Genomic DNA, 72,089 nt, shown 5'->3' with positions numbered 1-72,089 from the left:
CATATGAGAATGATGCTGCTAAAATCATACACATGAGGATGCTGCTGCTGAAACATCTTATTCAGCTACATGCTCGCACTCAATGAAAGAAATAGTGAGCTATGAGCAGAAGCTTGCTCATCTACTTACTGGAGCAGAGAGACTCAAACATATGAGACTCATTATTCCAATGAAAGCCTTCATCATGGTGCTGTTGAGAAAACATCATCATTATCATCATACTCAGAATTAGCCTCATCATCTCATGACTGCTGAATGAAAACATATATGAAGTACAGTATATAGTGCTTAAAGACAAAAAATGTGTAATTATAGATAGAATATATTATTAATATAGGCTAATATAATACAATTTATATTATATAGTTTATATATTAATATAATACAATATAGTATATAATATTAATTATGTAACAAAGAAACTTACAGCAAAAGTATATTCCGAGCCGAACAAAAACGTGTCAGTGACAGGACTGTGGATTATGTATATAAAGGATCAGTCTGTCTCTAGTCAACCAATCAAAAAAGGTCTTTCTCATTTCTCTTGAAACCTATTTGGTAGGCCACAGATGAAAGAATGAGTGTGCTGTTGTGCCACACTGAAACAATTTAAGGATTAATGATTCATTATTGTTAATAAATATACACTATCTAATGGTAAGAGTAAATGCTTTGTGGTGAGAGGATTTAAAAAGTATGCAGAATAGGATGTTGTAGAGCATAAATAACATTGATTTAAAATGGTTTTCATTGAGGTTCCAAACTTTGTGGCGAGCATAATGAAAATCGCTCGCAATCACCCACAATATTTCCCACTCCAGAATATGCACTTTAGTGCATAAATATCCAAATAAAACAAGCAGAGAACAAGTCCTTAACCAACAGAAATGTTTTCTTCTGCGTTAATTCCCTGAGTTAATTGTGAAGCCTCATCATGCCTGTGGTTGGGATATGGAAGGCAACCCGGAGCAGGTGAAAACACACACACACACACACACACACACAGGTGAGGTTCTCTCCAGGCCACTGTCTAGACCTGATATGACAAAATGCTGATCCAGTCTTTGTGGGCAATCAAAATGAACCTTTTCAAAACCCCCAAAGACATGGCAACAAATATCACTGGCTATAATGTTATTTCAGTTAAGAAGTTAGGAGTTAAGAGATGGGACAAAACACGTCCAACAATTGTACATGTAAACACCTGTTGTATATCAATCATATCTCTGTAGATACGAACATCTTAAATATACATGCATTTTAATGTATCATTACATTTTGGCAAAATTTTCTTTTTCCAGTGTTGCATCATGTTTTGTCTTATGTCTCAAGAAGAAATGTATGTTATGTAAACTATTTCAAGATTTCAGATTTCAAAACCACATACAAAAATAAAAATGCCTTAGTTGACACTTCAGCAGGTGGTAATGAAGGTTAACAAGGCTTTGCTTCTTTATATCATAGCCTTTAATTTTAATCCTAGAGATTTATAATTCAACATGTGTGTGTGTGTGTGTGTGGGGGGGCTTCGATTCCTCTATTGATTTAGCAGGGATCAGAAGAGGCACCTACAGTACCTACAGTACAACAACCCCATTTCCATTGACTTCCGTCAACATACCGGTGTGACTACTAGCTGGCTAATTTTTCTACAGTAGGCCTAGGCATAGTGAATGACGATGAACATAACGGATTTTGTAAGAGACGAAGAGGATGACTTCTCAGACAATCAGGGAGCAGTGCTTTGCCTGAATGAAAACATAGTTCCAAATATGCTAACAAAATGACATTTGACATTGTTGTGTGTACAAATTGTAACTATATATTACTTTAATGCCATCTGAGGCCCCGGAGATCATGCCCATCACATAATGTTTTTCAGCCCTGTTTTTTACAAAGATTATGGTGGATCTTCTGAATAATTGAATGATATATGTACTGTAGATGATTAAATCCCCAAATTCTTTCCAGATTCACAATAAGGAGGAGTATTCTTATATTATTGCATTATTTGCCCACACAGAGCTTTCACAGAGTAATGAATACCGGTACTTTTTCTTTATTACTTTCATGAAATACTGAAATTTGTCAGTTTCAATATTTGACATGTTATCTATGTCATTTCTGCAACTAAATATGGGTTTATGAAATGCAGATTGCAGATATCAATTATTTTAACATTACATCAACATTATATCAAACATTTCCTGTTTTCATTTACACAACATCCCTGTGAAACTGGGTGTCAATAATGAAAAAAGATCAATGTAATCTCAACAGCACATTAAAATTCAAAAGAAAAAAAGCTATTCTGAATTTACAGCCTAAGATATTTTTTGTTTTGAGTTTTGCAATACTGACTTGGGCAAGGCCTCTCACCTCCAATCATGTTATGCTATTCACCAAAAGTGAAATATATCATATTGCAACATAGTAAACCACAGCTACTTGACTGTTGGGCTAAAATATTTACGGTAGGCACATACAAAATGGCTGTGGTATTTTTTAATTTTGTTTTGTTTTTCAAGCAGCAGTCATTAGAGGCGTAATGTTTACATCAGCTGGCTTGGCAAATTAACCCAAAGAGTCCAACAAAACAACTTCACCAAACTGTTCAACAACCCACTACTAAATGGATGTCTGACAGGAAAGGGCAATTTGATTGGCCAAGAACACCTTGCACACATATAAAAGGACAGATATATGGATAAACATACTGTATAACAACTTGGGACAACATTTTGAACCAAACAGACTGAAGGTAAGGAGCATTTATTTATTTACAATACATTATTCAATTTCCAAAAGATGATTTTTTATTCCTCTTTTTAGTCAACTTTAGCATGGGTTCGCATACTTTTTCTTGCCACTGTATATGGGCAATTCCACGCAAAACTGTCACATCCATAACGCCAACTAAATACCATGGCATTGTGTTAGCATTATGGATGTGACAGTTTTGCACGGAATTGCCCATATATTGTTTTTTAGTTCATGTAAAAATAATAAAATATTAATGAATAAAGAATGTGTGTACTCTTACAGCTTCTTTAAAAATGAAGAGGGCACTGATTCTAGTGGCTTTTCTGCTGGCCACCTCCCATGCAGTTCCTGTAAGTTTAGAACATCATATCTCATTTCCATCTCAGCTTTAATATTTTGTATTATCACATACAACCCAAGTTCTCACTTAAGCTCAGTGCAACTGAAGCATGTATTTCTGACAGTTTCCCTATTATAAATTCACCTTAATCAACAAATTGTGTGTAGTCAAATTATGGTGGTGGTCGGGGGTTGTATTAAACAGTTAATATTTATAATTATTGGGGGGGGGGGGGGGTCTTGGCTGGTTTTGATTACTGGGGGGGTTATCCCATAAATCACATCTCTGGAGGAATGCCAGATGAAGGTAGATGATTGAGTAGGATCTGATTTCCTTCCCTCAGGTGCACCCAGAGGAGAGGACTCACGAACAACCAACTCCAGAGGTAAACACGGGAGGCTCCTAAGCCAATAATTAGCATTGCAACATATTTCATTTATGATTTCGAAATATCCCATAATTTTTGGCTGTATAGACCTAATGGCTTTTAAAAATACATTTTAAGGTCATCAGAATATTTTACACTTTAAAAGTACCATCATAGCTATGGATAGTGGTACCTGTACTCCTTAAAATATGAGAGTGAGTGACTATATTTCAGTGCTAAAGTATGACAGTGAGTGACAATATCTCTTCTAACGCCCCAGCACCTAGAGGCCCCTGAGATGCTCCAGCCCCAGGCCCAGACCGCATATGGCAACAGCATCTACTACCCTGTCCCCCCAGCAGATGCACTTCTGGGCATGAACAGCTTCCAGGGCATCCAGGGCTTGAACAGCTTCCAGAGCCTGAACGGCCTCACCAACCCATATGGCTATGGTCTGCCTTATGGCTACGGTTATTCTGGTTTTGGTTACCCTGGTTATGGTAACTATGGTTATGGTAACCCCTATGGTTCCCTTTACAATCCCTATGGCCACAGCCGCCTCTATTCCGGCTACTCCTACCCACCTATCATCATCACCTTACCCAAGCAACAGGCCACTAGGGGTGCCTGACCACCTGAACCCCATGTAAAGGCTGGGACGGTGTACTGTATGCTAACAGTCAAGAGTAAACATTTCTCACATTTTATAAAAGGTGAGACAAAGAGAAAAGTATGTTCTTCAAAAAAACAAATAATAAATCTTACATCTTGAATCTTAGCAGAGATTTGTGGAGACGTGTGTGTGATTGATTTCTATGAGGGATTATTGAACTGACATGGTTTAAAAACTAAAATAAACACACATATCTGTCTCAATCAGAAGATTATCAACGTTGATTTGTGGCATTTAGTGATGGAATAGCGCAACTGCAAGTAGGCTACCCTTTTGAATATGGTGTAGGCCTATATGACTAGTTTATCATGTGGACTGTGCACAAAATAAGACAATGAAAAGAATACAGCTGAAGCTCTGCATGCTGCAAGCATAGAGGATGCATCTTCATGCAAGTACTGCTTTCATTTAAAATTATGTAATTCTTAACTAATAATAAAAAATAAAAATGTTGGTTAAGCAAAAAAAAAAAAAAACAACAACAGAGGCATTAGGTTTAGACGGTTTATGAGATGGAGATGGAGGTTTATGAGATGGAGTATCATAATAAATGTGATTATGTGAGGCCTATAGGCCTATCCACCACACAGCACAGTTTCTCACTTCTGACCAGTAGCCTAATTTACTCTAATTCCAAACACATATTCAATGGACTTTTGAGCATTTATGTAATGTTATGCTACTGAAATGATATGTTAACAAATTGTCATCAGCAACCATAACATTAATGAAACTAGTGCAGTGCCAGTGCCCGTTCAAACATGTCATTCCTGTAGAAAACCCGTAGCCAAATCACATGCTGGCAGGTATGCCTGCTTTAAAATAGGATGATAGGGAAAAACATCGTTCCAGCTAAGCATTCAATAATGAATAGGGCCTACTGAATATTATAATATATTAGCATATAATTACTGTGCAGTAGCCTAAGCAGAATTTAGTCATGGCTGCATGTGACATTTCTACAGATCAGAATGACATAAGCCTACGCCTTGTTCCTCACAAATATTCGGAAATTCGGAGATGAAGTGAGATTACTCAGCCGCTGGAATCCAAAGCGTGTTTCTCGGTGACTGACTATCATCAAAGTGAGACCTAGCCACACAATAGATATGGGGTGGAGCTCCCCTGAAACTGGTCCCCTTAGAACAGTGCAGCGATAAACGTCCTACGTAAATAAGCATATTTTGAAATATGCATTAAAAAATCTTCAAAATCGAGATTGCACAACTTGTGCCACGCGTGAGCCACATACGAAATCTTAGGTCAGTCTGACAAACGGTCAGCGAGATATGCGTGCCAAAGACATTAGGACACACGCCTCTTGATTTATAGATAGATAGATGAGCCTTAATTTAGCCCGAATATGCATGTCTAACAAATTGATCCTCAGAAACCCCAAGCGTTGAAGTGAAAGACTAAATCGCGCGCAAGGCAGCATGGGAACCCCCAGGCTAGTGAAAGACTGTGAAGTGTCCTAAACCTGGACGGAAGAGGGAGCTAGAGTATCGTTCATCAGTAGATAGCAGTGTTTTTCAACCTTTTTTGTGCCACGGCACACTTTTGACACTTAAAATATCCCACGGCACACTAACATCCTTGTGTGAAGAAAAAATAAACATAGGCTACCATAGCCTAAAATTTACAGTAGGCTACACAGATATGGCCTTATTATGGCTTCTATGCAAGACCTGGTCAATAAAACAAGCGCCTCTGTTTCATTTGTAGATGACTATATCTAATTTAATTGTTGTTGAACTGGATATGTGATGATTCTGTGAATACTGGATATGGGGCCACCGTTGTACAATGCCGGTATACCACAAATAGTGCAATCATACAATCAATGAGAGCATGTGGTTATAAATTCTTTGATGCAACAGTTGCTTTTCTGGACCAGTGAGTGACATTTGGGTAATTTTCTGCGGCACACCTGATGATCTCTCACGGCACACTAGTGTACCCCGGCACAGTGGTTGAAAAACACTGGCCTATAGCAAATGTTAGCTCATCTGGCGGTTGCCATGGGATGTTGTATGAAACCATGTCTCTGAAAAAGTCTGAAAAGACACATCCTTGCATTAAACATACATTATAATGCAATTAAAGAACATTATATAACAAACAAGTAGGCCTACATATTTTCCGAAAAAGAAATAGATGGAAATTCGCAATGGCAACACAACATAAACATTTAAAACTAGCCACAGTGTCGACGGATAAAAATCAAACTAATGGTCGGCAGTCTAGCCTTAAAGAATGACTTGACAAATTCGTGTTCTCATCTGTTCTCTGACTAAAATTAGTGCGTCCAGTCCATCTACATTCCCGTCATACCATCATAACAAACTGCACCCGTCATCTTGGGCGCACGATTGGGAAACATCTTATCAAGGTAAACTAACTCACCATTCACTTTGCATGTTCAAGCTTCATTTCGATGAATGTAGAAATGTAGGCTAGGGATAAAATAAACACTTGGTGACATTGATATCGAGCACAGGTGCAGCTCAGTTTGGATAAATTAAGGGAAGTCTCGATCATAGTTTACAAGCCATTTTCCCTCTTTGTCTGTTCTTATATAGGCTAGCACAACGTATATTCTGGTAAACGACAAGGATATGATACCTGCCATAGAGGCACCTGCAGCGTAACACACTTCTGATTGGTTACAGCCGAAACTTGTGCAGGATGTTTCTCTGAGCAGGCGAAACTGTAGACCACACCCATCTACTTGGACCGACAATTCAGCCCCTTCAGGTTTCAGTCAGGCAACCTTTATACGTGCGCTGTCAACAGAACGCACTTAATGTTCCAAGTGCTTCTCGACTGACAGCACGCGGGTATACAGTCCAAGATGCCGACGAGTATGCCTACGTTCATCCACTTTCGGACACCAGGCATCCTGATCTTCGGGATGGTGATGGCTCCGTGTGGGTGGGTTCTCGATCTTACCGCCACGGTGGCGCCAAACTGGAGAACTGTTAATAACATACCGAATGAAGCCCAAGATGTTTTCCTTCAGCAGGGGATATGGGACATCTGCCGCGCATCTACCACCTCTAGAGCAATTCTGTGTAACCAACCAGACAAACCTTACTTCAATGAGCAGATCATTGAGATTGCCCAGGCCATGATGGTGGCATCTCTTATTCTCACCTTGATAGGCCTGGCGGTTGCAATTCCCGGTGTCCGGTGCTGGAGGGAAAGACCCAACTGGACTGTAGTTGGTCTGGGTGGTTTGTTGATTTTCTGTTCTGGTGTCCTGACCATCATTCCCATTGCCTGGTACACACACATTTTGACCAACATCACAGCTGCATCTACAGACATCCGGGTGGGCTACTGCATCGTGCTTGGGTACATTGGAGGCATCATGGAAGTTCTTGGCGGATTCGTCATGTTCATCGGAATATGCCGTTGCTGCGGTGGAAAGAACCGCAGCGAGAGGGTTGTCAAAGACACTGGGAGGTCCAACCGCAACACTTCTCCCCCACGCAGGATCACGGTCCCGAGCATGACAAGCAGGGCGCCGAGCAGCGCCAGCAGTGTCCCATACTCAAAAGACTCCTTTGACCAGCCCGACTTTCCCCGGCCTGTTCCTCGGGCAAGCAGCAAAGCAAGCTCATATGCTGCTCAACCTTACGACGCGGATTTGTGAACAGCTCTGCAATGACACTAATATCCTGCTTTCTTTAGGTGTACTACAACACTACCGGTAATTGAAGAGATGTCTCTGTGACAACCCACCTGGGGTCTGAAATATGCTAAAGATTACATTAAGATTGTAGGCTATTTTGATATATTTGTGTGAAATAATGGGCCAAAGGTTTACGTGAAGTTAAGAATGACTGGCATTGACATGTAAGATATAGCCTATACTGTAAGTATAGCCTAGATAAGAAGCATATACACCTTGCCTCTTATTGATCCGCATTAAATTTGCTTTAAATTTCCCCAGGGTTATGAAGGTCCTATAGGAAGAGAAGACGTGCAATATGTATATGATTTGGACATTGAGCTATAAATTGTTGTGCAAATAACTGACATGTTGTGAATGTGGACAGAACATATATTTAGTGAAAATCAGTTGTTTCAAACTTGTTTGAACTGTGCAGTTTTATGCACTGCAACTTTTACATCTTATTTAGTAAGGAATACAATAATTTTACTTGTGTGGTGAAGGTAGTGTTAAAGTGAGCCTTATTCAACTGGTCTTTGAAGGTGGAGTGACTGCTAGCAAGCTTAACTCTTGAGTCGTTTAAACACTTTGTTGTACTTTCTTGTAAGAAACAAATAAATGTCTAAGAACTTAAGAGAAACTTTTTTTTTATTGTTAAGCTTCTGAACTTTGAAAGGATGAATCCTAAACAAAAAAAACAGGTGAAGTGTTTCAAGAAGCTATGGCTTACCAATGGTAACTGCTGCCAGACCTTATATTTACTCAACATTCATGTTGCCTTCATAATGTTTAGCCTAGTTTAGCAAACAAAAGTTATCTATGTAATTTCTGCAACTAAATATGGGTTCATGAAATGCAGATATCAATTATTTTAACATGACATCAACATTATCACACATTTCCTGTTTTCATTTATATTTTACACAACATCCCTGTGAAACGGGGTGTCAATAATAAAAAAAGATCAATGTAATCTCAACAGCACATTAAAATTCAAAAGAAAAAAAGCTATTCTGAATTTACAGCCTAAGATGTTTTTTTAGTTTTGCAATACTGACTTGGGCAAGGCCTCTCACCTCCAATCATGTTATGCTATTCACCAAAAGTGAAAAATATCATATTGCAACATAGTAAACCACAGCTACTTGACTGTTGGGCTAAAATATTTACGGTAGGCACATGCAAAATGGCTGTGGTATTTTTTTAATTTTGTTTTGTTTTCCAAGCAGCAGTCATTAGAGGGGTAATGTTTACATCAGCTGGCTTGGCAAATTAACCCAAAGAGTCCAACAAAACAACTTCACCAAACTGTTCAACAACCCACTACTAAATGGATGTCTGACAGGAAAGGGCAATTTGATTGGCCAAGAACACCTTGCACACATATAAAAGGACAGATATATGGATAAATATACTGTATAACAACTTGGGACAACATTTTGGACCAAACAGACTGAAGGTAAGGAGCAGTCATCATTGTTTTTTGTGCAGTCAATTCTGGGTGTAGTTCTTGTCCATGTGCCCTCTGTGGTCAAAGTGTAAACCAAAATGTGAAGAAACAAATTTGGCTAAATAGCAGATCGATTGCTTGATCTGTATAGAACACACAAGTTAACAGTAATTGAACTTTACTTAATTATATTTATTAATTTATTCTCTATTAGCCTGAGTGTTGTGTTAAATGCTCCAAATGTAAAGCACTTTGAGCTGCATTCTGTGTATGAAATGTGCCGCTGGAATCCAAAGCGTGTTTCTCGGTGACTGACTATCATCAAAGTGAGACCTAGCCACACAATAGATATGGGGTGGAGCTCCCCTGAAACTGGTCCCCTTAGAACAGTGCAGCGATAAACGTCCTACGTAAATAAGCATATTTTGAAATATGCATTAAAAAATCTTCAAAATCGAGATTGCACACCTTGTGCCACGCGTGAGCCACATACGAAATCTTAGGTCAGTCTGACAAACGGTCAGCGAGATATGCGTGCCAAAGACATTAGGACACACGCTTCTTGCTTTATACATAAATAGATGAGCCTTAATTTAGCCCGAATATGCATGTCTAACAAATTGATCGCCGGGAAAATCCTCAGAAACCCCAAGCGCTGAAGTGAAAGACTGTGAAGTGTCCTAAACCTGGACGGAAGAGGGAGCTAGAGTATCGTTCATCAGTAGCCTATCCTATAGCACATGATAGCTCATCTGGCGGTTGATGCTGTATGAAACCATGTCTCTGAAAAAGTATGAAAAGACACATCCTTGCATTAAACATACATTATAATGCAATTAAAGAACATTATATAACAAACAAGTAGGCCTACATATTTTCCGAAAAAGAAATAGATGGAAATTCGCAATGGCAACAAAACATAAACATTTCAAACTAATATAAGTATACGTAAGTATACTCTTTTGATCCCGTGAGGGAATTTTGGTCTCTGCATTTATCCCAATCCGTGAATTAGTGAAACACATACAGCACACAGTGTACAACACACAGTGAGGTGAAGCACACACTAATCCCGGCGCAGTGAGCTGCCTATATGAACAACGGCGCTCGGGGAGCAGTGAGGGGTTAGGTGCCTTGCTCAAGGGCACTTCAGCCGTGCCTACTGGTCGAACCCTCCGGTTACAGGTCCGAAGTGCTAACCAGTAGGCCACGGCTGCCCAGTAGCCACAGTGTCGACTGATAAAAATCAAACTAATGGTCGGCAGTCTAGCCTTAAAGAATGACTTGACAAATTCGTGTTCTCATGTGTTCTCTGACTGAAATGAGTGCGTCCAGTCCATCTACATTCCCGTCATACCATCATAAACTGCACCCTGGTATGCACCATTCACTTTGCATGTTCAAGCTTAATTGCGATGAATGTAGAAATGTAGGCTAGGGATAAAATAACACTTGGTGACATGGATATCGAGCACAGGTGCAGCTCAGTTTGGATAAATTAAGGGAAGTCTCGATCATAGTTTACAAGCCATTTTCCCTCTTTGTCTGTTCTTATATAGGCTAGCACAACGAATATTCTGGTAAACGACAAGGATATGATACCTGCCATAGAGGCACCAGCGTATCACACTTCTGATTGGTTACAGCCGAAACTTGTGCAGGATGTTTCTCTGAGCAGGGGAAACTGTAGACCACACCCATCTATTTGGACCGACAATTCAGCCGCTTCAGGTTTCAGTCAGGCAACGTTTAGGCTATACGTGCGCTGTCAACAGAACGCACTTAATGTTCCAAGTGCTTCTCGACTGACAGCACGCGGTTATACAGTCCAAGATGCCTACGAGTATGCCTACGTTCATCCACTTTCGGACACCAGGCATCCTGATCTTCGGGATGGTGATGGCTCCGTGTGGGTGGGTTCTCGATCTTACCGCCACGGTGGCGCCAAACTGGAGAACTGTTAATAACATACCGAGTGAAGCCCAAGATGTTTTCCTTCAGCAGGGGATATGGGACATCTGCCGCGCATCTACCACCTCTAGAGCAATTCTGTGTAACCAACCAGACAAACCTTACTTCAATGAGCAGATCATTGAGATTGCCCAGGCCATGATGGTGGCATCTCTTATTGTCACCTTGATAGGCCTGGGGGTTGCAATTCCCGGTGTCCGGTGCTGGAGGGAAAGACCCAACTGGACTGTAGCTGGTCTGGGTGGTTTGTTGATTTTCTGTTCTGGTGTCCTGACCATCATTCCCATTGCTTGGTACACACACATTTTGACCAACATCACAGCTGCATCTACAGACATCCAGGTGGGCTACTGCATCGTGCTTGGGTACATTGGAGGCATCATGGAAGTTCTTGGCGGATTCGTCATGTTCATCGGAATATGCCGTTGCTGCGGTGGAAAGAACCGCAGCGAGAGGGTTGTCAAAGACACTGAGAGGTCCAACCGCAACACTTCTCCCCCACGCAGGATCACGGTCCCGAGCATGACAAGCAGGGCGCCGAGCAGCGCCAGCAGTGTCCCATACTCAAAAGACTCCTTTGACCAGGCCGACTTTCCCCGGCCTGCTGCTCGGGCAAGCAGCAAAGCAAGCTCATATGCTGCTCAACCTTACGACGCGGATTTGTGAACAGCTCATAAAGGCTAACGAAGTCTGCAATGACACTAATATCCTGCTTTCTTTAGGTGTACTACAACACTACCGGTAATTGAAGAGATGTCTCTGTGACAACCCACCTTGGGTCTGAAATATGCTAAAGGTTACATTAAGATTGTAGGCTATTTTGATATATTTGTGTGAAATAATGGGCCAAAGGTTTACATAGATGAAGTTAAGAATGATTGGCATTGACATGTAAGATATAGCCTATACTGTAAGTAGCCTAGATAAGAAGCATACTTAACACCTTGCCTCTTATTGATCCACATGAAATTTGCTTTAAATGTTCCCAGGGTTATGAAGGTCCTATAGGAAGAGAAGACGTGCAATATGTGATTTGGACATTGAGCTATAAATTGTGCAAATAACTGACATGTTGTGAATGTGGACAGAACATAGTGAAAATCAGTTGTTTCAAACTTGTTTGAACTGTGCAGTTTTATGCACTGCAACTTTTACATCTTATTTAGTAAGGAATACAGTTGTCACATTTTACTTGTGTGGTGAAGGTAGTGTTAAAGTGAGCCTTATTCAACTGTGGTCTTTGAAGGTGGAGTGACTGCTAGTAAGCTTAACTCTTGAGTCGTTTAAACACTTTGTTGTACTTTCTTGTAAGAAACAAATAAATGTCTAAGAACTTAAGATAAACTTTTTTATTGTTAAGCTTCTGAACTTTGAAGGGATGAATCCTAAACAAAAAAAACAGGTGAAGTGTTTGAAGAAGCTAAGGCTTACCAATGGTGACTGCTGCCAGACCTTATCTTTACTCAACATTCATGTTGCCTTCATAAAGTTTAGCCTAGTTTAGCAAACAAAAGTGTGTCTCTCTGCTATGGGTGCAGAGGAGTCATATTCAGAAAAGCACTGCAGAACTGTTGCTGGACAGGATAAGATTATTCCATGTAAACTTATAACTTAAATTATTAGATACTCATCAATCAATTATTTCAATTTGTGTTGGCTGGCTAACAAACTGTCTGTGGAGCCATATAGGCGCCGATTTATGTTTCCGTGGGTGGGTGCTCAAACAATTAAATGCCCGATACCAACGCCCATGTGTATTGTTGCTTTATTATACGGCTCTTCACAATGCAAGTAGAATGCTCAATTGACTTGAATGGGATTTCCGAAAGTTCTAGCGGTCATTATTTCTTGGGAAAGGACCTCTGAAAACAAGAATGACCGCTGTCAATGGAGTTTGTGCTCCGTGAAAGCAGACGGTTGATCAGCTGTGTTCTAAAGAATGTTTGATTCAAGTTCAGCGTGTGTTGCGAACTATCTCAGCAAAAGCAACGACGAAACGGTAACAAATAAGTGTAAAGAGACATATCATGGAGTTTATTTTTTCGTTTTGGCAAGTAGCCGTATAATAAGCGGGATAATGTATAGAACGCTGGTCATTATGGGAAAATAAGTCCCTTCAGGGCGAAACAAGACCCCTCCGCTGGCGCGTCGGGTCCGGTTCGCCCTGTCGGGACTTATTTTCCCCATAATGACCGGCGTTCTATAGGGGAGAACCGGCACAATTGTAACACTTATTTATTTTTCCAATTCAAACTCGATTTACGCAAAGACGATAGACTTGAGAGATGTGAAATTTGACCAGAACAGAGTCATACATGTCTACTCCATGAAAGTTGAAACAGAATTTAAAAAATATGTTATAGTTTGTCAATAATTTAACTTAACAGCGACATGTACCTGTGTTACAACCTTGACGCAGCCATAAAAAAGTGCGGTACAGTTGTAACAGTATAGCGTCATGAATGTAACAGTGCTAAAATCGTGAATCCTATAACATATTTTAACACAAAACACTGCTGGGTTAAATAAAGAGCATCTGTTTTCATATAAAATCAACAAAAAAGTCCAAATGTATGACTGTTAAAGCTAATTTATTGCATTATTGATTAGCCATTGCAGACCTTATGTTACGGTGTTATGCTAGCTCACAATAACCTTTGGATATGCTTATTTTGGCCATATCCACTTGATAAAACCAGTAAATATAGTTGATAAACTGCTTATTTCTTACATGTCTGAAGCATTTGGTCCAACAGTGATATTTCAAGTTGCTGTGTTAACTTTAATTGGGTGATCGCGGCACAAAAATCATAATCCATAACCATAGACAGTAACTCGCAATGAGAATGTTCGCGCATGCGCCATAAAATCAGTTCATTTTGCCATAGAGACTGGTGTTACAACCAGGGGGTCAGGATTTGAAGGGTTAGCTTCAGCCACTTAGCATGGCATTTGGCCGCCGACATTTTTGAAAAAATGGCGTTACATGGTTGCAACTTCCGGCACCAGTTTTACATGCTGATTGGTAGATGACAGCTCATGCACGAGTTTAGTGTTGGGCACGAGCGTCCTCGCGCGTCCATGTTGGTTTGCATTTCTGGAAGACGACAAATAAAACAACTAACTACTTGGATTAAGCTACTGATACTTGACTTAAAGGAACCATATGTAAGAAATGAATTTCAATGAATCATAAAATGGCCCTGATATGTCACTAGACATTAAGAAATCATGTTCATTTCAAACACGTATATCACTGACAACAGCAGTCCGGCCAGGATATTGTCATTTAAAAAGTGAAGTTGCAGCCCTCAATTGATGTTGATGTTGTGTTTTGTCATGTCATGTTGTGTTTTGGCCTGATGTGCCACCCTCCACCTATGTACTAATCACGAAGTCAGTAGTGTTTCGGCATCCGGGTTGGCAACCTCAAGTCGGGGGGGGGGAGGGGATACACCACTCTACAGTCATTTGAAAGTGGTTACAGTACCAGTTTTGACCACAATCTTACATATGGTTCCTTTAATGCCTACATGGTTTAGGCTGTATTACCGGACTTTGTGGTAAATAAAAGAAAAATGTTAATGTTGTCATATTAGGCTATTATTTGCCTATATGTGGGTTGACAAGGTAACTGACCATGACCATACATTTTAGCAGATGCATAGCAATATCCAATTATTAGCCTACTCATTGCGTTGTGTATGAAAACTAATTTAAAACGCAAAGGATGTAGTTCTGTAGTCCATGACAACGCAACGTCTGAATCATGTAACCACGTCTCCCCAAGTGATTTAAAACTAAACAAATGTCAATGACTTATTTAGTTTGCTTTCTTGCAACATTGACATGATTAGGCTGCATTTGATTTAAATGTTCAGGCTGCCAGTCGAGGCAAAAGCCAAATATCCAACAATTGCAGACTCTATGCCTACTCGAACCACAGTACCCGAGGGATGTGCGCTTCTATCAGTAAGTTTAACTTGCGTTGTAAAGGAATACGCCACCCCTAGGTGAAATTGGGTTTCTCCCCGCAGTCCCTAGAGTTGGATGAGTGAGCCAAAGCGTTTTATAGCCGACCCAGCCATTGTCCTAATCTAGAAACGGCCCGGTTAGCTTTATCTTAGCGTAGTCGCTGTAATCCGGCGCTGCCAGCTAGCATGTCGTTGCAAAAGTGAATCAAATAACTCAAGATTTTTTATAATTATTTCTCGTAACCTGTACATTCACATCGAGTACAAATATCAATGCAAATTAACACGAAGGGATTTACTAGACCAATTTAGATTTGGAGCTATTTTCGGGCATAGCACCGGCAAAGCACCGCTGCCAGGCGCAAAGACATCACGCAGCATCTGTAAACCCTCAACTTCCGGCAATACACCAGCTTTGGCTCACTCATCCAACTCTAGGGACTGCGGGGAGAGACCCAATTTCACCTAGGGGTGGCGTATTCCTTTAATTTCGTCTGCCTGCAAATGTAGCCTAGGTTTAACAAGCTGCAAATTCACACTGGGTGCAGCAAAAATCCCAGCTATCCACAAGTTTCTTCGTCCCATGTCTACATAATTATAGTCATTTTCGTTGAATAGCTTATTGCGCAATATAGTATACAGCCTGTCCAAATATACTGTAACATTTAGGGATCATTATTTGTGTAGCCTAAAGTGAGTCAATATTGATTCGCATTGTTTATTATCACATATGAACATCACATTAAACTAGATGTACCGCATAGCGGTACAAAATATGACCGCCGCTCAGTCCTGCACATCCATTCCGCGAAAATAAATCATATTAATGAATTTGTCTCCATCTTCTACTCCATCCCCCACTCTTTTGTGTGTATGCTTGTTTGGAATGTGTGTTTGCACACATTCCGCACACAAAGTAGCCTACTGGCGCTGCAAAGGTGAATAGATTTGTTTCTGGGCCAAAAAATCTGTAACATTGTTATAAAACCTTTAAAATCTCTAAACAATCACAAGTAGGGCAGTTCATCACAGTCCATCCATTGCAACTGGACTGATGAAAGGTACACCTGTAGGCTACATTGTATTTGGGAAAAGCAGAAGGTAGCAGCATAATGTATTTATTTATTTATTATTAAACAAAACAATCCCTGTCAGTTCCATGCAGTTTTCAACAGCTATCAAGAAGAGAGGTCATGTCATGGATTTTTGTGAATGTTTCTTCTTCTACATATGCATAAGTTTAGTCATCTAGTTCACATGATATTCAGCTTTATTGTCAATGCACAAATTAAATACCAGTAGTCTAAAACAAAATGCCGTTTTACCCAGTGGTGCAAATAACTGACATGTCCAAAAGGTCCTTCATGAAATGCGTTGCGAGACTGTTCATACACATTTTAACGGGCAAAGTTGAAGAGCTACTGTCCGTTATTGTTTGTGCAAATAATATGCTGATTCATGTTCCCTTGCATTTTGCAACCATGAGGTCCATGGTTAAGCTCAATCTTTTGACGCAATCTTTTGATTTTCACCCAGCCTAGTCCATGGTAGGCGCCCGATAGAAATATTGTTTAATTTTGCGATTGAGATATCCACGCACTGGCGCCCCCCCTGTGACGTGTTCGCCTCCCGGTTTTAGAGCTATTCTAAATGCAAAAATGCATAGAGGGAGTTATGACAAACCGTGACTGTTAACAAACTATAAGCTATATAAGGTAGGCCCTATGCTAGGCCTATTACACAACACAAATTGTCACTAGGCTATGCTGGCGACCCAAATAAAATCTCCTTTGGAACCAATGGCTTACACCTTACAGTATCAAGCTGCCACCTCTTGGCGAAAAGTTAATAGTTTTGCATATCAGTAGTATTACATTTCACGTAGCTGTGAATCACGGAAAGGGCGAATGAAGTGGACACTTCTAAATGGAACCCAACCCACTGTACAGTAGCTCAAGGTCTGTGGCTAAAGCAGCCATAATGAAAGCGTTATCATTGTTTGGATACTTCACACACACGTGTTTTTTAATCGCATAGACTACAACTACCAAGCTGGAATCAAAGCACATCGACTCCCCTCTCACACCCTAAACACGCACTTCGAACAAACAAAAAGCGCCTCAGTCTCACGGAATAGCCATAGGCAAAACTGTATCTGACCGGTGTAACGTTGGTACTAAATCATCCATCGCAAAGAATGATTTTTGTAGCACGTGCAACATGTGTAGGTACAGCCCTGCCCTGAATACATCTCAACGTGCGCTCTAAAACATCTGGTTTAAATGGAGATGTAGATCATCACGGGTGCGTTAATAAATCTACATTGCGGCAAGTTGACACAAATTATTCACTTTGACGAATTTATGTAGTTTCAGTTACTTTACTTTGAGCCATGCTCTTCCTTACTTGAATCACCTTTGAAAATAGAGGATTGAAGTAGCCTATATGGGTGTTTGGGAATGAACGTTGACTCAGATGCTTTTTGAGACCTTGAGCAGAAATGTCCCAGCCCGGTGTTTAGGGACCGTGGTAAAGTTGGTTTTATATTGGACGTTGGATATTCGACACATTCGAAAAATCTATTTAGCACTGACTACGAGGGTCGAGTTTGTGTCAAACCAACTTTAATGTGTTTAAACAAGGCCTGCCTATATTACACAAAGCTTATTTTGTCCAAAAACCCATGTTTTGATTTTATGAATTTTTTATGCTGATGAAAGATTTCAATCTATTATGTGGCTTCACCTTTTGACTTACCCATACTAAAACACATCTCCTGAACTCGCCTTACTGCCCTTTCTAGTACACAAAGCTTCTTTTTCCCTAAAACCTACTCTTTGATTTTATACAATTTTTAATGTTAAATGTTTCAAATCTATTATGCGGCTTGCCCTTTTGACCTACCCATGTCAAAACACATCTGGTGAACTCGGATTACTGCTCTATATAGTACACAAAGCTTCTTTTTCCCAAAAACCCATTCTTTGATTTTATAAATATTTTGTAATGTAAAAAAAATGCTATAAATGCTTTAAATCTATTATGCGGCTTGACCTTTTGACCTACCCATGTCAAAACACATCTGTTGCACTCAGCTAACTGCCCTTCATAGTGCACAATGCTTCTTTTTTCCAGAAACTCCCTCTTTGATTTTATATTAATTTTTTACTTTATAAAAATGCTATAAATCTATTATGCGAATTGACCTTTTGACCTACCCATGTCAAAACACATCTGCTGCACTCAGCTAACTGCCCTACATAATACACAAAGCTTATTTTGTCCAAAAACTTACTCTTTGATTTTATATAAATTTTTTACTATTCAAAAAATGCTATAAATCTATTATGCGGCTTCCCCTTTCGACTTACCCATGTCAAAACACATCTGTTGCACTCAGCTAACTGCCCTACATAATACACAAAGCTTCTTTTTTCCAAAAACTCACTCTTTGATTTTATATACATTTTTTACAGTAATAAATGTATATAAAATCAAAGAGGGAGTTTTTGGAAAAAAGAAGCTTTGTGTACTATGTGGGGCAGTTAGATGAGTGCAACAGATGTGTTTTGACATGGGTAGGTCGAAAGGTGAAGGCACATAATAGATTTATAGCATTTTTGAATAGTAAAAAATTAATATAAAATCAAAGAGGGAGTTTTTGGAAAAAAGAAGCTTTGTGTACTATGTAGGGCAGTTAGCCGAGTGCAGCAGATGTGTTTTGACATGGGTAGGTCAAAAGGTGAAGGCACATAATAGATTTATAGCATTTTTGAATAGTAAAAAATAATATAAAATCAAAGAGTAAGTTTTTGGAAAAAATAAGCTTTGTGTATTATGTAGGGCAGTTAGCTGAGTGCATCAGATGTGTTTTGACATGGGTAGGTCAAAAGGTCAATTCGCATAATAGATTTATAGCATTTTTATAAAGTAAAAAATTAATATAAAATCAAAAAGTGAGTTTCTGGAAAAAAGAAGCGTTGTGCACTATGAAGGGCAGTTAGCTGAGTGCAACAAATGTGTTTTGACATGGGTAGGTCAAAAGGTCAAGCCGCATGATAGATTTAAAGCATTCATAGCATTTTTCTTACATTAAAAAATATTTATAAAATCAAAGAATGGGTTTTTGGGAAAAAGAAGCTTTGTGTACAATATAGAGCAGTAATCTGAGTTCACCAGATGTGTTTTGACATGGGTAGGTCAAAAGGGCAAGCCGCACAATAGATTTGAAACATTTAACATTAAAAATTGTATAAACTCAAAGAGTAGGTTTTAGGGAAAAATAAGCTTTGTGTACTAGAAAGGGCAGTAAGGCGAGTTCAGGAGATGTATTTTAGTATGGGTAAGTCAAAAGGTGAAGCCGCATAATAGATTGAAATCTTTTATCAGCATAAAAATATCATAAAATCAAAACATGGGTTTTTGGACAAAAGAAGCTTTGTGTAATATAGGCAGGCCTTGTTTAAACACATTAAAGTTGGTTTGACACAAACTCGACCCTCGTAGTCAGTGCTAAATAGGTTTTTCGAATGTGTCGAATATCCAACGTCCAATATAAAACCAACTTTACCACGGTTGTTTAGGGTGCATCATAGACAGGTTATCTTTCAGGTAGCCTATATTTTCCATTAAAAAACCATAACGTAGCGAACGTGTTGTGGCTAGCTCACTTAGCTCCTGTTAGTAGCCTAGGTTATGGTCATAAGCAAATGAGATGACAGTCGAAAGATACAATTAGTGCTGTTATCGATTTGCTTGGTAGCCTATAAACGCATATGGTTTTCTACAAATACATCAATAATCAAATTGGCCTCCATCACTCAACCATGCTAACGGTAACATTATTTTACCTACGTTCTGCTATTGATAGGATTAACGTAGCTTACCTGCAGTAAAAAACAAGCATACCCGATAAACATTCTCAGATTTATTTCGGCTTCAAGAGGAAATGGGAATTACATGTCATGCAGAAATCATCCTACCCTTAGACGTTCTCTGCGGTAAACTGTATAGCCTACAGTCTTGTCCTTGTAGGAAGCGTAGTGTCTTTCCAACCCACTTTAAATTAACTTCCAACAAAATTACGTCTCACTGCAACGATGCCATCTAGTGGACAAACGACTACTTATCGCCAATACTGGAAATGCAGCCATGATGATAATGATGAATATTTATTTTGGCTTTCTTTTAATCCTACTGAATTTGTAATTATGTATCGGCCGTTCTAATACCGATAATATGTCGGTGCCTGTGTGTGTGTGTGCATGTGTATATGTGTGCACCACCATCTACAGGCCAATGAGTGTACAGTCACTAAATGTACACATAACTTAATTTTTTAGACCCCCCCATGGATGAAATTCTACGAAACTTGGCACACCCCCAGAGAATGTCAGGTTAATCATACACATACAATTTGGTGCAGTTCTGAACGTCTTTACTGAAGAGAGGGGCGATTAAAGCAGAATGATATTGCATTTTCATTTTTTACCGGGGGGGGGGGGGGGGTGCAAATCACAAATGAGTGATTATGGGCTAGGTTGATGTGGGCCCTTGAGACCAACATACCATAAAAATGTCTTCATCCTCGGTGCCACGGTTCAGGTAGTTATTTAGGAAAAACTGCATTTTTTGGGTTTCGGGGGGCCCAGCGCGGAGGGGGAGTGGCCCCCGGGGACCAAACAAAATTTTTCCGTAAAAGTCTAGTGGGGCTACATACCCACCAAATTTCATGTGCCCCGGTGTTTCGGTGCCCCGGGTATCGTTGACCAAAATTTCAGGAAGTAGATGACGTAAAAAAAAAGAACTTTGACAATCCCTATATGACCGCCATAATAATCTTGACGGTGGGATATTCTATGGCTCACCAATTTACGAGATGTATATACTGAGTGACTAAATATCAAAAGTTATTTCTACTGACATGCTTCCTGGTGACATAAAAACACAAATGGTTTCCCCTTGATATAAAGGCTGACATAAGAGACATAAGCTATGCAAGATGGGTACAAATCCCAGACTGTCCTGGAAAATAAACAAAAACAAGATATATGTATACAATGACAAATTCAAGGTCTCAAAGTGTTAATGCTTCTTTCCAAAAATCTCACCAGAAGTTGTTATTTAAGGGGTTATTTAAAAAAAAAATATTCTGGGGGAGCATGCCCCCAGACCCAGACCTAACTAAGCTGAGTTACCAACATTTTGAATTTCACATCTGTGCCTGGGGGGCCCATTTCACATCTGATAATCCGCCCATGTGTGCACACCTTTTGCTACATAGTGCGCAAGTTTTACGCACTTATTTTAATAAATGGTGCACTCATCTTATAAATAATGCCCTTACTTTATTCAATTCTACACACAAAGCGAAACATTTTAGTGAGTGAGTGCCACCCCCCCCCCCCCCGAAATCTCTCTCCAAGCTGAGCTCAAAACTTGAGAACCCTGTCCCTCTCATCTGCTGATACAGCAACATGAGTATTCCACTATAGCATTGCTCCTCATTGCCTTACTCCTTTCCTTTTCAGAATGTTCTTTCTATCCATAATCATAAGTCTTTCTTCAGTGAATTAGCAAGATACCATCAGAAGCCAACAATCATAAAACACCTGTGCGCGCGCTCTCTCTCCCCTGCGCATGAAGCTGTCTGCGTGTTGTAGGCTAGATTTGCGTGAGTTCCTTCTATCTGCTTTACTTTTGCGAGTTGCGACCACCTAGGCTATGTTATAGACGTTCTATGAGGTACCAGTATTTAGCTGTATCACAAAACAATAAGCTTTGTCAGACTACTTTTAATATGATATTCAGGGCTATATAGGGGAGACCGGGGACAGTTGCAACACTTTTTGCATTTGGCTCTGTTACTCAGAGACGGTTTGGATTAGACAAGCCAATTTTTATACAATACACTTACATATGTCTGTTAATAGACTAAACCATTTAAAGATAATTACAGAATCTACATTTTTCACAATTTGCATTTGAATGTAAGGAGTCAGATGTTGCAACTGACCCCGGGCCCGGGGACAGTTGCAACATTGTTTGGGGATGGTTGCAACATGTTAAAAATACAATATATTACAATATATGTCAGTGCAGCAAAATGATTATTTTTGTATGTAAATACAAGTTATGTAAGTTATAATAATATTACAGTGTTATTTATTCACCAGCTTTGATTAGATGACAATTATAGATTTGTCTAGATGAGTAGGCCTTATGTGCAGATGTCAAATATTGAAATTGATATAAAATACAGTAGGACTTTAGTGACATAGGAAGAATGGAACAATTTGGGAGGCAATTCACTTTTATTTAGACTATTTTCATGTAAAACATGTTTTTAAAAATATATATTTTATATTATCATATTTATGCATTGTACGGAACTGTCCCCTTTCCTGTCAGCCATGATAAAACCTCATGTGCTAGCTAAACAAGGGGACCTTGACACATGCTAACCATAGTAGCTTAAAGTTAACATATCACTCATTTAAATCATATAAGTTTGAGCTGAAACACAAAAACAGTGACAGCAGTTTAACAGAAACAAAGCTCAAGAAAATAAATACTTTCATACCTAAAAAACAGTTTTTTTACAATAAATCCTGGAGCAGTTCAGGAATCTCCTTGCTTTTTCTCTGCTAGGGGGGGCATCCAACTGAGCATATGCAGTGTGAGTGTCATCACTCTATCTTGTTTCTGATTGGAGAAAATTGACATGTTGCAACCATCCCCTGTTGAAACTGTCCCCGGTCTCCCCTACATTTTAAACATTCGGGGCTGAAGACCCGACAAGGCCTTGTGTTTATTCTTCAGGTAGGAAGTGTCAGGGATTTTCATACTAGAGACGCTCTCATTGGTGGTTAGGATATGGAGTTGACAGCAACATAGCCAATAACATTATGAGAGATGCTGAATTTAACATCAACTGCGATGTTTGATTTTAAATTAATGTAAATTTAGCCGGGACTGTAAGCTGGCACACGTGGGTGCTCGATATTTTCCGTGGGTGCTCGAGCGACGGAGCACCCACGGTATCGGCGCCTATGTGTGGAGCAACCGTGGATTACTACAGTGTAGGCCTACATGCTGTATTATTGGGAGAAAATATTGCTGTTGAAAGTTATAAACTTATACAGTATAAACTTGTAGGCTATTCCCTTTGATATGTTTACGATTAAGTTTGAATAATGATTGATGATGAAAAATGAACACACAAGGACCAACACTTTGAAAACAGTTGTTTTATTTACAAGTTGGATACAAAAGCTTGATAATCTACACATACAATATGTTGATATAAATTAACAATAGATGACAGGGCATAGAAAAAGCAGCAGCTTCATTTCTGGACTAATCCTTGATCATTTAAATCTGAAGGGTCTGTTAAACAGTGATGAAAGTAATTTGTATTTTACTTGCAAACATTTCCACTAGTTTTAAAAACCAATGGACCTTTTTTAGCAAATTGAAACATACATTCCACGGAACTGAAACGAAGGCACATTGCACATGACAACTACGCTTTTAAACCATAGAGGAAGTGGTGCATCCAACTAGACCGGTCAGAGTGGCTGTCTGTGTGATCATTATCAATACTTTCAAGTTGAAATCAAATTATAATAGTTTCCTCAAAGGTCTTTGTTTGTGAGACATTTCAGTCATTTATTTCTTGAACAAAGGTCAGTTACATACAAAATATGTCTGCAATTAAATATCAAAAAGTTTAGTGAGTGCAGATACAATCGCAAAGCCAAAGAAAGCCTAGATTTAGGTACAGTTTAAACTCACTTAATTTCACTGTAAACAAGGTAATAATGAATGTAACAGTTACAAAATCATTTCTAGATAGCATCCAAAAAATAACTGAAGTTACAAATGTTCATTGCATGGCACATGACCCTTGTGGTATTACTGCCATACGTGTCCGTATCTCTAGTTTGTTCGACGCCAATATGGCCTTTTGAAAGATGGGGTCTTAGGCCCACTCCCCCTCCAACTTCATTCGCTCTCTTTCTTGATCAGTGGCTTTCCTGCACAAAGGATGCACGCTGTCAGACATGTCAAATAAAGGCAGTTTGAACAGAGTAACCTGCATGTTTAAAGGCGCCCCCCCCCCCCCCCCCCAACACACACACACACAAAGTTGATTATCTACACTTGCCTGCAAACCTCTGGGCTGAAATAATTATTTTCCAAATCATTATTCTGAATATGTTATAAGCTGAGAAAACAAGTCACCAACAATGATTTGAGTTGTGGAAGTAATAAACAACTTCTGGCAATGAATTGGTCATCAAGGCATTTTCTGAATATTATACTGAATGCAATCCCAAGCCTTTATGGTCTTACCACAGAAAACATGTTGAACAGGTTTAAGGAGGGTAGTTCAGTCTTACTCCTGCCGTTGTTGTGAAACAGTATATGGCTTGCGTAAACTATGTTTTGCTTCATGGATTTACATCACATGGACAGCAGCCATCATGTTGAAGCCAAAATGTCTCATTTCAGCTGGCTGCCAAACAGAAAGCACTTCAGGGGGGACGCAGTGGGTCCACGTGCCCACTGCGACCTGGGTTTGAGTCCGGCCCGGGTCATTTCCCGATCCCTCCCCGTCTCTTACTCCCACCCACTTCCTGTCAGCCTCTTCACTGTCCCGTCAGATTAAAGGCATAACCCCCCCCCCCCCCAAAAAAAAAAAAGAAAACACCTCCGACACCCCACTTGTCGCCCAAAGGAACGTCACAGCTTCATATATTCCACTGTGACGTCAGACACGTTACCTGAGCTGTGCTTTTCTTTTCTGCCGGAGTTTGGCGAAGATGAAGGCGGCGGCGATGACCCCAAAGATGACAGCCAGGACCCCGAGCAAGAGCGATACTGAGACGGCCTCGTTCACCGTGTCCCGGCAGAACTGGCCCGTGTAGCCCAGGCGACAATCGCAGCCCTCGGCCGCGTCGCGGGTCACGCACACCCCGTTTCCGTTACACCTGAGGTTCTCGCAAGTCTGAAGCGTGACGTCCAACCAAAACCGACCCTCTCTCTGCAGAGAGGCTGTGGTGAAGCTGGACGGGGGTAGGGTCGTGGACATGGTCATGCAGAGCTGGTGCGGAGATCTAGACAAACACAACAGGGCAAGACCGGACAGGCAGGAAGTCTTGTGGGGGAGAAGAAGGGAAAATACCAGGACAAAGCATGAGAAGCAAATGAGAAGTCTCATATAACCTGATGGCAACAACATCAGCATTTCCTCCAACAGTAGTTAGTTTCCCCGTGAAGTGAAATTCACATATGTTCCTCTTTTGTTAACACAATACAGATTTAGTACTGTGGGTTCCACTAAGGAAAGGATAAAATCAATATCTGAAATAGATGACTTGGTGATGTATTCAACCAACTGTATATGTATGCTGGAATTAATGTTGAAGTGCTTCCAAGTTCAAAGGAAAATGGGCAGTCTACTGAACAAACAACAATTATACTGTACAAAGCATCTAGATTTCATTATGAACAGGTAAAGATCCATTTCAAGGTCCACATTTATTTTCGGTATTATATGAGGAACAGTGTGGATTATCAAAAGAGCAAACGTGTCACTAACCATAAACACGCTTGTCGATAGAGCAAAGCAAATGCCATCAGTTAAAATCCCAAATGAAAAGGCTGAGAATATTCCCACAGTGCAACGCCTGACTGACTCAGGGCAGTCAATACATATAACTGATAAATATGTGGCCCATCTGGTTCTGCTAGAGTAGTCACCTATGGACAGATATCCACAAAGGGCATTCAGATGGACAGACATCTCTCACAAATATGTACTTACCCGCAGTGGTATAGCAGCAGATATCTCAGAAAGATCAAGAGAGAGACTTCTTGGAATTGGAGGGGACGGCGTCCAGGTGAAGGGAATACGTGGTTGTGCCTTACGAAATGAGCACCAGAACAAAAGAGAAAGGAGCAAGAATGGAGCGAGGGCCAGTCTGAATAGCAGCAGACAGGAAGGATTAATTTTTACCAGCCCCGCCTTACTCCACACCTGAGCAGGGAGCCACCTCTAAAACACTCTCTGCTTCTCTCTGCCCTCCCCCTCCCCCTCCCCATCACACAGACACAGACAAATCACAGGTTACAATCATAAAGTCAAGACAGCCATGTGCATACAGGGTCTCATCAGAGATGCACTCAGGGTGGCCACTCTGACTCACTCTTCCACACTTTTTTGACATAGGAATGTGCAAAAGGTATAGAAAGCCATCCTAGTACCACTTCCATACTTTATTGACACTGCATGGGAATGTGCAGAAGGTATAAAAAAGCCATCCTAGTACTAATTTCATACAGAGAACACAAGATGCGTGTGAGGCCCAAAATGCCCTCACTGGTAGTAGCATGTTAACTCAATAAGCCACGTAGAATGGGAATGGAGTAAAGCCACACCCACTTCTCAAACTCTCCACTCACCTACACTCTCAGGACAAAGGAATCACAAGGATGAAAGCAGCACATGACCTGTCTGAGAAGTCTAGAGTTTGACATGCATGATCCATGATGAGTATTTTGACCTTATTGCCATTTTCATGGACATTTTCCAACTCCAAGCTATATAAACTTGAATGCTAATTGGATTTAAGCATTATCAGGTGATGTGTATTTGTGTAATGAGGGAGGGAGTGGCCTATAGTGATCAACATCAAGGTGTGCATAATTATTAGGCAGCTTCTTTACCTCAGACAAAATGGGCCAAAAAAGAGAGTTAACTGACTCTGAAAAGTCAAAAATAGTAAAATGCCTTTCAGAGGGACGCAGCACTCTTGAAGTAGCAAAGATATTGAGGCGTGATCACCGAACAATCAAACGTTTCATTGCAAATAGTCAACAGGGTCGCAAGAAATGTGTGGAGAAAAAAATATGCAGATTAACTGCTAGAGACTTGAGAAGAATTAAACGTGAAGTTACCAGGAACCCATTAACCTCCAGTGCTGCCATATTCCAGAAATGCAACCTACCTGGAGTGTCCAGAAGTACAAGGTGTTCAGTGCTCAGAGACATGGCCCAGGTAAGAAAGGCTGAAACACGACCACCACTTAACAAGACTTATAAGTTGAAACGTCAAGCCTGGGCCAATAAATATCTGAAGACAGATTTTTCAAAGGTTTTATGGACAGATGAAATGAGAGTGACTCTTGATGGACCAGATGGATGGGCCCCTGGCTGGATCACTAATAGGCACAGAGCTCCACTTCAAGTCAGACGCCAGCAAGGTGGAGGCGGGGTACTGGTATGGGCTGCTATTATTAAGGATGAGCTAGTTGGACCTTTTAGGGTTGGAAATGGACTTAAAATCAACTCCCAAAACTACTGCCAGTTTTTAGAAGATCCTTTCTTCAAGCAGTGGTACAGGAAAAAATCTACATCCTTCAAGAAAGCCATGATTTTTATGCAGGGCAATGCTCCATCACACATCCAAGTACTCCACTGCATGGCTAGCCAGCAAAGGCCTTGAAAATGACAGAATAATGATGTGGCCCCCTTCTTCACCTGACCTAAACCCCATTGAGAACTTGTGGGCCCTTCTTAAATGTGAGATTTACAGTGAGGGAAGACAATACACCTCTCTGAACAGCATTTGGGAGGCTGTGGTTGATGCTGTGCAAAAAGTTTATCATCAACAGATAAGAAAACTAACAGACTCCATGGATGGAAGGCTCATGACTCGTTACTGAAAAGAACGGTGGCTATATTGGTCACTGAATATTTTTTGAAATGTCAGAAGTGTGTATTTGTACATTTTGAGTTGTTTATGTATTATTCTTAGAAATGAAAATAAACAAGTGAGATGGGAACATTTTAGCTTTTCATTTAGTTGCATAACAATTCTGCACACTAATAGTTACGTAATAATTCTGCACACATAGATATTTTCCTGATGAAGCCAAAACTCACTTTTCCTTTGTTAAATATTCAGATTTGAGGTGTATTAACATTTTTGATTGACTGGGAAAACTGTTTGTTCAACGATACAATAAATCCTCAGGAATACAACTTGCCTAATAATTTTGCACACAGTGTACGCATGAGGACAATACATGAGCTACTGTTATCTGTATTCATTAACTAATATCACAGCCAAGACTGAGATATGCAAGATGATGCATGATGGTCTCGTCTGGTCCAAAACATAATAAGCTCACAGACTATACATTTTTCTGAGCTTATACTTGTTTGTTGATTAATGGTTCCTGTAACCTTCTTTTGAATGTAACCATGTTCTAATGTTACTGTGGCCGTGCAGCTCCTGGGATAATTAAGGATTTTATTGGACCACTTGCTATACTTTTCATGGACCATTTATGCTTGTCCAACACAAATCGTCTTTAACATAACCTCAGGGGAATTGAATTAATTTGCCCCTCTAACCAGCCTTCACACAGAAAATACATTTCCATGTAGTCATCCATAACACCATTACTCACTAGTCCTCCAGGTCATGCATGTGCCACGAGATCGTACAAGTTTCAGCACGCAAACAGCATTTCTGTGAGGCATAAAGTAATGTGGGTCTCAAACAGATAGTTAAATCAGTTCAGTATAGCTTTGCATGTTTTTATTATCAAGCTTGAGGCATCCTGAAGTTCCACTTATAATAATAATAAGTTTATTTTATATAGCGCCTTTCTAAAACCCAAGGTCTCTTTACATACTATACATACTATGAGGCAACTGGAGAGGACCTGGGAGAATGCAGACCCGCCTAGACTGTTGTCATTTTAGAGGGGGTGTGGTAGTGTGGGAGTATGATGACTCACTGCATGAGCAGACATGTCTAGTTTAGAGTGAAACAAGATGGCCACCTTAGGTAAGCATACCAACAGAGCATGCCAACAAGGCGTCACATTTCCTTGGAAGGAAAATATGTTGACATATTTGCAAACACTTTTTTGTTTTGTTGTGTTTCTGGTGGGCAGCCGTGGCCTACTGGTTAGCGCTTTGGACTTGTAACCAGAGGGTTGCCGGTTCGAACCCCGACCAGTAGGCACGGCTGAAGTGCCCTTGAGCAAGGCACCTAACCCCTCACTGCTCTCCGAGCGCCGCTGTTGTTGCAGGCAGCTCAATGCGCCGGGATTAGTGTGTGCTTCACCTCACTGTGTGTTTCACTAATTCACGGATTGGGTTAAATGCAAAGACCACTCACGGGATCAAAAGAGTATATATACGTATACTGCACATTTAATACAATGTCGTCAATTGATTACAGTAGGACATACCAGGAGTTTATAAACATAATCTACAACAGGTTTGACTGCCCTGCTCCAGCTCCAATGGGAGTGGTCTGTCCACCACCCCCTGCAGACTCAGGCACTGCTCTTGTTTGCGTGCCTGCCCTATCCCCACCTCCCAGCCTCCCCAGCTCTGCATCCTGGTGACACCCAACGACCTAAACCATCACCACCTCACGCCCAACGACCTAAACCATCACCCAGAGGCGATTCTAGAGTCTGTGGGGGCCCCAAGCAAAAATTTCAAGGGGGCCCTACCGAACAGTGTTCATCACCATTATGTTAGGCTATAAATGATCTGATACCAACGGAAAATGTATTAAATAAAACCCTTTTTTTTTAATTCCAAATGTTCCAAACATGGAAAACTTCTTTGGATAAAGTTTATCTTTTATTCTTAAATAAGCTACTTGGTTGACCTATCTCCTGACAATGTTACAATGTTTATTGTTTGCTTACAAGATTAGCATGCAGAGTGAGAAGCGAGCTAAAGGAGTTGGAGCTGGGAGAAAAATAGCTGGGCCTATAAACAGGAATGGAAAGAAAAATTTGCGTTCATCTTACCCAGTTTCACAAATGCAAAACCTGTGTAGGATATGAAACACTGTCACAATAAATAATATTATACCACACTACAAAACGCAGCTATTTGCTCCAAACAAGCACAAAGGCGCTGGCCGAGGTCTATGCACAGCTAGCAGGATCCAGTGCATTCTGGTGTTCTTTCTCATATTTGATTAAGCACCAACTCACAGTCTGATTGGTGAATAGGCTATTTGTAAATCGATATCGTAAAATAAAAGATAAAAAAAAAATTGGACTGCCAGAATAATTTGACTGGGCCAAACAATATCAGTGGCGGCAGCTTTGGCCGCCTGTTGCCGACCCATGTCGTAGATTATAGTCAGTGATGCCAGTAACGCGTTACTTAGTAACGCGTTAGTCTATTTTTACCACTTTTTTCAGTAACGAGTAATCTAACGCGCTACTATTTACAAACCAGTAATCAGATTAAAGTTACTTATCTAAGTTACTGTGCGTTACTATTTTTGTCATGTTCCTTAATAAAAAGATATATTCTTTGCTTTCTTCTTGTCTTGGGTATTAATGTCATGTAGGCCTAGAGGCTATGCTCACGTTTTCAGCATGAGGACAATTCACGACACAGCGACACAAACGTAAACAACAATGGAGGGAGAGAGAGAGATGCACATTTCATCAGTGATTACTTTGAGTTTGTGTCAGTTAAACATGACAACATTAAGGTACATTGTACATTCTGTGCTGGCGACAAAGTGCTGTCTAGCTAGACATCCCAAGTCTCCCGAAGTTTTGGGAGTCTCCCACATATTGATAGCGGCTTCCTGACGCCCGCAAATTACATAAAATCTCCCGGAACCTAGAGCGAACAAGAGCACGCAAGCCAGACCGGACTTCAAATCAAAGATTCTAGAATCTTTGCTTCAAATCGCGTGTGCATAGCTTAATGCGCACACAACGGAGAGGGAGAGAGAGAGGAGGGGTGCGTTTGTGCCTGAAGCGCATCCAAGACAGAGAGCATCCTGGTCTGTTTTGCTAAATTAACCAATCCGTTTTCAGTGTAAGTGCTTATATCTCTTTTCTCCCAAACATAATTAATCAGTTCAGTGTATCTAGGAACAGAAGCGTCATGGCAGCGTCAGTGCCCCTCAAAAAGGAAGATTTAAGACCCATTTCACATCAGACTACATAAAAGTGTACCCAATTGTCTCAAAAGATTAAAACATAATGATAATCTTGCACACTGCACTGTTTGTAACAGCAACTTTAGCATTGCTCACGGCGGGTTAAATGATTGCAAAAGACTTGTTGAGGTGAGTTTAACAAGTGTAATTTCATTTGCATATTATTCAGGCCTATAGGCTAGGCTACAAGTTGGCTAGTTGCCAAGGCTACATGAAAAAAAATCTACATATTTTACTATAACAGTTTCTATCAATAGGCCTTCCTTATTTGGTGTACTTAGACATTATTGAACAAACATCTGAATTTCAGTATCTAAGTAGGTTAGGTTTGGATGTCTACTATACATTGCTGTTAAAATGCACTTCCTATATTGAGTATTGACAAAACCGTTATCATTTTTATTGGGGGTGTTGTCGGCAGCTGCTGAAAGTAACTAATAAAGTAACTTGTAATCTAACTTAGTTACTTTTAAAATCAAGTAATCAGTAAAGTAACTAAGTTACTTTTTAAAGGAGTAATCAGTAATCAGTAATCAGATTACTTTTTCAAGGTAACTGTGGCAACACTGATTATAGTTTAGGGGCCAACAATAAAAACAAAAACAATGCTTGAATGTTCTATTTGGGCCCCAATCTACTTCCTCTGCATTAAGATAAAATATGGAATGTTAAAAAGGAAGTCTTGTGGGGCCAACTATGATGCTGATAATGGATCTCTCTTGAAAGGGTCTATACGAGAACGATTGCGAAGGAAGACAACAAAATATTTTATCATAAGTGCCTTTCGTTTACACATCGGGGCTTGAAGACGCAAAAATCTGAAGACTCCTTCCAGAGTGTAGAATTTTGAAGACGACCCGGGTTGCGTCTCCGTCTAAACGGCTAAACCAAAGATCCTTGATTAGCCTACCTCTCTGGCTAAACTGTCAAATTAGAATGTCTGCGCGTGACGTACCAGGGTTCTATCACACCACCACCCAGCGGTCTGGAATGCATATCCCATCGAATATCACATACTCTTGCGTCTTATCATAGACGAGACGCCACTTCTGCGTCTTCTCTTTTCATCGTCACCGTATAAACGTAGCCTTAAACTCGAGGTGTGTCAATGATATTTTAATTTCATGTCGACTGAGCCGACAGGAATTTAAATTTTTTTTTTTTAAGTATAGGCCCTAACAGTAGTTTGAGGACAATAAACGATGCATCAAAGGGTCAAAATATTGGCACCAAAGAGAATTGGGTTAACCATCTCCTTGCTTAACTAGTTGTAACTGTCGCTAGCTAGCTGAAGTATATTGTCGTATAGATGTAGCAAACCATGTTCAATCTTTCTGCCAATTAACATTAGCCTATAACTTTATTGAGTAAATGTCAAAATCCGATGTTGATCCGTCATCACTGCACCCTCGATTGACGTTTACCACAGTAGGCTAGCCTAAATATGTGTGGATTCTTTGAACTCTTTTGAACACAGATCCGCTGTTTATAAGGCCATAGCATAGGGCCTACATGTACAGATGTACTGTTTGTAGCCTACAACAGGACAGGAGCACGCAAAATCTCGCTTGTCCCACCGGCAAACGCGCTGAGACCAGGTCGGGGGCCCCCTAACGGCTCGGGGCTCCAAGCAGTTGCTTGGTTTGCCTGTTGACAAGGTGCGCCTCTGCCATCACCACCTCACGCCCTACCCCCGCCTGACGCCTCCTTGCCTGTGCCTGCTGAGGCGTCCACGACTCTGGCAGCCTTGACAGGGACATCAAGGAGGTGGTCATCCCCAAGCCCCCACCCCCACACCCCCTCAATACCAGTGCAACACTCACCTCCACCATCACAGGCTATCGTACCCCCACCATCACTGGATATTGCTCCCCTCCCCCACACGGCGATCACGAACAATGAGGCGACAACGACCTCAGTCAACAGCAATCAGACACACAGATCCCAGATGCACCCCTCCCCCTCCCCTCCCCTTACACCCCCCATCATCATAGGAAAACAAGTGAGCGCTAAACTAAAGAAACTAAACACGAGAAAGGCAGCGGGGCCTGACAGACTGTGTCCAAGGCTACTCAAGGCCTGTGCTGCTGAGCTGGGGGAGCCACTGAAGCACATCTTCAATCTAAGTCTACGCCTTGGACAAGTTCCAACACAGTGGAAGACATCATCAAGACATCTCACCCCTCTCCCTAAAAAGCCACATCCTAGTGAGCTTAAGGACTACAGACCTGTCGCTCTAACATCACATGTGATGAAGACAATGGAGCGACTCGTCTTAGGTATGCTCAAACCCCAGGTACACCATGCACTAGACCCATTACAGTTTGCATACCAGGAGAAAGTGGGCGTGGACGATGCCATCACTTATTTTCTACACAGGACACATTCTTACCTGGACAAGGGGAAAAGTGCTGTGAGAATCATGTTTTGATTTCTCAAGTGCTTTTAACACCATCCAACCCCTCAGACTGGGAGACCAGCTCTTGCAGATGGGTGTGGACGCTCACCTGGTAACCTGGATCACAGATTACCTGACGGAGCGACCACAGTTCGTCAGACTGAAGAACTGTCTCTCTGACACTGTGATCAGCAGCACCGGAGCGCCACAGGGAACTGTGCTCTCTCCAGTCCTGTTCACCTTGTACACATCTGACTTCTGCTACAACACTGAGTCATGCCACATGCAGAAGTTTTCTGATGATACTGCAATTGTGGGGTGTATCAGGAACGGGGAGGAGGAGTATAGGAGCCTGGTGGAGGACTTTGTGCAATGGTGCAAACTCAATCATCTCCAACTCAACACTTCAAAGACCAAGGAGATGGTGGTGGATTTCTGCAGGTCTAAGCCCACTCTGCTACCAGTCTCCATTGATGGGGTCAATGTCGAGGTGGTAAGCACCTACAAGTACCTGGGTCTCCACTTGGACAATAAACTGGACTGGTCAGCCAACACTGACACACTCTACAAGAAAGGGCAGAGCAGGCTGTACTTCCTGAGGAGGCTGCGCTCCTTCAATGTGTGCAGCAAGCTCCTCAGGATGTTCTACCAGTCTGTTGTTGCCAGCGTCCTCTTCTATGCAGTGGTATGTTGGGGAGGAAGCACAAAGAAGGATGCGGGGCGACTTGACAGGCTGGTAAGGAAAGCTGGCTCTAGTGGGAGCTGAACTGGAGTGCATCACTTCAATATCTGACAAAAGGACCCTGAACAAACTGATCAACATCTTGGACAATGAGTGTCATTCACTCCACAGCACTATTGTTAAGCAGAAGAGCCTGATCAGCTGGAGACTTTGCTCACTGCCTTGCACAACAGACAGACTGAGGAAGTCATTCATCCCCAGGGCCATTGAACTGTTCAATGCATCACTTAAGGGAAGAGGAGAAATAGACTTCTCCGCATAGTCTGTCTGCCTCTTCACCACCTCGAGGTCTTGAACTGTCTGTCCACTAGCCACTTTACCATTGTCTTTTGCCTCACTGTTTGCAAGCTTTATTAGTACATATGCACAACCCCTCCCACCATGCCACAGCCGAACTGTGACCACACGTATACCTTTCTTTATATATCTATGTATAAATAACTATATTGACTTTATTCTTGCACTGTATGACTTACTCATTTGCACCATCACCATGACACTCATTCACAAAGAGCACCTTACCTTACGCAGAGGACCACAGGCTCAGTCCCTGCTTCAGTCATTGCAAGCACACCTGATTGATTAATCACCCACTATGTGGATACTGTTTTTTAGAATTGATTTAGATTAAGTTTTATTTAGTATAATTTGTATTTTAGTATATTCTTTATCTTCTACAGTCCTTATTGCTTAGTTGTGTTTTTTTATATTTTATACTTCTAATAACTTTTTCTGCTGTTAGTGAATGTGTGTGTGTGTGTATGTTGTCTGTATGCTACTGTGACCTTGAATTTCCCCTAGGGATCAATAAAGTATCCATCTATCTGGAAGATAACTTGCTCACCAGCATAAAGAAAAGAAATGGCCAATCTCACCTCTGCTTGGGGTTAAATGGCAAAATTGCATTGCACATTATGGACATTACATTGGACATTATAGAGTGGTAGGAAGCAAGTGGGAAAGGGGGTGGGATTAGGGAAATTACCACAGGTCTTTTTCAATTGTTTAATGTTAAATTTAACTTGTAGGCCTTGTTATTTGTATGTCACTTTTGATAAAAGTGTCTGCTAAATACAATAACCATAACCATCTAAGATCTCCTCTGCATTGCAGCTTGAATGTTGAGAAAGTGGAATAGAACATTATGTCCAATATTCCAATATGTGGTTTAATGTTCTGCATTATGCCCAATATTCCAATATGTGGTTTAATGTTCTGCATTTCTCATTAGTGGATCACCTTGACACTAAAAGTAAGATTCTATGCAATGACTGTGATATCTGTACTGTCCCTGTGTATATCTGTGTGTGACTATTTAGAGATAAGCAGGAATATTATGACTTTGCAGTGTTTCACTGTTCTGCATGGCTGCGTCAGTAGCTATCTGCTCCGGATTGCCAGGTTGCCTCTAATCAGAGTCTGATTCAGTGAAGTCTATGTGAGATGGGATGACCAACGCCATCTCCCGTCAGCCTGGGAGGACATGCAGTCATGCTGTCTCTCCCTTGATGTGCATCATTGTAAATAAAACTCTGTTCCTGATTTTTGTATGTTTGCATGTATTGGTCTGACTGGGTCTCTTTATCTGTGGTATCAAAATTACCATCAATATTATTCTTCATTTTCTAAGTTGCATTTGGATAGATAAATAAATAAATGTAATTCAGCCGTGAGAAATTGAGCCAGTCTGAGCAGCCAGCAACTCCCCAGACGGCCACCTCACACCCTCCTTTAACCCAGTGTTCAAAGTAGCTCAACAGGTTTAGTTCCCTTCAGACAGCAGATGTTTCCCGTTTCACTGTTTCCCAACTAATGAAAGCACAAATACACATTTCTATCAAAAATGTTCAATACAAATTTCAAGTTGGCTTCAGAAATGTATGGAACAACACATTTACAGTTCAAAAGGTTTTTATGAAAAAAAAAGCTAAGGAATAAAAACTCAACCCATAAACGTCCAGTTAAATTTTGGGTATACCGTTACTGTACATTACTGTATTATGTGCACAGCAAACAAACAATAACAAAAGAAAAAGTTTACTTTTAATGTTCCATTTTATTGTTATTCAGTCATTTTAGTCATTAGATTATAAAAACACGTCACAAAGATGGGACGTCTGCAGGCGTCACTTCTTCCTGTTGGGGGGGAAGAAAATGAGAACCTGCATTAGTGACATTCAATGAGAATCTCTTCCCTGCATACAGACATAACGAACAGACACCAGACAGGGCCTAACCTGCTCCTCATTTTCATTTACATCACATGAATTCATTTGGCAGACTATTTTCTCCAAAGGAACAACTTTCAAGCTACAGTGCAGAGGAGGCTTGATGGTCTTTTGGAGTCTGTCTCAATTGGTGTACGTACGTGAGTACACTTTCGTGTAGTACACTATGTGCTTACTGGCCGAGTGCGCAAATTTTAACAAAATAGTATTGTCTCATATCAAACACTAACTCCGTGCACTTCACGGAAATGACGATCGCAAACATTTTAATATAACTTTATTGGCGTCCTCAATTCGACAGTGACATGGTCATACTCTGTCGAAACATGAACCGTTTATGTTATAACTTGCTTGTACCTCCGTAAAGTCTGTTTTCCACTGCTGCTGTTTCAGCTTTCTCAACCGCGATTACCACGAGTTTGAAAACGATCCCTCCCCTTCCGCTATTTGGGCAAGATGGCGTCCGTTAAGGGCGAAAAGTGTCCAGCGTTGCACACTCAGCTTTTTGACCGTTATGAGTGCACCATCCGGGAACTTGCAGCGCCCTTCGTGTCGTTGGAATTTTCAGTGTGAACACCCTCATGCACTCAAATTAGGTATTGTAAGTGCAGAAGTACGCGATTTGAGACAGTCATAGACTCTCACCGTGGCCTTCAAGGCAGCGCTGCCATGCCTAACCCTAAAGCGGGATGACATTAGCCAGCAGCAAGCGTAACGCAACGCACAGACCATAATAAGTTCCATCTCGTTCCTAAGGTAACACAAAGGGTTTGCCTTAACTGACAATTGAATACGCTCGCGTTGCGCTTTTGAAAGTTGAACCAAGTTCAACGCTCAGCTTAGCTTTACGCCAGCGTTGCCGCCGTTCCGCTGCCGGACCATAGAGAACAATAGGAAACCTGCCGCTTGCCACTGGCATGTGATCCCCGCTTAACCCTTGCCCTACCCTAGTGCCTTCCAGGGGCCCAAAGACCATACATCACAGAGGAGACCTTAAGCCTATTTTATGCTTCTGCGTCAAATCGACGGCATACCCCCGCAGACCCCTCTGCGTTGTAGAGAACCCCTCTCCGACCCCCCCGCCGTGGCTCGACGCGCACCTCCAAAAAATTATAACTTTGCGTCGAGGCGACGCAGACCACAAGGACTGTGATTGGTCAACTCATCCTGTGTGTTTCAAGCAGCCTACTATGGGGATTAGCAACATGCTAGTTCACGGACATAAGCTTTGCAAATAAACTCAGACATATTTTGGTTACAATGACTGGGTTATCCGTTTGTAAAGTGTTTATACGTCAGTAACGTTTTGAAATTAGCACTTCGCCAGCAAGCAGTACTTTGTGGGCAGTTGTGTTAAAGTTTGCCTGCTAACATAACTTAAACTGGCTGGCAGAAACCTCACAAATAACCTCAGACTTATTTGCTGGTTTACTGTGTCTATTTTTCAATACTTTGTACAAAATCTAAGCAAGAAAAGGCCAAACAAATAAGATTAATATTTTGGCACGACAGTCTATGGGGTTTGCCATTCTGAGTAGCAGAGCACGTTTATTCTCTGCGAGTAGGCTACCGTTTCGGTCATAAGCTACAGTCTTGTTTCGGTGGTGGGCGACGCAAACACAGGCAACACAGAGCGTTATGGCGGTGAAATGCACCGCGACGCAAAGCAACCCCAGAGAATGTCTAATAAGGGGAGAACCACTGCCACTCTCGGGAAACTTCCGGTTTCTGAACTGGTTGCAGTTCCTTTTCTGGTTCCACATGAGGGCACATGAAGTGCAGAATGAATGGAGGTCTATGGAGCTGTACCCCTCAAATCCACTTTTCTCGAGATATAATTTTTTGCCTAGAAATTTGAATGTTGCATGCGGAAGAGGGGGCAGAGAAAATACACACCGCTGAGTATTATATTTTTTTAGTCACTTATTTGTTCTAAAAAGCCTTTCAAATGAGTCAATGACGTCATTCATTAGCAGAAAGCTAGTGTGTTGTGGGCAACAACGACCCAACCTGTAAGAAATCGAAAGGACGTAAGTACTCATTCATTCAACTTTTGACCTATAATCCATATTGATCTTGCAGAAACCAGGGTTGTGCACAATTCGAATTGCAATTCTGCTTCCTGTTTGCTACCTCAATTGAAATGCAAGTGAAATTCAAGAATTTAATTGGAATTTAAGAGCCAGTTTCAATTCAATTCTGGAATTTTGCACAAGCCTGGCAGAAACCACAATCCAATCTTCGATTTTTCAACGACAACCAGGTGAAAGAGACATTTAGCCGTCTAGCTCCATAGATTTTTGCACTTATTCGTGATCGCCCCTAGCAGAACTGCAGCAGATTGCAGGTACAATGGAGTTAATAGGGAATGATCTGGCTCTCCGTAAACGGGCTCTGGCAACCCGAAGCAGAACCATAAAACAGTTACGACGCCGCAGGAGAGCCGGCGTAGCTACGCCGTGGAGTTGACGCAGAAGCATGTTGAGCCCTTTAGGCAGGAGCTACTACTGCATCAATCAGTACCATCACTAGAGAGGATGAGCGTAGAGACGTTATAAATACTTGTCAGTAGGTGTAGTAGAAGAAAGTGGTAGCAGAAGGAGGTAGAGGAAGGAAGAGAGGGAAGTGCATGGCAAGTTCTCTGAAATAACAGAAACTTCAAATCTGTGTCTAGGGTTGCCAACTCACGCATCTGGCGCTTTCAGCACCACTCTCACGCACACGCAAGAAATGTCACGCCAAATTCATTCTTTTTTTTTTGCAATCCGTTCATTTTTTGTTGATGACTAGACTAGAACACGGCATTGTTTCTAAATAACAGGAGATGAGTTTAAGGCATACATAGCTTTAGACCAACAGCAGGTAGGTCTAATATCTACCTACAACGTTCTCAGCGCAGTTTTCTGTTGATTCGCTGACTATTTTAATCCGGTCCGCGACACCTTCACAGAACACGTGGCTATTTAGACCTATGAGGCAGACGGACGCAAAGTGTGGCCGCCCATTCTTCTCTGTTGAACTACACAAAGTAGGCTAGCCTAGTCATCACACACAGATATCACATTAAATAACTTTTGCTCGTCTTTTATACGGTGCTATAGCCGCTATTTACTGTGATAAACGGTCGCGATAAAATTAACTTAAGAAATAATCATATTACTCTACAGCTCTGCGCTCATCTCAGTTCATATAGGTGGAATATCTCACAAACTTTTCGTTCAACTACATGACAAACCGTAAACCAGAATAAACAGCAGAGCTTACCGAACACAAAGGTGTAATGCAATCCCCTGTACAATAAGCCGTTCCAGAGTAAAATGGTAGCACATTTCTAGGCCTATATGGTCTCCAACTTTGGGCTTTAAGTGTCTTAAAACTAAGCTGTACTTAAATACCTATATATCTGTAAATATTAAAATCAGAGGATATACAGCTCATGGCTAAGAGTTTGTCTATGTAGCCATAATTTTTATTACATGCATGTATTTAAGTGTCTTAAAAAAAGTGTGCTTAAATTGGGCAATGCATAATTTCATAACAGGCCAAATAGAAAATAAATGTTAAATATAGCCTAGATATAATATACCCTGGAAATCCAGAGTTCTCGCGAGAGCACAATTTGAATTGTGCGCGCAAGATACTCTGGCCACGAGCAATGATCCAAATTTCTTCTACCTCTCGAGCGAGAGGGACCAATCAAATCGGTCTAGGCGGGACAAAGGCGAGCTGCACTGATGATGACGGTGCTGCGATGTCCAGAATCATCTAGAAAACATTGCAAAATTCCTTTGTAAGAACTGGCAAAAGTCCTTTGCAAGAACTGGATACGTCACACCGTGAATTGTTGTGATTGGTCGTAGCGTTATCCAACTGCGTGCAGTGAGAGTTTCGAATGCATGCTTGGTGCCACCCCTCGATTTGGGCCATTTTCATTACTCGTGGCCAGACCCTTAATCTGAAAGATTCCAGGGTCTGGTTTACCAGGCTAGATATAATATTAAAATTAGATGATATAGGCTAGTATAGAGTTAGATAAAGTTGAATGGCTCTAGAACTCACAACAGTGGATTGTGTCTTTTTTTAAAATCTACCGGGGGGGGCATGCCCCCGGACCCCCCTAGAATTGCTGAGCTACTACCTTTTTCAGGTGGGCAGGGCGGCCCTTTTCATGACTGTGCCCAGGGGCGCAGTGGCTCATAATCCTTCCATGCCACAATCCTTCCAAACACTGGACTTGTTTTCAAGTGCAATCAATAAATTAATTGTACATTTTGAAGAAACTTTTCCATTCTATTAGTTTTTTTTTACATGGGCCTAAATCAAGGATTATACATAGCAAGAGAGAGGGGACAGACATTTTTTAAATTAGTGTGTGTGCGTTAAATTTTTCCCTAAACCTATGACTTCACAAAATCTCACTCCAACCAAACACCCAAGGTTGGCAACCCTGTCTGTGTAGCGTATTAAATACCACATACTACCTCGTCTGCATTGTAGAGGTTGTTGGTGAAGCCTTCCATGTGGACGTTGCGGCCCTCCATGTTGGTCATGAGTGTGGCTTTCTCTGGGGTCGTCGCAGATTGACGTCTATGGCGAGTAATAACAGAAAGATGCACATGACCGCATAAATGGTACAAAACAACAAAGTCACCACAATCCAGTACTGTATGTGCATGGTAACGGCATGCCATTTTTTTGAAAAGTTAATTCGCTTACTACATAACATTACTTATTTTATTTTATGACTACCGATATATATGTAGATATAGAGATAGAGTTTTTTTTTTTTTTATTTAGCTTTTGTATCATGTACTTTTTGTTGTTGTTGTTTGTTATTTTATTGTTGTTGTTCTGTTCAATCTTCCCTGAATAAACATTTGTTGTTAAAGACAATCACTAGTCTATGACTTCAGTCAAACCGGTCAGAACACCACTTGAGTGATGACCGAGGCTCTTACGTTTCAGGGTGCCATTACCTCTTTCTTATGACCAAGACGGCGATGACTACGCAGGCGACGACCAGCAGCAGAGCCAGGATGACCCCGACGTTAGTGGACCCTGCGTCCTGACACGAGTCTCCGCTGTAGCCCGCCGAGCACTTGCACGCCACCTCCCCATCACGACTCACGCACGTGCCGTGCCCGCTGCAGTGCTCCTCCGCACAGGTGCCCACCTCCAGACGCCGGTCACCCATCCCCATGGCCTTGGGGTGGGCGTTGCCGAGTGGACGAGGCCGTCGGGGCTTCTCAACGCCCACTGTAGGCTGGATTGCAGGCTTGTCATAAAGGCCTGGAACACATTTGAAAATGAAGCGCACATTAACCCAAATGGGCGACATGTTTGTTAAGGGTTAAAACAGGAATACAGATATGATCAGTAAAATGGGCTTCATGTTTGTTAGGGTTAAAACAGGAATACAGAGAGGATCAGTAAAATGGGCTACATGTTTGGCTTCATAAAAGTGAAAATCTTGCATAGTGTGCCTTTAACTCATTGAGTGCCAAAAACGTAATATTACGTTTTTAGCTTTTTTTTATTTTTTTTTATTACGAAAGTAGACACTCTAACACATGTGATTTTGGGAGCTCTGTGATGAATGGAAATGAAATATATTACGATCGAAAACTCATGAAAACACAAGATCTGGACATTTTATCTGGAAGTTTGATCTTAACTCTGCTTTTGATGGTTGCCGCTTTGTTTCGAATCAGTCACTGATTAGCATCAGTGACATGCACGCCAGGTCAAAATCAGGTCATTTATTTTCGTGGGTTTATCACTAGGTGGCAGGTCACGTTAGATCTCTTCCCAGAAACTTTGCAGGCAACACTTCTCAGGTGCTGAAGGGAGAAATGAAAAAGTCGAAGAAAAAGATATTGCAGCAGGTGCATTTCCGCCAGACAACGCTGGATGAGTCCACCTTTCTACTAAGACAAGACTGACCACGACAGGTCAAAAACATTACAAGGAGTGACTGAACACCGTGCTGAGGAGGGAGTTCCATCTCCACCACGAGACGGGCCTAGCGGAGTGGGTAGGCCGAGTCGCTCTTGCAAGAGGGCACGCCCTTGCCAGAGTGCCGAATATGTCGGTGATAGTGACTCATAAAAGACGCAATATCTCCATTTCTAGAAAAAAAACAGGGATTTTGCCACTGTTTAGCTTGGGATTTCTCAGGAACAGAGGCGTGTAGAAATGCACGGGTTGCACCCACAGAGCTTAAAGTCTCACATTTCAAACGAGCCATTGTATGTGTTCATAGCTATAACAAAGAATATGCTGTGGCTGTACAAAAATCAACAATGGTCTAGATTGCTGGCACTCTAGGACAAAGCTTCCGAAAACAGCTTGGCATTCAAACATGTAGCCCATTTTACTGATCCTATATTCCTGTTTTAAAGGTATACTATGCAGGTTTAGGCATTTTTTTTGGCAAGTGTAGAGCTCCTTCTAGAGTCGCAATGTATTACTCTGCTATTCTATACTCTGCTATTGTAAATAGCAAACTTCTCGCGACTTACAGTATCCTCCCTGTTCACAATGCAAATGCTTTTGTTGTGGAGGTGAAGGATAACAATAGGCAAAAAAAACATCTCCAAAGAGCTATATCTTCTGACAAGGTAATGTTTCACTATTCTCACGAGATTTGGGGCAGCCGTGGCCTACTGGTTAGCGCTTCGGACTTGTAACCGGAGGGTTGCCGGTTAGAATCCCGACCAGTAGGCACGGCTGAAGTGCCCTTGAGCAAGGCACTTAACCCCTCACTGCTCCCCGAGCGCCACTGTTGTTGCAGGCAGCTCACTGCGCCGGGATTAACGAGTGCTTCACCTCACTGCGTGTTCACTGTGTGCTGAGTGTGTTTCACTAAGTCACGGATTGGGATAAATGCAGTGAACAAATTTCCCTCACGGGACTCAAAAGAGTATATACTTATACTTATTTGGCAGGGCGCCGCTATTGGAAGTTGCATGACTGGTTTTCTTGGTAGGGACTCGCTATGCTGTCTAGCTATGCTAGGTGAACGATTCGCCTATTACAAGTTCCTTTACCCATCAAATCGGCTTCGTAAAAGTGAAGATCTTGCATAGTGTGCCTGAACAGGAATATAGGATATAGGTAAAATGGGCTACATGTTTGTTATGGGTTAAAACAGGAATACAGATAGTATCAGTAAAATGGGCTACATGTTTGTTATGGGTCAAAGCAGGAATACAGACAGGATTAGTAAAATGTAGCACTGCAGTTATCTGCATTGCTCTGCTCCAGGGAGCCTGAGGGCACCTGACCTACATGAAGCAAATGGCAACCGCAGCAGAGGTGCTGTAGAGCAGTTTGAAGTTGTATAGCACTACTTTTAGACATATATAATAAAATAGTCAGTGAGCGATGGAGCCTGTGTGTGTGTGTTCAACTGTATGCCATTTCAAACACTCACAGTTTTTCTCATCTGAGCCATCTGGACAGTCCAGCACCCGGTCACAGAACTTAGCGCTGGGCAGGCATGTTCCGTCCCAGCATGCCTTGCTGCCATCCGTGCACCGATGCTGCGGCATGCACTCTGAACCATTGGTCAGGTGGTCATGGGAACACATACAGGTGCGCCCACTTGGGTGCGCCAGGCACAGGTGAACACAGCCACCGTTCTTCACGGAACACGCATTACCTCCTTAGAGAGAGAGAGAGAGAGAGAGAGAGAGAGAGAGAGAGAGAGAGAGAGAGAGAGAGAGAGAGAGAGAGAGAGAGAGAGAGAGAGAGAGAGAGAGGCCATGTGCTTCAGGCACAAAATTACCATTCCAAAGTCAACCACACCTCTGCTCTCACTTCTTTCAGTATTTAAAAAAAAAAACCAACAACAACAAGTCAACCAACAAGTCCTGGTACCAGTTTTTTGCATGAGAGATTTGTTAGAAACCAAGAGGTGACCGACTGGGGTCACAGGAGAGAGGGTGCATGAGACAGTCTTCTACTAAACAAGATTTGTGAGCCGAGGAGAGGTAGGGTCATGGAGCAAGACTGAAAAAGAATCCGGGAAGGGGGAAGAAAAGAAAAAAGAAAAGAGGGAGAAAAAGAATTGACCACATGGGGATTGCTGAAAGGCTGCTTGAAAGAGGATCTCTAAAAGAATGACTGTTCTGTTCACAACATGGCCCGATCACTCTCTGACAAAGAGTCCTACTCACCTGCTTACACATAATTTGAGTAGCGCTTGTGCTGGAAAATGCACTTAAATTCACCTTCCCTTACTCAGATAGGGACAAAAGTAGATATTTGTATGTATTTATGGTTATTGTTATTATGTTAAATTATACTTAGTCTATCAATAACATTGGTATTTTATGGTTTTGATTTTACTATAAACTGTTCATATTAAAATGTTTATATAATGGTTATTGAGGTCACTAAGTCGCTTTGGACAAAAGCATCTGCTAAATACCACACACACACACACACACACACACTCAAGAGGGAGGTGCCAGTAGTAGAAATGGAAAATAACTTGTGATGAGATGGAAGGTCCTACAGGGGGAGGGAAAGGGAGCAGGCCTCTGTACAAGTCTACAGTGCTTGACCTCTTTACCTTTTTGACTGGACCTGCTGTAAGCTTTCACTTCAACGACATTGGTCTTCACCTCAAACCACAGCTGTTTGGGTTGGAAACCATCGCTGTACCACATCTTGGTCACATCTGTGGAGAAACGATCAACAAGGTCACAAGTGACTTCTCCAGAGGTTTTGTTTCACCATGGTTTGGTTAAAAAAATGTTGCATTCAAGATGTCGGTGATTAAATGACATGTGATTAGGTGGCCCAGCGCACTAGAGATCACTAACCTTACAGAATAATGGCCATTGATGAAACGGAGACATTAAGTGCAAAATCAGGTATAAAAGTTCTAAACAGCACACACTGTTGCACACTATCTACCAAAACCTGTAAACAAAATAAATGTATATGCACACAAAAAAGAAGAACACTAAAATGTTTGTGGCACAGGAATAACTGCCAAGTCATTGAGCAAACACATACAGTAAGATACCTGAGAGAACAATACAGTCACTAACATGCATGCTCAATAACTCAGCAGAGAGAACAAGGTCCCTGTTCAAAAATGCAGGAAGTTAAGATGCAGTCTCCTAGACACAATTTCCACTTAAGATGCTACACCTGTTTATCAGCGCTCGTATCCGCATTTCTGATTACCAACATGACTTTAGATTCCGTATTGACACCACTAGACCAATTCTCCTCTAGCAAAACTATGTCATGTGGTCAGAGGGTCATGAGCTGGCCAGACAGAAAACCTATGTGCTGTTTAAACAGACTTATAAATGTGTGACGCCAAACACCATAACATTCTCTTTTAGGCAAATCAAGAATGACCGCAATACCGTTGTCCAGGGTGACCCAGAGGAGGATATTGTCAGTGCATGTGAAGGACACAATGAGGTCTGGGCCAGTCTTATATTCTCTGTACTTGGAGCCATCAATGCCTATGGAAGCGATCACTCCTTTACCTGAGTGGCAGAGAAAAAGTGTCATTACTGTAAAAAGGGAGTTCTGTGTATGTAGAGCTCTTAAAAAAGGTTTTCAAACTTAACAGGTTGGCAAGCTTTGTCAATACATACTTACATACATAGAAGTGTAATAATTTTGTCCATGCAGATTGTTTGGAAGTAAGTATCACATACAAAACATACTGATACATAGAAAAATATGACAAACTGAAATCTCACCAATATCTGCCCAGTAGAGCTGTGAGCCCTTGTTGGAGAAGGTCAGAGAGGTGGCAATGGCTGCGTCCGCCCACAGAACCGTGCGGTTGGCCCCGTCCATGAAGGCACACTCCACCTGCAGAACGTCCTTGCCTCTCCCTCCTGCCCTTCCTGTGGCGGTGAAGCACATCCGCCCGGTGGGCGGGTGGAGGGCGATGGAAATGGTGTGCCCACTAGCCACTAGGAGCTCGGTGGTATAGCGCCCGTCAGCGGTGGTCACGTGCACAGCCGGTTGGGCCCGTGAGCTCCAGTAGAGGTTCTGTGTGACCCAGTCCACGGCCAGCGCGGTCACCACGTCTCCGGGCAGCTGGAGAAGGTGCCGGGTCTGGGTCAGAGACGACCCGCTCAGCTTCAGAGTGCTCACGGAGGCCAGGCCCGCGTCCGACAGGTACAGCAGGCGCTCCTTCATCACCATGTCCATCGCCATGGCCTCGTTCATCCTGGGCAGAAGCAGGGCCCGATGCTCTGGCCACTTCTTCAGATCTTTGGCACCTCGCAAGCCACGCAGATAAATCTACACAAGACCGAGAGGAACAAAATGCAAGCCAAGGCAAGGCAAGTTTATTTATACAGCACATGTCATACACAGGGTTAAATTAATGTGGAAAGAATAATAGTAAATATAAGCATGAAAGGGCACTAGGGAAATAGTACATCACAGCAATACCAAGCCTTGCTGAACCACTTTAGCTATGGCAGTTGCTACATGCAGTGTAAATAAAGGGTTAATACACATCCATTTGCTTTGTTATTTGCCTTCAGTTGGGGAGGAGGTCGTCTTGAGAAAGACCCACCTGAGTGACTGTGGTGGGAGACAGCATGAGAAGAAAAGATGAAGAGGAATCAGTCGGGGGGGAGCAGGCGAGTCCATCCCCAGCCAGGAGCAGCCCTGCTGGGCAGTGGCACACGGCCTGGGGCCCTGGAGCCAGGAGGCACAGGTGGGAGCAGTGCAGACGCTCACAGGGGTTAGAGGTCACGGCCTGCAGGAGGGGGTGGACGGCCTGGGGGGGGGGGGGGTGAAGTCAAAAACACAAATGAGATGAACATGCAGTATGATCCATTTTTATATCTAGATATATTATACCAATACAGTCATCACTTTTTGAAACTACTGGTGTTTAAATGAGGCTTTTCAACTTTATTTGAAACTATTGTTCTTTTAACTAATAATGTAGTGTTTATTGCACTTGGCGGACCCTTTCGTCCAAAGTGACTCACAATATGTACACACATAAATTAGAACTGACAATCCGACCATATGCCACCAGCATCATGTGCGTACTTGGCCCAGTGGCATCAAGACGTACAAGTAATCTGACCAAGTTTAAGACTCCTTACCTTAAGTCCAAAAGGTTGGCTGGGTCTCTTGAGGATGACTTTGCGATTCTTGCCATTGACTTTGCTGGCTCCTTGAATGGTTCTTCTCTTGGTATCAGACCAGTAGACCATGTCGTTAAACACAGCCACCGAGAAGGGACTGGGCGTCTCCGGCAGCTGAAGCAGCTGAGGAGAGGGATGGTGGCCATGAGGGACCAAAAGACTGAACTACACTCAAGATGGTCTAGTTTGGGAAGTATTTCATATGTATCCCATAATTCAAACAACCTTCATGAAAAACTTAATCTGTATGTGTCAATAAGAACTCCCTGGACTTTTAACATGGCAGTTTTTGCAATACAAAAATTATCGGTAACACTTTATAATAACTATACACTATTAAGCATTTGTAAACTATTACTAAATGCTTTTTTCCTAATTTGTAAAGCATTAATAAAAGCATCTATCTATCTATCTATCTGTGAAACACACACAGCACACACAGTGAACACACAGTGAGGTGAAGCACACACTAACCTAGAGCAGTGAGCTGCTTGCTACAGCGCTGCTCAGGGAGCAGTGAGGGGTTAGGTGCCCAGGGGCACTTCAGCCATGGATGTGGGCATGGGAGAGCAGTGCTCAACCACTTCCCCCACCCACATTTTTCCTACTGGTCAGGGATCGAACCGGCAACCCTTCGGTTACAAGCCCGAAGCCCTAACCAGTAGGCCACGGCTGCCCCTTGTACACAGTTATAAATGGGTTGTTTATGTAAATAAGCCTATATCTAAAATATATAACTATAATTGTTTTTAATACTTAATAAATGATGCAATAATGTTCTCTCCAGTCAGAGAACATTTTGGCAGGATGCACTGGTAAATGTTGCATTAAGGTGCTGCCGTACCTTGATGTTCTCTCCCGTCAGTGAGGCAGATCCGATGCATTTGAGCCTCTCGTCTGTCCAGTAGACTCGCTCCTCCAACAGGTCTATGGTGACACTGACCGGCCAGCTGAGGCTCTTGCTCACCACCAAACGCCTGTCAGAGCCGTCCATGCCAGACCGCTCGATCTGAGGCTCCGAGCCAATCTCTGACCAGAACATCAACCTGAGGAGACCACAAAACATTAGCCTTGAGGCCTGTCTACAATTTTAACTTTTTGTTCAACTTTAACAAATCTCTTCTACCAGCACCAGTCATATAAAGTTTAAAGTTAAAGTTGATTGGTATTTAGCAGATGCTTTTCCCCCAAAGTCACCTGGACTCTCAGTGGTGGATTTGGACGCATTGTCAGGCAGTGACGTTATTGCTGTTCCACCACACCCACCATGGTGCTTTGGGTTAAAAAGGTCTGCTAAATACTAAGTCTACTTTAACTTTTCACTCTATATGACTCTAGACTGGCCCTAATGGACATCACATTACAGGATCAAAGACTAAAGCACAATCAATGTTAGACGAGCAAAGCGTTCAATTCCACTGATGAGAACACCTCTTGAGTGGAGTTGAGTATATACACAAGCCCCCACCTCCCCCCTAAAAAGTTGAGTTTTTACCCCCTCTGAGGCAGTAGAGCCAGGGAGCGGGGCTGCTCCAGATCTTCATCCAGGATCACAGTGTAGTTCTCGGGCTTGACCACCGTGGGGCTCAGTCTGACGGCCAGAATCTGCCCAGCCACACCATCCACCCAATACAGGTTCCTTCCCACCCAGTCCAGAGCGATGGAGTCAGATTTCACACCTGAGGGACAGTGTACCACTGCTATATTTGCATATACAAAGACCACAGCAACATTTTACAACTGCACTGTACCATGCTCTGAGGTGAGGCTCTAAACCTGAAAGTGAAATGGCTAACAAATAATACTTTGTCCTTTATGACCTTTAGGGCAATTCCACACAAAACGGTTACGTCCATAACGGCAACTAAATACCATGGCATTCAGTTGCCATTATGGTGTGACAGTTTTGCACGGAATTGCCCTATACACACTTGTATAATATAACTACAGATGCACACACACACACACACACACATCCACGCATGCACACACACATACACAAATGTGTATAGTGGGAAAGACTGTAGAGAAATCTTTCAAAAATGAGGGTAAAAAAAAAAAAAAAAAAAAAAAAGTCCATTTACCTGCGACGAGAGTGCCCAAGTACTTTTGTTCGTGGGCTGCCCACTTGATGCTGGCCTCGTCCAGACTGACCCAGTAGACTCGCTGCTCCAACCAGTCATAGTCCACGGAGAAGATGGGCTTCTTGCCCGGCGCCATCAGAACCTTCTTGTCCCCACTCCTGAGGCCCAGCAGAACCAGCTCAGACTGCATAGAGGCCAGCAGACTGGGCTCATCTGTACGGACACAGGCTCCGAGTCAGACACTCGCTCACACTGAAAACTAACCACTAGTGCTTGGCAAAGCATTTTACAACAATATCACACTGCATTTATATAGTGCTTTTCAAGACACCCAAAGTGCTTTACAGCGAAGGGGGAACCTCACTAACCACCACCAATGTATAGCACCCTCCATTTTTAAGATACTGGTAGACTAAGATCCATTTCTGTTTCTGATTCATATGTTACGGATTCATAGGTTATTAGTACGCTCCCTGGGAACCAAAGCCATGGTTTTTTATGTTCCTGTAATTCAACTGGCAGTTGAAGGTCTGAGGGGCAATAAACACCAAAGTAACCTGACAAACAACGGCACATTGGCTGGAACAATTCTCCATCAGCCTACACAGTCAGATATCTAAAGTTAGCTAAAGAGTAAGCCATGCGTCATCTGCCCTTGCACCTAGTATTGTACCAATGTGTGGCACCACCTGCAGTTTTTTTAAAACACCATTCAGTGCCATCACACACTCCAGTGGATGTGAATAGATACATAAATACTTTCACACAATGTACTAAATGACTTAATTAGAGCTTCCATCTGCATGGATCAGGAACTTTCTCAATCTGAGGATTAACCAGGCATGTAAAAGTGATGGACAAATCATGTTATCGTGGGGTATACAGGTAAAACAGATCCATTTTAATTTCTGATTCATACATGACCAAATGGCACAAGTCATACTGAACCAGAGCCATGTTATTTGTTTTCCTTTCAGTCAACTGGCAACACAAGCCCTGAGGTTTAAAAACATCACATGACAACTTGACATGAGAAAACAATGGCACGTTGCCTTGAACAGTTCTGTACTTGACAACTTTGGTTCCTAAAGTTATCCGTAGGACCATGTGTTATCAGCACTTGTTGCCCGTGTTGCACCAATCTGTCGTCACAGCTGCGGCACGCACCATTCAGTGTCATCTCATGCTCTTGTAGATGTGAACAGATCTATTAATATTTCTATATGCTGAAGGCAGCCGTTGAAGATGTGAATCTCTGAAAATGACTAATGGCCTCCTTACACCAAACAACTTTGACAAGAATTGGGAAAGATTCTTGAAAGACTGTAGTCTTTTAACAAATGCCCCCATTCAAGCTTTACTCAAAAGACTCCAATCTTTCAAGACTCTTTACCAAATCTTGTCAAAGTTGTTTGGTGTAAGGTGGCCATAACGCATTGACGCTCATTACCATGTGTTGCTTTCCTACCCTCAGATGATCTGAAACATGCTTCCACTGTGAAACTGAAAGATTCAAATCTTATCCATTCAGGTGGAAAACATTTTGTTTTGAAAAACTCAACCGTCATTTCTGCTAGGTCTGTCATTTACCTTTGGGACACCACACCTTGCATTCCATACATGCAAGTGAGGGAGGTGACATCTTCAAAAGTTCTGAAACTCCATTTGTCACAGCAGAGTTCAAACTCTGCAGTGACAAATAGATGAACAGGATGCACTATTCACAAGACAAATAGGCACTGTTTGTGTCACAGGGCTGCACTGAGGATCATTGCATTACGGTCATATTTGCTCCTCTGTAAATGAAGCTATGGTCCAGTATCAATCGTTTGATTTCTATTTCTTGAACTGACTGGCAATGACCATCGACTGCACTTCTCACCACAGCAGAAATGGGGCATTTTGATTGTTGACTAGCACAGAAGCACGTGTCAAGCTTACACTCGATGCTTGTTTTAAGCCCCCACCGTCGACTTTAAGGCACCTAACCCTACCCCTAGTGCCTTCCATGCAGCGCTGCCTGGAAGACGACGTTGGGGACTTAAAACAACAAAGAGACGAATTGTACTTGATAAGGGCTACAGAGGAAACTACATTGGCCTCAGGGAACCTCCATGCCAACACAGATAGTGTAGACATGAGTCACTGGATATGGAAATATAACTGGTGTGCTAACCATCATATTTGGTTACAGAACCTCAAAACTCAAAGATCAAAAACAGTATTCCAGCAAAGCGGAAATGTGACCTTCCACTAGTACAGAACGAAAAGAAAATATATTGAATTTGGAGAAAGAGAAACAATCTCCCTCCCCCTCTCTCAAACAAACACACGCACACACCTGGTGTTTTACAGGTTCTCCCGTCAGGCTCCAACAGGAAGCCAGGGCTGCACTGGCAGAGGAAGGATCCGCGGGAGTTGAGGCAGATGTGTGAGCATGCAGGCGGGCCACTCTCCTTACACTCGTCCACATCCTTACAGGTCAGCCCGTCCGCCTGCAGCCTGAAGCCTGCCTTACACATGCACCTCTGCCCACCAACATGGAGAACAGATCTCAGTTTAAAGACCAACTGATATTTTGGCCTGTTAGCAGAACAGTACTTTTACAGCAAAATTAAAAGAACGAATGTGTACATCCTTTTGCATGGCTACAAAATGACAAAAGACTGAATTATTGCACTGAATCATATACATTTTTCAAATAGTCATAACTGTATGCACATCCTATGAAATCAATGTCTGACTTACATGCCAAACTATGCTCTCTGTTTATAGCTTGAAAACCCAAAAGGTAGCTATAGACCCTTTCAACAATAAAAACAAAAACAATGCTTGAACATTCTATTTGGTTCCCAATCAACTTCCTCTGCATTAAGATAACATATGGAATGTTAAAACGGAAGCCTTGTGGGCCCAACTATGATGCTGATAATGGAACTCTTGAAAGGGTTTATATGAATAGGCCAAGGGTGCATGGGGGACTTGGGGAGACATGCAGCCTACCGCTCCGTGAGGAGTTTGGACGCATGTGTGGTCACAACGGGGGCTGCCGGAGGAGGTGCAGTTGCTTTTGGCACACCCTGGGCCTTCGTCCGAGCTGTCCAGACAGTTAGTGGCTCCGTTACACACTAGCGCCAGGTCCACACACTCGCCACTTCTGCACGGGAACTTCCCAGTCAGGCACTTCACCTGGCCACCTACGTCACCGCAGAATAACAATCAATCATGTTTACAAACACACTGCATGGAATCACTGCCAGTGATGGGGCTGCATCATTTGGGGGAAATATCTAATAAAATTTTTTCTGACAGATACTGTGATAGTGATTTGATTTGTGATAATAAATAAATAAATAAATAAATAAATAAATAAAAAAAAGGTCAAGCTTCAGCTCAATATTCCAACTTCGTTGAAGTAAGCCTACTTGGGCTTGGTTATCATGCCTAGTGCACTACAAGCTCAGCACTCAAGTTAGACGACATGAATAGAGATATGACTACATTAAACCACTGGGACAGAGTTGTGAGCTGCACAATTAATTTCAGCCTGTGATTAGCTAATTGCATGAGTTCAAAATGAGATTTTGATTAAACAAATATAAAATTATGTTTTATGTTATAACTTTGTCGTTTTAGGCTTATTGTATGTCAATTCAGCGAAAGAGACAGGGAAATCTGAGTACAGGGCCATTTACAATGACTCATTTAAAACTGCACCCAAACCACTGCCCTAACCGGTTGATCAAGTTATGACCATCAAAATAAAGCCGCACATTAGGCATGCAACAGCACTCACATCCAGTCTCATCGCTGTGGTCATGGCAGTCGTTGGTGCCGTCGCACCTCCAGGACTGGGGGATACACTGGTCCTTAGAGGAGCATGCCCACTGCATCTCTCCGCACTTCAGCAGTGAAGTCTTACAGTTCTAGAAGATTCCCCAGGGAGGCATATGGAAAGGGTAAATGCACCACAAATCATGCTGTTACATAAACATTTATTAATTTAACAGATGTTTTCATCCAAAGCAATTTACAAAATGAGGATCAACATTCAAGCGCCCTTGTAAATGAAACCTAGACCCAACCACCATGCCACCTAGACCCAACCACCTAGACCCAACCACCTAGACCCAACCACCATGCCACCTAGACCCAACCACCTAGACCCAACCACCTAGACCCAACCACCTAGACCCAACCACCTAGACCCAACCACCTAGACCCAACCACCATGCCACCTAGACCCAACTGCCACCCTCTGCGCACCTCCAGCTGCCCTCTTCCCACCTCCAGCTGCCCTCTCTCACCCGCTCATCGGAGCCGTCGCTGCAGTCCTCATCCCCATCACAGAGCCACTCCTGCAGCAGGCACTCATCACTCCCTGGGCAGCGCAGCTGCGGGGGGCATGTGGGTGGCTGGCTGCACCCCTTCTCGTCCGAGTGGTCCCGGCAGTCAGCGTGGCCGTCGCAGCGCAGGGGCTGGTCCACACACTGGCCGTTACCACACTGGAACTGATCACTCCCGCACGCCTCCACCACTGGATGGAAGATAAGGACAGGAAAAAAAAAGAAACCAAAAAAAAAAAAATATGTATTTATATGTGTGTGTCACTCTGGATCTGGTCTTACAGGCAAAATGTTACCCAATATATACATTTAGAGCCAGAGTGTGTGACATCTAATTTCTAGGTGTAAAATCAGAGGTCAGCACCTCATTAATAATATTTTGGTCTGTGTTACTCTGTGGCGTTTTTTGTTCCTGTCCTTGTATAGATAAACACATGAAACAAACAGCTCACTATATATGTATGGACAAGTATTGTGGAAGGCAAAAAGATATACTATGGAAATAAGAATATGTATACTTTCCCTATAGGATATCCACTATAATATCTACTTTAAAAAAAATACTAACAATATCAACAAGAGCCACTGCTCAGTACAAGCACAATATGGAGGGCAGTGCTGGTTATGACACCTCAAACATTTGCAAAGGTCCAGTGACTCACCACAATTAGCCTCGTCAGAACCATCTGTACAGTCTTTTTCTCCATCACATAAGAAACCTTCAGGGATGCAGCGGGTCTTGTTATCACAGCGATGGCTGCAGCTCTTAGTGGCCTTGAAGCAGTCCAGCTCATCTGAGCGGTCCTGACACTGAGGTGTGCCATCACACACCTGCTTTTGGTCAATACACATCCTGCCATGGGCACACTGAAACTGACCTGTGGATGAAAATGACTTATATGCACACTTTTTAAATGTAGCAGACTCTAGTCTAGAACATAGTTTTTCATCTTAAAATAGAAGTAAGTAGACAAAGTAAAGAAAAGTAGTTAAGTTTCATCAGGTAATGCTTCCATGCCAGCCGCTGCCATTCTCCAAAGTCATAAACACCCACCATGCCTGTATGGACAAGTTAAAACACCTCCTCACCTGGTTTGCAGGTGAGGTCACACCCGTCCTCATCCGATCCGTCTCGACAGTCCTTCTCTCCATCACACACGTGGCTGTACAGAACGCACTCGGTCCCATCCCGACACGCTTTGGAGCCCAAACGACACTTCAGAGGCGAAGCCGTGGTCCAACGGGATTTGTATCCAGCTTTGAGAGGTGATAACAGGAGAAAATAAGTTCTGTTTGGCAGTCATAATGACCCGCATACCATGTCCATGTCAAAGTATGGAAATGGGCATCACCGGTCAGCAAAAATAACTTCATATTTCTCTTACATGAACATCTGCTCATAATCCCTTCTGCTTTCATACAACGCTTCAGTCAGAGACCAAACATAGACTTACCCAACAAACATATCAACCCATCTCCTTAGAGACCCAACAGACTTATGTGCATCTACTTTGTTCATTGTTTACATTTATGTATGTTGTTTACATTGTTTACATTTGATCTCAATCACAACCAGAATGCTCCCAAAGGCGAACTCACAGCAGTTCCTCTCATCCTGTCCGTCCTGGCAGTGGTGTGTCCCATCACAGATCTGCAGCTGGGTCAGACACCTGGTGCCGCCGTCACACGTGCGGTCACAGGAGGAGGGTTGCTTTGGACACTTCTTCTCGTCCGAGCCGTCGGGACAGTGGTTGCGTCCGTCACATACCAGCTTTCTCTCGATACACTTGCGTCGGTCCTCACAGAGGAAGTGGGCTACAGAAGCCAAATTGGGAGAGATTAGTGTGATGTGACCATATGAAAAATACTATTTATTTAATAATTTGAGTATGCATGTCAGATTTCAGTACCGACAATGCGGCCGTAGGGTTCACACCTGAATAACCTAATCTGGTTTGACTCTAGAGAGGCTTTGTATGACTTGCAAATAAATCTCTAAACATTCCCTATATTGTAACAGACCTGATCCATATAGCACACGTTTGTATTTTACCTGGATCTGAGCATGCATCCACACAGTCTCTTTCATCGCCTCCATCAGGGCAGTCTCTCCTGCCATCACACAGCTGGGTCTGGGAGATGCACAGGGACGTGCCCTCACACAGTACCGAGGGGAACCTGCAGGGGGACGGGGTTGGACCAGGCATAGTGAGACCTGTTGGTGACAGACAGAGGCAAGACAAGAGAGTTTGTATAGCGCATTTCACAGACAAGAGAACTCAACGTGCTTTACATCTTAGAATGGCAGATAATAATAAATAAAAGCATAAGGGACAAATAAAGAAGGAAAATATAAAAAGAAATACTTACGTGAACATAAAATACAGGAATGACGTAAAACATAAAAGGTCATAAAATGCATAAAAAGAGTGCAGCGTGAAACTCTAAAACAGGTATACATGAGGGGAATGGCTCCCTTGAAGGGATCAAATGTGAGCGGAAAACTAATGGTTCCTGGACAGGAGTTTTTCCCTCTAAAAAAGACTGCTGTAATTAACTCTGATGAATATTGGATGAATTCATTTACAAAACGATTTGGAACCAGCGACCACAATATTAACATTTCATACAGACTACTATAGGCATAAATCTATAGGGATGCACCGATTGTGACTGACACCTAGGTTTACAATAACAGTTAATGCTAATAACTATATTTATTTTTTAATTGTTTGTTGTTTTGTTTTACTGTTAAATACCCTACAATGGCCGGGAAATGAAAATGATTCAGTTATTTTTCAATTCATATTTTTGTAGATATTTTATGTTCACTTATACCATTTAGCTAGTGCAGAATTGATGCGACATAACAGATGAACATTAGCCACTGCCAAAATTATTTACTGATAAGATGATTCCAGTAAACTAGGCAAGTATTGGCTGATACCAATGTTTGGCTGATATCAGTGCATCCCAACATAAATCAGTACAGAGTGTTTTTGTAATCCTTCCTGGTGTTGTTCATCATGCATGTTTGCAGTACCCCCTTTCAGATATGCTGTTCCAATTTTATGTAAATAGGGCCAACAAGCTGTATTCTAATAATAGAAAGGCATTTCAATCACAGTGTACTGAACCTGTGTCAGTACGTGTACAATGGCATACATACATGTATGTCAACCATTGACTAAACCTGGATTAGTCAGTCAAATCAAAGCTCAGCATTGCAAGGTGCGTTCAGCTGTTTACGCGCAGGGACAGAGGGTGCGGAACGGTTTATAGAACATTTAGACATTGTTGGTTCTCTTTATGGAGCATGCATTGCTGGTTCCGAGTTGCAGAATGTGGACATGTTAAGTGTGTTTTAGTGCTGGCTAAAAATGTGGCTTTGATGGTCCAAAAAGCATGTCCAAAGAGCTAAGAATCTAGAATGAAGTTTTGGCACCCCCATATGGTCAAAGAAAACTACAGCAGTTCACCTCATCTGAACATTACAAAGTTTCTATTGTATGAACAAGATGAGCTAGCTCCTCAAAGTCAAATGACTTTGAAAAGGCAACAGGTCACATTAAGTACAAAGAAAATCTCTGAGATATGTTATGTTACTTTAAACTCACTGCAATTAGCCTCATCAGTGCCATCCAGGCAGTCTCTTTCTCCATCACACACAAAGTTTTGTGGGATGCAGCGGGTCTTCTCATCACAGCGATGGCTGCAGCTCTTAGAGGCCTTGAAGCAGTCCAGCTCATCTGAGCGGTCCTGACACTGAGGTGTGCCATCACACACCTGCTTCTGGTCGATACACATGCTCCCATGGGCACACTGAAACTGACCTGCAGATGAATTAAACACAGACAAGCATGATGAGTGACTAGCATTCCATCAATAGTGAGAGGAATTGGTGGTTTCTTTATTGCGATTCCAGCTGCTGCATGAAGGCATGAAAAGGGTATATTTGTTCAGTACAGGACTCTTAGAACTAATTCCTCTTTCTGAGTTCCTGCTTGATAACCCCAAAGTTGCTCTGTTGATGTTTTCTCCCCCTTTGGTTAGGCCATGATTCTTTTCTTTCTTTGGTTAGGCAGTCAGACTACTGCTAGCGCAATATGCATTATGAAGGGAGAGCCATTACAGATCCTGGGTACAATGTATTTTGTATAAATGTTGCACCTCGTGTCCTGTTCCTTTGTAGTTTTAGATATGCTTGGTTGTCGATTGGCCTCTATGGCAATACATGTTGTACTGTGAAGGAGCATTTTTACGGATTCCGGGTACAACAAATGGCTCATGCTTTGTAATGCGAATCGGCTTTGTTGTTGATCAGGCACTGTGGGAAATCCCCCACCTATAGCACAATGAATTAAAAACATTTCCGTTGTATGTCGGAAATCACCTGGTTTGCAGGTGAGATGACACCAGTCCTCATCCGATCCGTCTCTACAGTCCTTCTCTCCATCACACACGTGGCTGTGGAGGACGCACTCACTGCCGTCCCGGCACGCTTTAGAACCCAAGCGACACTTCAGCGGGGTTGTCTTGGAGATCTTGGTAGCAACGGTGGGACAACCCAACTCATCAGATCCATCAAAGCAGTGGGAGCGCCCGTCACAAACCAAATTCCTCTCGACACACTTCCGCCTGTCCTTGCACAGGAAGTGTCCTGAGGAGGATGGAGAGGACAACTGATAAATCTCTAATCATACTGGCATAACAGCCATTTCATTACAGCAACAATTACATATGGGGACGCTTGACTGCCTTTGGAGCTGTATTGTGCATGCATGTGTATTATAGCTCAAAATGCACAACTCCATGAAGCCTACTGTACCTGCTATAGCTATATATACCTGGATCTGAGCATGTATCCACACAGCCCTGCTCATCTGCTCCATCAGGGCAGTCTCTCCTCCCATCACACAGCTGGGTCTGGGAGATACACAGGGACGTGCCCTCACACAGTACTGAGGGGAACCTGCAGGGGGAGGTGATGGTGGTGGCGGTGGAGGCTGGTGCCAGGGTAGTAGAACCTGTTGGTGACAAAATAATTCAAATAAGTCGTAGCTAAGAACCTATATAGTACATTTACAACAGTTAATAAAACAAAGCAAGTACACCATTAATATCTGATTCCAGTTAAATATCCAACACTGGCTACCTGTCTAAACAACTTATTCTTAAGTGTGACCGGTGTGTTTAGCTATTCACATAGAAAAAGAAAAATAGTTGCAACACTTAAGAGTGTAAGGGGACTGGATAACGGAATGTCAGCGTGCTAAGTGCACCACCAGGTGTCAACTAACAATACGGGATTAGAATGGAATTAAACATTCCACAGCCAATTTGCTCTCCAAAAATCAACAGAAATGTTCACCAAGATATGGGGGACACTGTGGCACAGCATCCATACTACATTTGGGTTCGAAGTCCAACCTGGGTCATTTTCTGACCACAGCCCATCTCTCCCTCCCTCGCTTCCGGTCACTTTTAACTGTCCTGTCTGATTAAAAGGCATAAAAGCTAAACAAACAACAACAACAAAAAAAAAAAAATACCAGGAGGCCCAGTGGACTCTCCACAATTAGCTTCATCAGTGCCATCCAGGCAGTCTCTCTCTCCATCACACACAAAGTTTTGTGGGATGCAGCGGGTCTTCTCATCACAGCGATGGCTGCAGCTCTTAGAGGCCTTGAAGCAGTCCAGCTCATCTGAGCGGTCTTGACACTGAGGTGTGCCATCACACACCTGCTTCTGGTCGATACACATGCTGCCATGGAAACACTGGAACTGGCCTGCAGGTGGTGCAATTTATATATTATGTATATATAAATAAAAATCAGACAATCTAATACAAAGCCAGTTGTGTCACAGCAAAAGTGCTCCATCACCTCACAACACTACTACAACCTTCTTAGCCTTTTGAACAAACACAGGCTGATTCATTACACACTTGATAACAGCATGAGTTGCTCAGCATCAACCTCACCTGGTTTGCAGGCGAGATCACACCCGTCCTCATCCGATCCGTCTCTACAATCCTTCTCTCCATCACACACGTGGCTGTGGAGGACGCACTCACTGCCGTCCCGGCACGCTTTAGAACCCAAGCGACACTTCAGAGGGGTTGTCTTGGAGATCTTGGTAGCAACGGTGGGACACCCAACCTCATCAGATCCATCAAAGCAGTGGGAGCGCCCGTCACAAACCAAATTCCTCTCGACACACTTCCGCCTGTCCTTGCACAGGAAGTGTCCTGAGGAGGTGACTGTTAGCTTTGATACTACAACACAAATGCATATGTGGCAGCATATTTATCAAGTTCTCTATGCAGAATCATCCAAAGCCCACCTGGATCTGAGCATGCATTAACACAGCCCTGCTCATCTGCTCCATCAGGGCAGTCTCTCCTCCCATCACACAGCTGGGTCTGGGAGATACACAGGGACGTGCCCTCACACAGTACCGAGGGGAACCTGCAGGGGGGCGGGGTTGGCATTGCCATGGCAACACCAGCAGTCAACTCTGTTGACAAAAGGACTTTAAGTGAATGTTCTCTCAGAAGGCCACTGGTTTGAGATCATGTTGAGTTTTTAAGTCTTATTTATGTTTCAGCAAAGGAACAGCTACCGCTAGCTACATCAGCATCTCCTTAGTCTTAAGTGCAAGCAGGTTTACGCAGTTATTCACAAAGTGGACAGATGCAGTACTGTAGACCCCTGTGATGTGGATTGAGGAACAAAGGCAAGTCCAGTGGAACACCCCAGTTGCTAAATATATGAAATATATGACAGTATATGCAACAGTTTACTCAACTCTGTGATCTTGCAGATCTAGACTCTAGAGAGCAGACAGTGTTAAAGCAACATGATGGAAGAATCAATATTTATGACCTTTGGGTCAATATTCAATGCCATTTACAGAAGACGAAGACGAAGACGAAAGGGTCATGATCCTACCCATTCAAAATTGCTACATAGTGCAATATGAAATGTTCCAGGAGCACATTGGCAATGTCAGATTTCACTCCCCGTGTTGTAAGTCAGAGTAGCCTCAAAATGAGCTTGAGGCCATTATATTAAAGAAGCACTATGCAACAATTTTAGCAAAAATGACCTTAATTATGCAGGTTGAGTCGTTTTGATGGTTCTACAACACTTTCTGGGTCGTTTGGTGGATGCTTAGTCTCCCCCCATCGCTTCTCCGCGGAAAAAACAAAGTTGTTGCTGTTGAAGTTGTAAGTAGCCTACCCTTGGGTGAACTTCGTCTTTGCAATGTGGTTTGATAGTCTCTTGAACAATATGTTTGCTCGACTGTTTTAATTATGAGCCCTGTATGTGTTTAGCTTGGTTTCTTGATGGCTAGCTCGCTAGCTAGTAGGGGGTTAGCGTAGCAGTCACTTGCTACCGAAGCTGCAGGGGGAGCTGTGTAGTGAAAAATGCAAGCCCAAATCCTGCGAAAACCCAGAAACAGCGAAGGAATAATCAGACCTGCATAGTGCTTCTTTAAGGTAAAAGAACTACATTGTGTTGTGTTTGAAGCCATTATATTAAGGTAAAAGAACTACATTGTGTTGTGTTTGAAGCCATTATACTAAAGGTAAAAGAACTACATTGTGTTGTGTTAGTCAAGCGTTTGGTGCTCCCACATATACAGAGCTACTCACGGCAGTTAGCCTCGTCAGTGCCATCCAGGCAGTCTCTCTCTCCATCACACAGGAAGTGTTCAGGGATGCAGCGGGTCTTATCACAGCGATGGCTGCAGCTCTTCGTGGCCTTGAAGCAGTCCAGCTCATCTGAGCGGTCCTGACACTGAGGTGTTCCATCACACACCTGCTTTTGGTCAATACACATGCTGCCATGGAAACACTGGAACTGGCCTAGAGACAGAGACTTTATAAGTTACTATGTTTCAGAGATCATTGAAGTTACTGTGAAGGCATCCGCATATGCAGACCGAGCCTTCACTAGAGTCCAACCCTGACAGACACTACATTCTAAATGTACTCTAGGCCATCAAACAAACATGAATGCACATAACATACGCACACAGAGCAAACAGGCCACAACACAATTATTTAATGGCTTATACTCACGTTACTGATCAAGTTTCAATATTTTTAGTACAACAATTACCACATTACAGGATTTATGGTTCACTTTCTCACCTGGTTTGCAGACAGGATCACACCCCTCTTCATCCGATCCGTCTCTACAATCCTTCTCTCCATTACACACATGGCTGTGGAGGACGCACTCACTGCCGTCCCGGCACGCTTTAGAGCCCAAGCGACACTTCAGCGGGGTTGTCTTGGAGATCTTGGTAGCAACAGTGGGACACCCAACCTCATCAGATCCATCAAAGCAGTGGGAACGCCCGTCACAAACCAGATTCCTCTCGACACACTTCCGCTTGTCCTTGCACAGGAAGTGTGCTATAGAATTGGGAAAATAAGGCAACACCCTCAAAATTGGCCAAACATGAACAACCTTTAACATCTAAAATGTACTTCTAACACAAGTGGAAAATAGGCATCCTTTTAAGCCCAATGTATAAGCTACAGTATAAATACCTGGATCTGAGCATGTATCCACACAGCCCTGCTCATCTGCTCCATCAGGGCAGTCTCTTCTCCCATCACACAGCTGGGTCTGGGAGATACACAGGGACGTGCCCTCACACAGTACCGAGGGGAACCTGCAGGGGGACGGGGTTGGTGCAGGAGTGGGGAAACCTGTTGACACAGAGAGGATTCAGTGTTTCCCATACATTGACTTATTTGTGGCGGCCCACCACAATATCAACATTGACCACCACACAATGATTTTTTCAGGTTGTACTAAATTGTGCTTTAAATCTGGTTAGCATCATAACCACACTGCGCTAATTTGTAAAAAACTGTTGCATTCAAGTTCATTCTGCAAACCTACCACCACAAATAGAATTCAGTTATGTGGGAAACAGTGGAATTACTTGTTCATAAACAGCAGACGCTAATAAACAAGATTATGTTTTGCTGCCATTTCATGTATTTATGGAACATTTCCTCTGGTTCTACAAACCCCAAAGCATGACTTGTTTTAGTCATTCCCCAACTCTTACTCTCCTTTGTCTCTCTCATGACAAAAGTAACTCACTGCAATTTAATTTACGTATAGTATAATCACAAATGAAACTTGGATAATCAAGTCAGCTGTAAAAAGGACTGTGACAGAAAGGTGATTAGACATGAAATATGTATTGCTATGGATATCAGTGAGCCAAAGCATTCATAGCCCTTCCAGATAAGATGGCAGATCATTGGCAAAATGATCAATATTCCCTAGACATATAAATGAGCAGAAGTGACTCACCACAATTAGCCTCGTCAGTGCCATCTGTACAGTCTTTTTCTCCATCACATAAGAAGCCTTCGGGGATGCAGCGGGTCTTGTTATCACAGCGATGGCTGCAGCCCTTAGTGGCCTTGAAGCAGTCCAGCTCATCTGAGCGGTCCTGACACTGAGGTGTGCCATCACACACCTGCTTCTGGTCAATACACATGCTGCCATGGGCACACTGAAACTGACCTGCAGAAAACACACAGATCCATTAACCAAAAACCTATTTTAAAATTAGTAATTTCAAGACTTAACAGCACTGGAGGTTTAAACATTGTATCTTGTCAGATATGGAAGAGTTTTATAATCAAAAGGCTTTACTTCTTGCTACAGGTCTTATTTTAGGTGAAGAACCTCCATCCATAGTAAAGCCTGTTTATCATTCAGCAATTTTAAAGTTAAAGTTGACTAGTATTTGGCAGATTTTATGCAAAATGACATGGACTCGCAACGGTGGTGAGTCAAAACCAGGATGACCGATTGTCAGTCAGTCAGACGTTACCGCTGCTCCACCAATTTTGTCCACAACTTGTTGACGGCAGCCTATAGCACTGACAGGCGATTTTAATAGTCAACTTTTCGGCTAGCTGATGACTCCTAATCTGCACATGAATCCATTTGAAACAAAAATATTACAAAAAAGTATGTATGCATGTTATGCATGTATGTATATATTTACCTGGTTTGCAGCGGAGATCACACCCCTCTTCATCTGATCCATCTCTACAGTCTTTCTCTCCATCACACACGTGGCTGTGGAGGACACACTCCGTCCCGTCCCGGCACGCTTTAGAGGCCAAATGACACTTCAGAGGGGTGGTCTTGGAGGTCTTGGTATAAACGTTGGGACAACCAACCTCATCAGATCCATCAAAGCAGTGGGCGCGCCCGTCACAAATCAGCCTTTTCTCAATACATTTCCGCCTGTCCCTGCACAGATACTGGCCTGGTGAGAAGAATGGCAGAGGTCACATTTTGTTGACCGCCTCTGTGAACTATGGACTTCTGTTATATCTGTTATACAGTCCACACCTGGACTCATTGTGACTCACACTGATTATTTATGGGCTTTGGTTAAAAAAAATGCGTCAGCCAAATGTAATGTAATTTAATACATCAGGGTGCCCTGAAGACGGCCAATAGGGCCTCAGCGCGTATAGGATCTTGTGCTTTTAAACATGTTGAATTAAAGGCTTTTTTCAATTATTGTTCTAAATGGAGTGCCTTTGTTACTTTCCTTTTTTTACCTTTGCACACACCCTACAAAAGAGCGAGTGTTTGCGCTTATATCGCTTTTTTTGTTTTCTCTCGTTTAATACCTCTTTTTGGACAGTTGCTGAGGCAGGCCTTTTCATCCCAGCCATCAGGGCAGTCTTTCCTTCCATCACAGAGCTGGTCAGGAGCGATGCAGAGGGACGTCCCCTCACACAGCACTGAGGGGCCATCACATCTTGGAGCCGGAGGGGGAATGGCTGCAACAGTCCAGAACAACAAAAAGACAGACAAAAAGGCTTAACTTGTACATGTCCACACGTTTCAAAATACCTTTTATAATGGGAAAAAAAGACTGAACATTTTTGAAGGTGAAAATGCAAATCAAAATGTATTTTAGGCATCTAAAATGAGAAGGCTACAGCACAGAAATCATGGTGAGCACCTGTATTGTATAGGGGCAACATGGCTAATTATGGCTCATCATTGGTTTATATTTATCACTAACAGTGACCTGATCAGCAGTTCTATATTGTTGCAATTTACACGATGCAAGAGGAAACCCTAAAATGGAGATCTTGGCAGATGATTTTGGTCCTGTGTAAAATACTAGTGCTCACCACAGCCAGCCTCGTCCGAGGAGTCCCAGCAGTCCTGGACACCGTTGCAGATGAACACCTGGGGTATGCAGCGGCTCTGGCCGTCACAGCGCAGAGCGCAGCTCTTGGTGGGCACCCAGCAGTCCAGCTCGTCTGAGCGGTCCGGACACTGTGGCGTCCCGTCGCACACCTGCTTCTGGTCAATACACTTCCTCCCATTAGCACACTGGAACTGGCCTAAGTGGGGAGCGGCTCAGTCTTAATAAAATCGTTTAGAACATTGCCATTTATTTCACCATTTGTTAATACTTTGAAGACTACAGCAAGGTTTAAACAAGACAAAATCAGACAAACTTCAGGCACCCTTCCAATCCTTCAAGCTGAAGGAGTCCGAAATTAACTAAAATGAGTCCAAGATGAACTGCACTAGTGGAGTCTATGATAAGGGTGAAGACTAGAGTAGCATTCACCTTCCTGACACAGATCACACCCGTCCTCATCCGATCCGTCTCTACAATCCTTCTCTCCATCACACACGTGGCTGTGGAGGACGCACTCACTGCCGTCCCGGCACGCTTTAGAGCCCAAGCGACACTTCAGAGGGGTTGTCTTGGAGATCTTGGTAGCAACGGTGGGACACCCAACCTCATCAGATCCATCAAAGCAGTGGGAGCGCCCGTCACAAACCAGATTCCTCTCAATACACTTCCGCCTGTCCTTGCACAGGAAATGAGCTGAGGAGGTGGGACAATACAGCAATCATTACTCAGTCAAAACAAATCTTTCATCTGACAGTTTCATTCATTGTTCATAGATTCATTCATGGTTATCATTTAAATTTCATGGTAACAATGACATTTCCTAATCCCATACCCTCCATCTTTCCTTGAACATTTGCTATCAGTCTTTACTATCTTTCAATGACGAGACCCATAATAGATCTAGTAGAAGTTTAAGTTTATTAGCCCAAGTTTGTTTATTAGGTTTTAAGATGCTGAAATGTATTAATCATACCTGTATTAAAGCACGACTTGACACAGCCCTGCTCATCTGCTCCATCAGGGCAGTCTCTCCTCCCATCACACAGCTGGGTCTGGGAGATACACAGGGACGTGCCCTCACACAGTACCGAGGGGAATCTGCAGCTTTGCTCTCGACTGACCTTGATGGAAGTTTGACCTATGAAAATTCAAAGGCCTTTAGAAGACTAAAGCAAGTAATGCTAGTAATGCAAGTAATGCTAATTATATTCATCCATCCATTCTCTTACAAACTTGAATAACTTCACATTAGTTCAACCTGGCCATTACAGATAGTTCTTCATTTCAGTAACCAATGCATACATCAAAAAGGTCAGTGTAATTGGCTATCATTTTCTGCCAGTGGGCAGAAGCTTGTAAAAGCAGATCCCCAGATCGGTTTCTGTCACAAACCTGACATTAGCTCCAATTCTGCAACCACCACACCAACGATGCCTTTCTCTACAGGGGTTTCAGTGACCCATGCTCCATCCTTCCGTCCCCACAGTGTAATGACGTTCCTGGCATAGGACACTATGAATGGCTCCGAGACCGCCTCGATATCCCCCTGGACGCTCCAGCTCTTTCCCAGGGAATATTTCTTCATCTTCAACAGACTCACTATCTGTAGTCCTGTGAGAAAACATGGCAGATTAGTTACATTCATTATATAATTCATAAACAGACTGGTAGAAAAGATGGAGTCCATTCAAGCACATTTTCCCCAGACACACTGCACTTACTCAGAGCTGAAAAATTCATTTTTAAGAGCATCTGATCAACATTCTCTTTACAACTGGGACATACACATTAATTACCTACTGTACACAGACTGACCTGACATGGAATTCCACAGAAAAGCGTTAGAATTCCTGTCGAATGCCAGGTATCCAGAGGATTGCCCATCCATACAGAAAACGTTCTGGGCGTCCCCCCCAGAGAAACCAAGCGCCATACTGTGCACACAAGCGGTCTCCAGCCAATAGAGACGGCCCCTTTTCCAGTCCACATACAGGTCCTTGACCCCTCTCCAGCTCACGTATAAGGTTTTGGTGTAGCTGTGGTCAGGCAGGCTGAGGCTCACCGCGGTGACGCCAACGGTGAACCCGTCACATGAGCGCCAGATCAGGTTTCCCGTCTGTTGGTCCACACGCACCAAGCACACTGCAGTCATGTACAAAGAGACAAAAGATTGCTGTTTAATACAAAGTTAAAGTAAGACACAAAATATTGATATTGATATAGTACAAAGTATATGTATAGCATAAATATAGGAGTTTGAACATAAGACTTCCGATTGGAAGACATGTCAGAGTAAGAGTAGAGATTGGGGGTAGGGTGAGTGGATGGGCACACAGAGCAGTGCAGAGGTCTTATGTGTGTCCACATGCAGTCATCTTTTCATTCTACTTACCAGGACCAGGGGTTGGAATATACACAGACTCTCCTCCACTCAGCCACTGGCCCTTCAGATGTCCTGTCCCATTAATCCAGATGATGGAGCCAGCTCTCCAGCTGATATCAAAAGACTCAATGTCCTCCGTGGTGGTCAACAGCGACGTCTTCACAGGTGGATTCTTAGCAAACTCCAGCATGTATATATTGGTTGGTGTAGCATACACAAGCTTAAAATCTGAGTGCAGAGGGGGGAAAAAATGCATAGCATACACTGATTGATATTTACAAAACAGAATAAAATCGAGCCAAGTGATGATTATAATGGCTACATTTGAGAATGCTTGTAAGTGGTGGACATGAAACAATGTGCAAATTGTGTAAACTTGTGTGGCAAACATACATGAGCATGATCCATCCGATAGAGAGAGAAGTCCTTTGGGGCAAGCACACGTGTAGCCAACAGGGTCGACTTGGGACAGCAGACACAGAGGGCATCGTGATGCAACACAGGCAGCTGGTGCATCTGTGGAATTCAAAAACAGACGACTTACAGCGTCTACTGTATGTCCAATCACTTTTAAATGGATCATTTGGAAAACCAGAATGCCTAGAATGCACTTCATCTAAAGTTTTTACCCCTATAGGCAAGAGTTGCCATTTTCAACAGAAAAAAAAAAAATATATATATATAATTTTTTTTCAAACCTCAAACTTGGGTCAAGAGCACCAGTGAAAATAATGTAACATAGAAATAATAATCTGGTGAGCACTTACCATGAGGCTGCTGAAGGCTGTGATAGACAGTCATATGGGGCGAGGTGGCTTTGACGATAAAGTTGCTCTGTTTAGGGTCCTTTGGGTCGATTTGCCAAAGGAACTTCTCGTCTGCCCAGTAGAACAAACCCTCAAACACAGATAAAGCACGTGCAGCACGGCCTTTGAAGACGTCCCAAAATGTATAGCGCCCACTGCCATCGCACTTCACCGTCTCTATCGACTGAACAACCAGAGGAACGTTTTGGCAGAACTCAGATAAAGCCAGAGAAAGCATAAAATACATGCGCAATTTTGTTGCTAAATTGTATTAAAATTTTAGTTACACACTATGTGCTATTGACTGAAAACAAGCCCAGACACGTCATGGTGCATTGCTATGAGAGCATCAATATTACATGGTGCCTCAAAAAAAAAAAAAGATAGCGTGTGAATAGCGTAAAAAAAAAAAAATACCATTTTGAAATCACTAATCCAGTAGAGGCGACGAGAAGCTACATCCAGAGTGAGACCTCTTGGCAATTCTGCTGTGATGATAGCCAGGGACGACCTTTTGTAGCCATCCATGCTTGCCTTCTCAATGCTCAACTCTCCATTCTGGCCTTTGTTTATCCAAAACATGTTTCTTTACAAAAAAAAGGGGGAAAGGCTAGTAAGTGGTTTATTACAACAAAACTAAAATGTACATTTTCAGCACATGGATTTTGTGCATCTTATCTTTAGCTTTTCTGGCTCAAGCCAAACTATAGCAGATTCAGACACAGCAGCAGAGCATGTTCTGTAGTATCCCTCACCTCTCGGTGGGCAGTAAGACCAGGTCCAGAGGGGTGCCACCCTTGGCTATTACCACGGCAACACCATTGCCATCAGAGCTCCCAGCATACACAGTCTGTGTTTTGGCGCTGGTCCAGTAGACATGCCCATTCAGCCAATCACATGCAAGACTCCCAATCCCCATTTGTCCTGTGAAAGAACAAAATAATCATATATCTATATTCTAATATTTTTTGGTGCAACAGATTAGAATAGATAATTGAAATAAGATACTTGGCTATCCCCCCCCCCTCCCCCAGATGTTTCATATTCAAATTAAGCTAAATTGCATACATGAGTGCCTTTTTGTTTTGTCTTGCTCTGTTTGTGTTGACTTTGTAAAGTGAACTTGAGTCGGAGAAAGGCGCTATATATATAAAAAACGTATTATTATTCACATGAAGACACTTTCCAGTCACACAATAATCAGAAAAGGCTCGACTGCATAACCGATCAATTCAACTACAGCCACAACTGAGACAAACTCGCCTTGATAGAGGGTAGTAATCCTCTGCCCTTCAGCCTTAAAGATGCGGCCCTGGTCGTCAGCCCAGTAAATACTGCCACGCGCCAGATCATACGTGATGGCTACTGGGTCCTGGTCAGCTGTATACAGATTCTCAATTTGTCTAGTTTTCAAGTTCAGCAATCCAATGGCTCTCTTTCTGGTGGTCAAAAGCTTTGTTGCATTCCCTGATTAGAAAGACAACACAACAAGGAGAGGTTTCAACAATCTTTAAAACATCGGATGGGTTTTTAGCAGTCTTTAAAGCATTGCTGCACTATCCAGTTACAGTGATAGATCATACCTTGTGCCTGACAGGTATTAGCACGCTCCTTAAAACCATCACGACAGTGACAGGCAAAAGAGCCTGGTGTGTTGAAACATAATTGCTGGCATGGTCCATAAGGTTGGGAGCATTCATTTAAATCTGCAATATCCAGAGGGAATAAATCCAAAGTATTTTAATACCAGAGAAAAAAAAAACATTATTGTGCTATGCTGTCCTGTGTTACCTTACAATATTTATCACAGTATTCAGTGGAAATACTACAGCCTGTTTATAAAAAAAAAAATTTAAAAAAAAATAAATAAAAAAAAACTCAGGGGTGCGTGCGCACACACACACACACACACACACACACACACAGTCACCAGATCTGTACCTTCACAGTTAACTCCATCGGTAGAGAGAACCATGCCAGCAGGACACTGGCACTCGGCCCCCGCTGACTGATCCACACAGGCATGACTGCAACCTCCATTCCTCTCTGAGCATTTCTTACCTGAAGGAGTGCATGCAAAACCCCTGTATTATGAAAAGGCAATGTGCACAGTGCATCTACCTACAGTCATTTAGAGATGAAAGAGAAGAATGTAAAAGTTGAAAAGAAAATGGTGTACTGAAATCAGCCTTGGATTTTTCCTCCCAAAAAGAAAGCAAACAATGCTCTATTCAGCTGCCCTTGCACAAACAGAACATTCAACACACCACTGTTTTGAACACTTTGTAACGTTTCGTCCATTTTGAACTCAACCCAGGATCATTTCCTTTGGGGTACTCTAGTGTGAGCAGCACGTATGGCTTTGAATCAGATGCCTGTCAGTTTTTACTCACCACATGAGGCAGGCTCATCTCTGGCATCAGAACACTGAGTGATACCATCACATCTCTCTGAGGCCGTCAGACAAACTCCATCAGGACAGCGGAGTCTGGGGTCCCCACAAGGACCTATAACAGAATGTCACAACAATGGGTCAAAGGTCAATAAAAACCCATCAGCTCCCACTTCTGAGCTGGGATTAAGGATTTTCTATTCCTCACTTCGGTTTGCTGTAGGGGTCAGACCTTCACACACAGGTCATTAATTGCATAATTTTTTTTTTTTTTTTAAATAATCTAAATGAGTGATGGCTGAACGCTCTGGGCTGTACCCTACTTACCACAAGCCTCCTCATCGGAGTCGTCACCACAGTCGTTGCGTCCATTACATCTTAATTCTATCGGGATGCAGAGCTTGTTACGGCAAGTCCAGTCACCAGGCAAACACCCCGAGTTCTGTGTGCACATCCATTTATCTGAACCATCCGGGCAGTGGGCCTGACCGTTACACACTAAAGACATTTTCACACAGCTGGAACCATCCGCGCATTCAGTCTCACCTGGACCACACACTGAGAGAGAGATAATCACAACATTAAAGTGGTTTTAGCCTAATGTTAATCATGCAGAGAGAGAAACTACATTAGCTTGTCAATATTAAAATATGTCTGAGGCAATGTATTACATTGGTGATATTAGAAGAACAAAGCAGGCTAAATGTTTGGTCAAGTAGGGTATCTAAGGCAGTGGTCCGGATTTTAATACATCTCTACTCACAGCACTTCAATTCATCCGAGCCGTCGATGCAGTCACTGCCACCATCACATCGCCATGAACGACGAATACAAGTGCCATCGTCACACTGCCACTGCTCCTCTGTGCAAGTCTGATTGTATCCTGCAAAGAGTTACAGTGTCTAGATCTTTCTGCAAAACTAAGTGTTTTATGTTGGTCCAAACCACCCATTCCTTACCTAGAGCCAGAGGTGGGCACAAATACATCAAAAACTATTTTGTTACAAGCTACAAATACTGGCTCATGAAATGTAACAAAATAAAATACAAAATACTGATGTGAAAAATGTATTTCATTAAAATACAATTAATTAGTAATTTGAAA

General features: G+C 42.4%; 3 protein-coding genes and 1 long non-coding RNA gene across 4 annotated transcripts in view; 2 read left to right on the top strand and 2 right to left on the bottom strand.

Moving 5' to 3' along the window:
- Positions 1-467, bottom strand: part of LOC143142329 (uncharacterized) — a 1,725-nt gene extending 1,258 nt beyond the window's left edge. Inside the window, exons 1-2 of the long non-coding RNA XR_012990922.1 lie at positions 428-467; positions 130-190 (exon numbers count right to left, since the gene is read on the bottom strand). This is a non-coding gene — a long non-coding RNA (uncharacterized LOC143142329). The remainder of the gene's footprint in view (positions 1-129; positions 191-427) is intronic.
- A 6,439-nt stretch (positions 468-6,906) lies between these two features.
- LOC143142327 (claudin-23-like) lies at positions 6,907-8,466 on the top strand. The gene has a single exon (XM_076303146.1). It carries the CDS (start codon positions 6,998-7,000, stop codon positions 7,799-7,801), a length of 804 nt encoding a protein of 267 aa, XP_076159261.1. The 5' UTR covers positions 6,907-6,997; the 3' UTR covers positions 7,802-8,466.
- A 2,399-nt stretch (positions 8,467-10,865) lies between these two features.
- On the top strand, positions 10,866-12,587 carry LOC143142328 (claudin-23-like). Its single transcript, XM_076303147.1, has one exon. It carries the CDS (start codon positions 11,106-11,108, stop codon positions 11,907-11,909), a length of 804 nt encoding a protein of 267 aa, XP_076159262.1. The 5' UTR covers positions 10,866-11,105; the 3' UTR covers positions 11,910-12,587.
- Positions 12,588-36,402: 23,815 nt separating this feature from the next.
- Positions 36,403-71,492, bottom strand: lrp13b (low-density lipoprotein receptor related-protein 13 b). Its single transcript, XM_076302458.1, has 40 exons — positions 71,312-71,492; positions 70,986-71,099; positions 70,534-70,653; positions 69,856-70,059; positions 69,348-69,516; positions 69,010-69,178; positions 68,554-68,776; positions 67,796-68,014; positions 67,339-67,545; positions 66,796-67,014; positions 66,377-66,541; positions 65,833-66,096; positions 65,384-65,599; positions 64,871-65,023; positions 64,231-64,497; positions 63,525-63,740; positions 62,744-62,905; positions 62,339-62,605; positions 61,838-62,050; positions 60,161-60,454; positions 57,795-58,010; positions 56,255-56,269; positions 55,267-55,434; positions 54,840-55,055; positions 54,139-54,368; positions 53,628-53,757; positions 52,835-53,028; positions 52,173-52,359; positions 49,832-50,044; positions 49,243-49,426; positions 48,592-48,793; positions 47,706-47,870; positions 47,162-47,368; positions 46,329-46,881; positions 45,984-46,109; positions 45,173-45,280; positions 44,030-44,260; positions 41,571-41,883; positions 41,076-41,181; positions 36,403-36,502 (listed from the first exon to the last, which is right to left on the bottom strand). The coding sequence occupies exons 1-40, from the start codon at positions 71,490-71,492 to the stop codon at positions 36,467-36,469; spliced, it is 7,842 nt and encodes a 2,613-aa protein (XP_076158573.1). The 3' UTR covers positions 36,403-36,466.
- Between the last annotated feature and the right edge of the window lie 597 nt (positions 71,493-72,089).

The sequence above is a fragment of the Alosa pseudoharengus genome, unplaced genomic scaffold, assembly GCF_046254945.1.
Source record: "Alosa pseudoharengus isolate Yale_2024_CS ecotype anadromous, Long Island Sound unplaced genomic scaffold, YU_APseudo_1.1 YU_APseudo_1.1_scf_24, whole genome shotgun sequence".
Lineage (NCBI taxonomy): Eukaryota > Metazoa > Chordata > Actinopteri > Clupeiformes > Clupeidae > Alosa > Alosa pseudoharengus.
Note: the sequence above shows the minus strand (reverse complement) of the source record. Positions and strands in the feature narration are given on the sequence as shown.

Bases quoted from the DNA above. Each gene is read 5' to 3' on its own strand.
- LOC143142327 (XM_076303146.1), top strand. From the start codon at position 6,998: ATGCCGACGAGTATGCCTACGTTCATCCACTTTCGGACACCAGGCATC.
- LOC143142328 (XM_076303147.1), top strand. From the start codon at position 11,106: ATGCCTACGAGTATGCCTACGTTCATCCACTTTCGGACACCAGGCATC.
- lrp13b (XM_076302458.1), bottom strand. From the start codon at position 71,492: ATGTCTTTAGTGTGTAACGGTCAGGCCCACTGCCCGGATGGTTCAGAT. The intron at 69,179-69,347 runs GTGAGGGATACT...TTTTTTGTAAAG, and splicing joins GTCTTACTGCCCACCGAGAG to AAACATGTTTTGGATAAACA. The intron at 62,906-63,524 runs GTGAGTCACTTC...CTGTGTCAACAG, and splicing joins CACTGACGAGGCTAATTGTG to GTTTCCCCACTCCTGCACCA.